The 70731-nt window shown below is 47.1% G+C and overlaps 2 protein-coding genes and 3 long non-coding RNA genes across 10 annotated transcripts; 4 read left to right on the top strand and 1 right to left on the bottom strand.

The window, feature by feature from the left end:
• Window positions 1-4676: 4676 nt before the first annotated feature.
• Window positions 4677-8367, bottom strand: LOC100381589 (Ran BP2/NZF zinc finger-like superfamily protein). 3 transcript variants are annotated; one of them, XM_035958710.1, is made up of 7 exons: window positions 8202-8367; window positions 7887-8110; window positions 7133-7250; window positions 6095-6396; window positions 5890-6021; window positions 5706-5804; window positions 4677-5370 (listed from the first exon to the last, which is right to left on the bottom strand). In XM_035958710.1, exons 2-7 carry the CDS (start codon window positions 8015-8017, stop codon window positions 4839-4841), a joined length of 1314 nt encoding a protein of 437 aa, XP_035814603.1. In that variant the 5' UTR covers window positions 8018-8110; window positions 8202-8367; the 3' UTR covers window positions 4677-4838. The 3 variants fall into 3 exon arrangements, with proteins under 3 accessions (XP_035814603.1, XP_008643938.1, NP_001167882.1); XM_008645716.4 differs by lacking the exon at window positions 7887-8110 and having other exon boundaries at window positions 8202-8364; NM_001174411.1 differs by having other exon boundaries at window positions 4691-5370; window positions 7887-8290.
• Window positions 8368-9979: 1612 nt separating this feature from the next.
• On the top strand, window positions 9980-45251 carry LOC103625948 (probable serine/threonine protein kinase IREH1). Of its 4 annotated transcripts, none has more exons than XM_035958947.1 (18): window positions 9980-10767; window positions 21604-21671; window positions 22081-22266; window positions 22394-25653; window positions 30966-31138; window positions 31357-31591; window positions 36320-36412; window positions 36485-36625; window positions 36696-36788; window positions 37543-37753; window positions 37850-37935; window positions 39068-39156; window positions 43286-43337; window positions 43431-43487; window positions 43580-43753; window positions 43899-43976; window positions 44437-44598; window positions 44689-45251. In XM_035958947.1, the coding sequence occupies exons 1-4, from the start codon at window positions 10140-10142 to the stop codon at window positions 23588-23590; spliced, it is 2079 nt and encodes a 692-aa protein (XP_035814840.1). In that variant the 5' UTR covers window positions 9980-10139; the 3' UTR covers window positions 23591-25653; window positions 30966-31138; window positions 31357-31591; window positions 36320-36412; window positions 36485-36625; window positions 36696-36788; window positions 37543-37753; window positions 37850-37935; window positions 39068-39156; window positions 43286-43337; window positions 43431-43487; window positions 43580-43753; window positions 43899-43976; window positions 44437-44598; window positions 44689-45251. The 4 variants fall into 4 exon arrangements, with proteins under 4 accessions (XP_035814840.1, XP_020393479.1, XP_020393480.1 ...); XM_020537890.3 differs by having other exon boundaries at window positions 9991-10767; window positions 22394-22441; window positions 44128-44598; XM_020537891.3 differs by having other exon boundaries at window positions 9991-10767; window positions 22394-22441.
• Window positions 45252-52469: 7218 nt separating this feature from the next.
• LOC103625949 (uncharacterized) lies at window positions 52470-54843 on the top strand. The gene is made up of 3 exons (XR_552618.3): window positions 52470-53554; window positions 53636-53867; window positions 54790-54843. It is a non-coding gene; the product is annotated as an uncharacterized lncRNA (long non-coding RNA).
• A 4692-nt stretch (window positions 54844-59535) lies between these two features.
• Window positions 59536-62236, top strand: LOC103625951 (uncharacterized). The gene is made up of 3 exons (XR_552622.3): window positions 59536-60944; window positions 61026-61257; window positions 62179-62236. It is a non-coding gene; the product is annotated as an uncharacterized lncRNA (long non-coding RNA).
• A 4415-nt stretch (window positions 62237-66651) lies between these two features.
• Window positions 66652-69622, top strand: LOC103625952 (uncharacterized). Its single transcript, XR_552624.3, has 3 exons — window positions 66652-68333; window positions 68415-68646; window positions 69569-69622. It is a non-coding gene; the product is annotated as an uncharacterized lncRNA (long non-coding RNA).
• The last annotated feature ends 1109 nt before the right edge of the window (window positions 69623-70731 follow it).

Below are 70731 nucleotides of genomic sequence, written 5' to 3' on the forward strand. Positions count from 1 at the left end.
CCCGTTGGGGCCCGGCATCTTGAGCTTCAGGTAGGTGTAGTTGGGGACGGCCATGAACTTCGCGTAGCATGGCCTCCCTAGCACGACGTGGTAGGTTCCTCGGAACCCGACCACTTCGAACGTCAGGGTCTCCCTTCGGAAGTTGGAGGGTGTCCCGAAGCAGACTGGGAGGTCGAGTCGCCCGAGGGGCTGGACGCGCTTCCCAGGGATGATCTCGTGGAAGGGCGCAGCGCCTGCCCGGACGGAGGACAGATCAACGCGCAGGAGCTTGAGGGTCTCGGCGTAGATGATGTTGAGGCAGCTGCCCCCGTCCATCAGGACCTTGGTGAGCCTGACATCGCCGACAACGGGGTCGACGACGAGCGGGTATTTCCCCGGGCTCGGCACATGGTCGGGGTGGTCGGCCCGGTCGAAAGTGATGGGCTTGTCGGACCAGTCTAGGTAGACTGGCGCCGCCACCTTCACCGAGCAGACCTCCCGGCGCTCTTGCTTGCGGTGCCGAGCCGAGGTATTCGCCGCATGCCCTCCATAGATCATGAAGCAGTCGCGGACCTCGGGGAACTCTCCTGCTGGGCGATCTTCGTTCTTGTCGTCGTCGCGGGCCCTGCCACCCTCGGCGGGTGGCCCGGCCCTGTGGAAATGACGCCGAAGCATAACACACTCCTCGAGGGTGTGCTTGACGGGCCCCTGATGGTAGGGGCACGGCTCCTTGAGCATCTTGTCGAAAAGGTTTGCACCTTCGGGGGGCTTCCGAGGGTTCTTATACTCGGTGGCGGCGACAAGGTCCGCGTCGGCGGCGTCGCGTTTCGATTGCGACTTCTTCTTGCCTTTCTTCTTGGCGCCGCGCGGAGCAGACGCCTCAGGAGCTTCTTCCGACGGGCGGCCCTGGGGCTGCTTGTCCTTTCGGAAGATAGCCTCGACCGCCTCCTGGCCAGAGGCGAACTTGGTGGCGATGTCCATCAGCTCGCTCGCCCTGGTGGGGGTTTTGCGACCCAGCTTGCTCACCAGGTCGCGGCAAGTGGTGCCGGCGAGGAACGTGCCGATGACATCCGAGTCGGTGATGTTGGGCAGCTCGGTGCGCTGCTTCGAGAATCGCCGGATGTAGTCCCGGAGCGACTCCCCCGGCTGTTGTCGGCAGCTTCGAAGGTCCCAGGAATTCCCGGGGCGCACGTATGTGCCCTGGAAATTGCCAGCGAAGGCTTGGACCAAGTCGTCCCAGTTGGAAATCTGCCCCGGAGGCAGGTGCTCCAACCAGGCGCGAGCAGTGTCGGAGAGGAACAGGGGGAGGTTACGGATGATGAGGTTGTCGTCGTCCGTTCCACCTAGTTGGCAGGCAAGGCGGTAGTCCGCGAGCCACAGTTCCGGTCTCGTTTCCCCCGAGTACTTCGTGATAGTAGTCGGGGGTCGGAACCGGGTCGGGAATGGCGCCCGTCGGATGGCCCGACTGAAGGCCTGCGGACCGGGTGGCTCGGGCGAGGGACTCCGATCCTCCCCGCTGTCGTAGCGCCCCCCACGCCTGGGGTGGTAGCCTCGGCGCACCCTTTCGTCGAGGTGAGCCCGACGGTCGCGTCGATGGTGCTCGTTGCCGAGGTGGCCCGGGGCCGCAGGCGCGGTGTTGCGCGTGCGCCCGGTGTAGACCGAGGCTTCCCGCATGAATCGGGAAGTCGCGGCATGAGGTTCCGAGGGATATCCTTGCCTTCGGGATGCAGTGCTCTCGGCCCGCCGGGCCGCAGCGCCTTCCAGGAGATTCTTGAGTTCTCCCTGGATTCGCCGACCCTCGGTGGTTGACGGCTCCGACATCGCGCGGATGAGCATTGCTGCGGTTGCCAGGTTCTGACCAACCCCGCTGGATGCGGGCGGCGGTCTGATCCTGACATCGTTGGCGACGCGGTGCTGGAGACCTTGGGGCAGATGACGTATTTCTCCGGCCAGGGGTTGGCCCACCCATGCTTGTCCGACGTCCCGATGGATCGGCTCAAGCGCTCCTGTTCGCTCGTTGAGCCTGGCCTGCGCCTCGCGGACTTGCTCGAGTTGTGGGTCGTAACCCCCCGCCGGAGCGGGGACCACAGCTAGCTCCCGTGGGATGTCGGCGCGAGGCACCGGCCTAGGGAGATCACCATCCTCCGGCATGCCAAGATGGTTGCCTTCGGTGGGATCCCCTAGCTCGATGTGGAAACATTCGCGGCTTGGGCCACAGCTCTCGTCGCCAAGGCTGCGGCTTCCATCGGAACAGTCGGATAGGCAGTAGTCACATGCGGTCATGAAGTCCCGCACGACACTGGGGTTGCCAAGTCCGGAGAAATCCCAACCGATGCCGGGATCGTCAACTTCCTCGGACCCAGAGGGCCCGTAGGTCGAGACGTCCGTCAGTCGGTCCCAAGGCGACCGCATACGGAACCTCAGTGGGGTTGCACTCGCCTCAATGAGAGCGCCCGCCAAAACGAGGTCGTTTGGCGGGTTGAGGCCGAGTCGAAATGACGCAAGATGGGAGTTAGTCGTTACCTTTTGGTCGACGAGGAGCGACGTAGTCACATCGGGGACTGGTTGCGCCGTCATCTCTGGTTCGAGGGCGACGTCCTGCAGGCTTTCCGCGAGCGCGCCGGCGTCGTCTTCTTGCTCGGGGTCAGCGCGCCGCGGGGGGACGGCGCTTGCCTCCGTCTTGAACGCGAGGTCGACGTCCGGCGTGCCTTCCGTCGGGGCGTCGGGGGCGTCGATTCGCTCGACGGCCGACGAAGCGCGGCCTCCCGTCTGGCCTTGACGGCCCCGCCTCCTCCTCCGTTGGCGGGGGAGGGAACGGAGCGAGCCCGAATGTTGCTCTTCCACCACGCGGGGAAGACGTCGTCGATTCCGCCGCCGGCGGGCGGGTTGTCGGCCGCCATTGTCGTAGTCGCGCGGCGGTGGAAGAAGTATCATGTCGTAGCTGCCGTCGAAGGACATGAACTCAAGAGTCCCGAAACGAAGCACCGTCCCGGGCCGGAGAGGTTGCTGGAGACTGCCCATCTGGAGCTTGACGGGGAGCTGTTCGTCAGCACGCAGCAGGCCCCTACCTGGCGCGCCAACTGTCGGCGTTTCGAGACAGGGGGGTCCCTAAGCCGACGAGTGAGTGTGCTGCGTGCCCCAGCCCAGATGGGTCGAGCGCGTGGGCGAGCGCGAAGGGGGGAGAGGCGAGGTGGCCGGAGTCGAGCGTGAGAGAGGTGTAAGTCCCGCGGCCTTCGTGTTCGTCCCGCGCCCAGGTCAGGTGCGCTTGCAGTAGGGGGGTTACAAGCGTCCACGCGGGTGAGGGAAGCGAGCGGCCCCAAGAGAGCGCATGTCCCGTCCTCGGTCCCGCGCGGCCAACCTCCTCTGAGAAGGCCCTGGTCCTTCCTTTTATAGTCGTAAGGAGAGGATCCAGGTGTACAATGGGGGGTGTAGCAGAGTGCTACGTGTCTAGCGGAGGGAGAGCTAGCGCCCTAGGTACATGCCAATGTGGCAGCCGGAGAGATCTGGGCACCCTGCTGGCGTGATGTCGTGGCTGTCGGAGGTGCGGCGGAGCCTGATGGAGGGACAGTTGTTGGAGCGGTCGAGTCCCTGCTGACGTTGTCCTGCTTCCGTAAGAGAGCCGGGGGTCGCCGTCGTCATAGAGCTTGTGGAGCGCCATCATTGCCCCTCTGGCGGAGCTGGCCGGATGAGACGCCGGTCTTGCTCTCCGTGACCCGAGTCGATTCGGGGTAGGATGATGATGGCGCCTCCTGTTGACGTGGCGGTCTGTGCCCTAGGCAGGGCGATGTGGGGGTTCCTCCGAAGCCGAGGTTGAGTTTGCCTTTTGTTGCCGTGGTCGAGCCCGAGCCAAGGGGTCGGGCGAGGCGGAAGTCGTTCGGCCGAGGCCAGGGCGGAGTCCGAGCCCTGGGGTCGGGCGAAGCGGAGTTTCGTCGTCTTCCGGGTGCTAGCCCGAGTCCGAGCCCTGGGGTCGGGCGGAGCGGAGTTCGCCGTCTTCCGGGTCTTAGCCCGAGTCCGAGCCCTGGGGTCGGGCGGAGCGGAGTTCGCCGTCTTCCGGGTCTTAGCCCGAGTCCGAGCCCTGGGGTCGGGCGGAGCGGAGTTCGCCGTCTTCCGGGTCTTAGCCCGAGTCCGAGCCCTGGGGTCGGGCGGAGCGGAGTTCGCCGTGGCGCCTTTGGCAAGGCCTGACTGCCTGTCAGACTCACTCTGTCGAGTGGCACTGCAGTCGGAGTGGCGCAGGCGGCGCTGTCCTTCTGTCAGACTGGCCAGTGGAGCAGTGGAGTGACGGCGGTCACTTCGGCTCTGCCGGGGGCGCGTGTCAGGATAGAGATGTCAGGACACCTTTGCGTTAAATGCCCCTGCAATTTGGTCAGTCGGTGCGGCGATTTAGTCAAGGTTGCTTCTGAGCGAAGCCAAGGCCTCGGGCAAGCCGGTGATGTGTCCGCCATAAAAAGGGGGCCTCGGGTGAGACGGAAGTCTCTCGAGGTCGGCTGCCTTTGGCCGAGGCTAGGCTCGGGTGAAGCGTGATCGAGTCACTCATGTGGACTGATCCCTGACTTAATCGTACCCATCAGGCCTTTGCAGCTTTATGCTGATGGGGGTTACCAGCTGAGAATTAGGCGTCTTGAGGGTACCCCTAATTATGGTCCCGACAACTAGCTTGGTCCCCAAAACTTAATTGCATGAGAGCAGGCACAAACCCCTTGCAAAAAATCATATCATCTCTGAGCAGCCCATAAACAAAGTTCCGAAACATTAAATTGTACAGTTCTCCAGTGAGCTTTAATAATTCTTTTTGCCTGAATTTCAATAATTCCAAAGGATGCAACTTTTATTGATGAGCTGCATCCACTTACAAGATCTGGTTATACCTTATCCAGGTTCCTATTATTATTATCCCCACCCGAAAACCAAGAAGCAATATCATCATCAGAGTCAACCAGCTCCATGCTTCTTGGAAGACGGCAGTGGCTAGAAGGCCGATTGCTTTCTTGCGATTCCGTAGTTTGAAGGCCTTTATTTCTCCTGGACATTTCATCCTTCCACTTCTCCCTTGCAAGAAGATCTTGGGAATTAGCAGTCCTGCCACCGACAATGGGAAAACTCTCAAGAAATCTGTAGTCCTTCTGTCGCAGCAGCGTATCATTATCCCTGCTACCACCCTCTTCGTCGTCTGCACTCCAGAAATCCAAATCTGTGTCGGATGGTGAACCCTTCTTTTGCAGACTTTGCCACCCCTTCATCTGGACACCATCTTGAACAAATGAAATACGTGGATTCTTACTATGCTCTAAATCATGACACAATTTGACACTATCTTGATTGTTTAGAGACTTTGGTCTTTTCCAGCCACATTTCAAGCAGAACCCATTCCTCTTGAAGTTCACATAGTTACACCTGAAATTGAACATAACACATGAACATAGTTATCTTCCATTTTCTCAAATGTATTAGAAATAAAATCACAGCAGTGAAAGGATAGCCACACAGCGCTAACATCATCTCCAACTATAAGCTTGTAACTTGTATTGGCAGTAGGCATCAGAACACTTCAAATGTTCAAACAAATAAAAGGACAGACCGAGTGCTGGCGGCTTCCACACAAGTGGGGTCTGAGGAAGGAATAACCGACTCAGTGAAAAGGCTTGTCACCACTGTGCCAGGCTTGTCCTTCATGAACATGTTCAACAAATAAGGAGATATATAATAGTGTAGTAGAAATAGGCACTCACGAGACACACTCCCATTCTCCTGGGTTGAGTAAACGGTTTGTTGGTTTCTCATGACATTGCAAGCATCTTGTATTCTTAGCAAAATTCAAAAAGTTGCACCTGAAATAAGGTCAGTATGAGAGAGAGAGAGAGAACATCACTTGCAGTAAACATTTATCATAACTAGAGCTATAAGCAGGCTCACCTTTTGCATATCCAGTCACCCTTTTTGAGAGGCAGATGCTCTCGGTCTTCATGCAACAACTGATACCTCTCTTGGAATTCTCCATCGCAGCGCAAACATTTGATATTCTTTGCAAAGTTCAGAAAGTCACATCTGACAATGAATGCAAGGCATTATGACCAGGGGGGATAGGCGATAGAGACACATATTAACTTTTCAAACATACTTGGGACAATTCCAATCACCCTGCTTCATGGGTACAGCAGATTGACCTTTGCGCTGTGCAGCTTTCACAGTGCTGGAACCAGGTCCCCTAGAATCCACCTCAACAACCTCGCTTAGTAGGATCTTTATTGATTCCTTGACAGATTTGTTCAGGCATGCTCTATTATCTACATTGCCGGTAATAACATCAAGACCGTAAGTCAAAAGGATGCGCATAACATCCACAGTTCTTCCAACGTCCTCTTTCCGAGCCTTCACATATGCCCTATCACAACTTCCTCTTAAATTGCATTGGCTGCAAACCTGTTAGCAGAAGTTGATATTACATTAATTAATGTCCTAGATTTAAAGCAACCAAATTTTCAAGTATAAACATAATTAATGTATTTACGATATAAAGATCGAGGATCCAACATGTTTCTGGGAAATAACTGCACAGTAAGCAAATATTTTCTAGTTTCCAAGAAAGGAAAAACCATGTAACACATATTTTCTACTAGCCAGTTCACCGGCATGAAGTGGATTTAGTGAAAGAAAGGCTGTTGATGAAGTCAAACAGGCGAAAAGTTATATTCCTTCACACTGCATGTTTGGACTCAAAGAGTTCAAACCTGAAACATGGGATTTAAAAGCAAACATATTAAGATCACACACAATTGTATTACCATACACAAGCCTAAGCTTTTGTTTGTGCATAAGCTGGTCAATGTTTTCAAGTCGAACGATTTGCTAGTCGTACTAACCGACTAGGGCGATTAATCACGATTAGTCGGACAACTTAGACGATTAATCACGATTGGTCCAAACCGACTTGGACGATTAATCGCGACTAATCGCGATTAATCGGACGACTTGAAAACAGTGGCCTGGTTTACTATTCCTTTTTGTGTCTATAATTCAGTGCTGATGCGTAGAACCTACACAAAACCATTAGTTTACATTCAGAATATTTAAAGGCTATGGTAACTTTAAAATAAAATTAAAATGTAAAAATAAGTGCACTGAGAGAAATATTCAATGCATATTTCCATCTAGTTACCTCTCCTTCATCAAGTCCTACATAAGCCCGCAATCGCTTCCCAGAGTTTACAACCTTTCTGTCAATGCTGGGACAACCACATCGCATGGCAACCTGAATATCCCATCTTGATACATGCCTGCAGCAAAAGATTTTCAACTTTAGCTGCCACCATCCATTTAAGTCCTTTCCTTTAGTTGAAAGTTGGGACTCATGAAACAAAAGATAACAGTACTACTCTACAAGCTGAAACGATTATTACATGACTTGTAATCGCACGCATCTAAGAGTTTCTGTAGGGTACTGGCGTACTGCAATAAAAAATTGAGGAACATATAATGTACTTTGCACTTGTTACCATCCCCAAAATAGTACTCTTTAGGCTGTCTCATCCCCTATTTTAAATTTTACTGTATAATCTACAGTACAAATCCACTATTTTACACGACTGTGGAAAGCCTTAGGCAAACTTTGCTCCACCTGTTGCCATTGAATTGTGACAAATCAACTTGGCACAACTTCAGGGCACATGTAATCAGCCAAAATGTTGCAACGATCGCCAAAGTTTATGCACTTCATGGTAAACATGCAACCAACATTACATGCACAGCTGGAGTGCCTGAAAGGAAAAAGGCAACGCGAATGGCTAGCACATTTCAACAAACACCTAGGTTGCAGCTAAGACCATAGCCCCAGCAGAGATATTGCCATCAACGCGCCAACCCAGGCCAAGGAACCAACCTCAAAACGACTACTCCGAGCACCGCCACCTCACCTGATGAGCTCCGGCCGCTGGCGCCCGAATCGGAGGCAGGCGGTGCGGACAGCGTTGGCGTCCTTAGAAGACAGCGAGGCGGCGGCGAAGGTGGAGGGGTCAACGTGGCCTTGACGGAGGAGGTGCTCCATCAGAGAAATCCACTCCGGCCACGGATGCGCTATAGCCACACCCGCCGGAGCGTCTCCAGCAAGAGCAAGGTCGCTTCTTAGCTCTTCTAACACCTGGAATTGCTCTCTATGGGGAGGCCGTGGCGATGATTTATGAGAGGGGGAGAGGTCGAGGTTGTCGACCTCGGAGCATAGGAAGGCGAACCTTGGGTCAGGCTGGGGACGCGCGCTGTGGTGCGAGAACCGCCGGAGCGCGGGCGCTGTGGCCGCGGTGGCAAGGCGGCGGTGCATCCGGCAGGTGGACTCAGGCAGGTTTCAAGTTACCCAACTACCCTTTTTCTCCAACTTAGACTTATGGCTCGTTTGTTGTCTAGGGCTAAAGTTTAGTCCAGAAACTAAACTACCTAGGGACTAAACTTAGGCCCTGTTTGTTTTAGCTTATAGATTATATAATATGCATTATAATCTAAATTATATAATCCAGATTATAATATATATGTAGCTGTTTAGTAGTTTAGATTATACAAATGTAGATTATTCATAAAAACAACAGTACACTTGTTTGTTTATATAAGGTAAGGAAAGAAGGATGACATATATTGTAATTTTTATTTACATAACCATTGGTAGTGGGTCTTTTACCAAAGATAATCTTAAATAAGCTACTCTTGAGGAGATTATGAGATTATCATAAACTGGGCTTTAGATTATATAATCTAAACCCATAATCTAGGTGTTTGTTTACCTACTGGATTTTTTGCGCTGGATTATATAATATGAAGAGATTATAATCCGAAACAAACAACGCCAAGTAGATTTTAAACACATTAAAGTAAATACACAAAGACTAGAATACATGTCTCCTTATTACCTGTGTACCGTGCAAATTATCTATACAATGATAATTAGAGAAATGATGTCATTTAGTCTCTTTTAGGACCCATATGAGGATTAGCCTCTACTTTAGTGTTTCCGTTTGGCAAAAAAGAACAGGTCTCAAAACCAGTGACTAAAGGTTAATCCATGTAACCAAACATGGGGCCTTAGCAACTTCAAAAGGCTCTCTATATTCTTCCTAATCTATATAAATAAATGTTTTTATTAAAAATATCCTTCAAAACTTATATAAATGGTTATTCAAATTTAGCCATTTATTCTGCATTTCTCGCTAAATACAGAAAAGGCGAATGACTTTCTAGAGTGCAAACAAGTCATAGTCTACTGTTGGAGATTGAAAAGATAAAAAAATATATTTTTATACAAAATGACTCTCTAAATGATAATTTAGAAAGTAAAATTTAGAAAGACTATTGAAGATGCTCTAATAACTCTATTTTTACCTGTTGTTTATAAAAACCTCTTTACCCGTATTTCGTTATAAACACATAACAATATTAACTCAGCACAAAAAATGACGTTCATACGTATTACTATCAACTTATTTGCAAATTTGTCTTTACTCTAGTATAAAAAAATAAAGTATAAGTATAGCATAAGTCTAATCATAAATTTGGAAATCAATTATTTTAAATTTAATATTTTAAATACTTTGAATTTAATGTTAACAAATTAAATCTAACATTATGTTTTAACGAGTTTTTACAACATTCTAATTATAGTTTTGACACCTAGGGGTGTGAGTGTGGAGATAGAAATAGAGCAAGCATGAGTGACAGAAAGAAGATACCACAGCTAATCTTGATGTTGTTACATACAACACCAAGGTACCACACTACAATAATAGTGATGTTCATGTCACTGGTGGTGTGGTACTTTGGTACATGATCTATGACGCTGAACTATATTATTTTGATATAGGTCATGTCATTAATTCCTAGTATAATCTTACCAAAAATATAAACTTACAATTTTGATAAACAAGTTTTGAAAAAGGACTTAAATTAAAAAGTCGGGTTACCTGAGCTTGTGGAGGTACGCTTGCTATTTGCTACTCATAGTCCACCCCCATCGACTTTACAAATTACACTTGGTCATTGCGATTTCCAGTTTCCTACACAGCAGTCCCGGACTCCCGGTTCCCCCACTCGCGCAAGTCGCAAGCTCTCCTCTGCGGCTCTGCCTGTCTTTCGTTTGCTTTGCCATTGCCTGACTAGTGCTTACTGCCTAGCCGCCTAGGGACGCGATGGTGTTCAAGGGGCGCTTCTTCTCGTCGCGACACAAGTCATCGGAATCCTCGTCAAGCCCAGACGGCAGCAACAGCCCGCGCACGCCTACCTCGGCGCCGGCCTCGGTATCCGCGGCGTCGCCGGCGTCGTCATCGTCTTCTAAATCCGACAAGAAGAAGACTAAATTGGAGACTCCCAAAAAGCGCGACAAGCTCTTTGGTTCCGCGGCTACCGCCCCCAAGAGCGCCGCGTCGTCGGCCCCGTCAAGCCTGGCGGGTGACGGGAGGAAGGGGCCCGTGCTGCATCATAGGGACGCGGGCGGCGGAGGCGGGGGTGGCGCATCGGCGGCCGCGCTGTCGCCGATCCTGGCGTCCTCACTGGGGCTCAACCGGATCAAGACGAGATCCCGGCCGCTGCCGCAGGAGGGCCAACGCATGGCTGCCGCGCTCGCCAGCAGCAACCTCTCGCACGGGCAGGGCCAAGCGGAACCGTCGGCTGGCTCAGCCGGAGACGGCGGGAGAAAGGGCGTCAGCTCCTCGGCGGACACGAGTAGTAGCAGCCGCGGGATAGTGAAAACGACCGAGCTGGCGATGCGAAGTGCACCTGGGACGAACTTCGGAGCAGGAGGGAAGAACGCTGTAAAAGGTAACAATTCTGTCTGTTGTCTACTTTTTTTCTAAAACTAGTTTAGTTTAGTTATCAAGCATGAGCCTGTAAGCTGGTTATTGATTTTGTCAAAACTAGGGGTTAAAGTTTGCTGTTTTGATCTCTTGTTTTGGAAGGGATGAGGTAAAATGTGTGAGCAAACAATAGCTGTTAGTTACTCCCTCAAATGCTTACTAAGATGCTAGGAGTTGAGATTGCACGATTAGTCTTACTCCTCAAATGAAGAAAGTTTCTAGCTGTTTAAAGAAAAATCAGCAAGCTAGGAGGGTTATAGTCCATACGTCCCACAATATAAGGCGTAACCACTTTTTGTTCTTGTCCCATAATATAAGACGTGCTCTCTCTATGCATATATACATCGATGCAGTGGTATAGAGATAATTAAATGCATTTCTTGGTCTTTGAACCAGTGGTGGTTACAACTTATATAATGGGACGGAGGGAGTAGCTGATAAGTGGAGTTAGCAAGTGCTTGCTCTTTTTGTTGCTTGAACATAAGGCATTTGTAATGAGCAAGCTCATAAGCTCTGATTATTTCTATATATGTAGCTCTTTGGATATATGCTTGATGAAATGTTTGTCTAGTATATACTAGACATCGTCTACACTTTATTACTTCATTGACACTTCATCGTGTATAAGAGCTGCCAGGGGCGAAGCCAGTCTCACTTTCACCGTGGTGCACACATTAAAGAATATACACAAGATCTTAGAAATACACAGTCAAAAAATATTTGGCTAATAGAAAATATTATTTTACCCTGGTGCCAGTGCACTAGGCAAAATGTATGTGGAGTCACCCCTAAGAGCTGTGGAAGTCAATCATCTGAATTGTTCACTACACTTTAAGAAATCATTTTTTAGAATCACATCACACTGGATGGTAGTTTGTGGTTGAGTGAGAGTGCTTTACTACAAGGATGCATTTCCTACCCCAAGTAGCTGATCCTTATGTGATCTGTGCCTATATATTTCTGCACATCCCACATGAAACTGCATTATGTTAGGCTTGCAAGCAACAAGTCTTACTTTGCTCCATTGGGCTTGATAGAAATGGAAAACCTAACCCTAACTAGGTAGGGGCTGCATTAATATATAGTGATAGTACATGGGCTTGGCCAAGGCTCATTACATTAGGGATAAATACACAGTCATCTAACACCCCCGTAGTCACAACTCTAGCTTATGCAGATGATGAGACTGGACCGAAACTCCGAGAACATCGTGGAAGGGAGACCCTTGATAAAGATGTCAGCAAACTTGGTCGAGACACGATAGGATGCAGACATCACCGATAGCGACACTCTCGCGGACGAAGTGAAGGTCGATCTCCATTGTGCTTCGTGCGCTAATGTTGCACGGGGTTGATGGGGAGGTAGATCGCGCTGGCGTTGTCGCAGGGTGTAAGAGGGCTATGAAGCTCCTGGAGCAGCCGACGGAACCAGGAATCCCCATCCATGCCATAGGCCACAACACGATACTCAGCCTCAACGCTGGAGTGGGAGACAACAGGTTGCTGCTTCGAGGACCAGGAGACAAGGTTGACATCCAAGAAGGCTACACAACCACATGATGGACTGACGTGTGTCGGAGCAGCCAACCCAATCAGCGTCGGTGTAGACAACCAGCTCAGAAGTTGGAGAAGGCCGAAGAAGAAGACCATAGTCGAGGGAGCCGCGGAGATAGCGAAGAATCCGCTTCGCAGCAGTGAGGTGGGGCTCCCGCGAGGTGTGTATGTGGAGGCACACTTGCTGGACCACGTAGGCGATGTCAGCCTAGGTGAATGTGAGGGTACTGTAGAGCCTCGACAAGGCTTCGGCAGGACATCGCGTCGCCAATCGGAACATCGTCGTCGTCGGAGACCTTCACCTGAGTGTCAACAGGCGTGGAGCAAGGTTTGCAGCCGGACATGCCCACCCGTTCTAGGATGTCGATGTTGTACTAGCGCTGGTGAAGGAAGAGTCCTTGGCGGTGGCGCTTCACGACGACCACCATGAAGTGGTGGAGAGGACCCAAGTCCTTCATCGCGAACTTGCGTTGCAGAGAGGCGTCCGCGCGTCGTAGATCGAGGATGAAGTTGACGCGCGGGGTGCGGTCGGAGACGACTGGGCCACGCATGGCGCGATAGGAGGTGACGAGGCCTTGCGGGGCACTATCGATATCGAAGGCGACGAGACCGCATGAGGCACGATCGGAGGTGATGGGGCCGCATGTGGCGCGATCGGTGTCGGTGGGACCGCGGGTAAAGAAATAGAGGGGACAATGATAGGGTTGGCATCCAGGAGGGTGTTGAGGTCGATAGGTGGGGAAGAACCGGTGAGGTGAAAGAGGGTTTAGAGTTTAGGGTCGATTGGTGGGATGACTGAGCAACTTGGACGGAAGACTGTTGAGGAGGTAGGTGACAGTGTTCAGTGTCTCAACCCAGTGGCGGGCGAGAAAAGCTTGGAAGAGGCGGTAACACAACATGTTAGTGGTGGTGCGAATCTGCACTCAGCCCGTCCGTTCTAAGTTCTGAGGGGAGGTGTGAGGACACTGGACACAACATCTGCAGTTGTATGCTGTGGGAGAGAAAGAACGTATGAGATGTGGAGTTATCAAACTCCCACCCGTCATCACACACACTCAGAATGATGCGATCGAACCGAGTCGACAGCCACACAAAGAAGTGAGATAGATTGGTGAAGGTGTCACTGTCAGACTTATAGCAGAGGGGAAAGGCTCATAGGTAGTGAGAGAAGTCGTCAAGGATGATTAGATAGTACTTATAACCGAAGATGCTAGGGATTGAGGATGTCCAAAGGTCATAGTGGACGAGGTCGAAGGGGGAGTGGTGCGAGACATTGAAGAAGGGAAGGGTAAGCGAGTGTGATGGCCAAGCTGACAGGCATGGCAAAGCAATGCATCAGTGTCGTGGGGGCTGGTGATGGCCGAGGTGCCTAGGAGTCTAGAGAGGATGTTGTGACTAGGGTGGCCAAGACGACGGTGCCAAGTGGAGGTGGAGGCAGTAGCACCGAGAGCGTAGGGTGTGGGAACACATGATAAGGGAGATGGGGCATGAAAGCAAATAGGATATATGGTGCGGGAGATGTCGCATTGGGCGACCACAACACGAGTGGTAAGATCCCGTATGGTGAGCCCACAAGGATCGAACTCCATATAACAATGGTTGTCAGTGGTGAAGCGACAGATTGAGAGAAGGTTCTGTATGATGTTGGGGAGCAAGGATGTTGTTGAGGTACAAGGGACGAGGAAGGACCATGTCACCTACTGAGATGACAGGTATAATCGACCCATTGCCGACAATGATGGAAGAAGGGAAGGTGGGGTTGTGGGGATGGGGTAAAGAGACATTATTAGGGCAGGAGTGGTGTGGTACGAGGCGCCTAAGTCAGCAACCTAGTTGGTGGAAGTAGCAGGAGTGGGCTACGGTGACATGGGGTGCGAGGGGAGAGCCAAGGGAGGCACCCCCATAGAGCCTGCAGGATGGGCGTTAGGGCCGCCTGTGTCGAGTAGGCCGACAACGAGTATGGGCAGTGGTGATGGCAAGGCCTCTATCGTCATGGAGACAATCTTGGCACCGTGGAACACAAACGGTCCTAGAGCGTGGTGGCCCTCCAGAGGGTGGACAAAGGCTGGAGGGTGGTAGAGCTCGACACAGTCACGGAGAACCGGGTTCATGTCTCGATCAAAGGCCACGAACAACAACAACAACAACAAAGCCTTTTTGTCCCAAGCACGTTGGGGTAGGCTAGAGATGAAACCCCATATGAAAACCTCAGAGCTCAACCCCCAAAGAGAAAAAAGGGGAAACAAAGGCAAAGGTGAACCGAAAAACGACGAAACGGGGAAACACATAAAAGAGATAAAACCCACAAGAACCAGCAAGATCTAAATGGGCACAAGAAAAGGTCAAACGATTAAAGAGGAAAAGCGAAACTATAAATCAAGGTTCTGGCACGTGAATTGCACACTTCCACCCCTTCCTATCCACGACGAGCTCTTTATCAATATTCCACTCCTTCAGGTCCCTCTTCACAGCCTCTGTCCACGTCAAGGTTGGTCGACCTCTACCTCTCTTCACATTCTCGGGACGCCTAATTATTCCGATATGCACTGGTGCCTCTTCAGATCTTCGTTGGATATGTCCAAACCATCTCAAACGATGTTGCATAAGCTTCTCCTCAATTGGCGCCACTCCTACTCTCTCTCGTATATCATCATTCCGGACTCGGTCTCTCCTTGTGTGGCCACATATCCAGCGCAACATACGCATCTCTGCCACACATAGTTGTTGGACATGTCGTCTTTTAGTGGGCCAGCATTCTGCTCCATACAACATAGCCGACCGGATTGCTGTCCTGTAGAATTTGCCTTTTAGTTTGTGTGGCACCCGGGGGTCGCATAAGACACCCGCCGCTTGCCGCCACTTCAACCATCCAGCTTTAATTCTATGACTGACATCCTCATCGATGTCTCCATCCTTCTGAAGCATTGATCCTAAGTAACGAAAAGTGTCTTTTTTGGGTACCACTTGCCCATCAAGACTAACATCGCCATCTTCATACCCCATGGCACTGAAATCACACTTCATATATTCCGTTTTAGACCTACTAAGCCTAAAACCTTTTGCTTCCAGCATCTGCCTCCACAATTCCAACTTTTGCGAAACACCACTCCTACTCTCCTCAATAAGTACCACATCATCGGCAAAAAGCATACACCACGGTATATCTCCTTGTATGTCCCTTGTGACCTCATCTATCACCAAAGCGAAAAGATAAGGGCTCAAAGCCGACCCTTGATGTAGTCCTATGTTAATTGGAAAGTCATCGGTGTCCCCATCACTTGTTCGGACACTTGTCACAACATTAGTGTACATATCTTTAATAAGATTAATGTACTTTGTTGCTACTTTGTGTTTTTCCAAGGCCCACCACATTACACTCCTAGGTACTTTGTCATAAGCCTTCTCCAAGTCTATAAAGACCATATGCAGGTCTTTCTTTTGTTCTCTGAATCTCTCCATAAGTTGTCTTAGTAAGAAAATGGCCTCCATAGTTGATCTCCCGGGCATGAAACCAAACTGATTTTGGGTCACGCTCGTCATCTTTCGCAGGCGGTGTTCAATGACTCTCTCCCATAGCTTCATTGTATGGCTCATGAGCTTAATTCCACGGTAATTAGTACAACTTTGAACATCTCCTTTGTTCTTGAAGATTGGTACTAATGTACTCCGCCGCCACTCGTCGGGCATTCTGTTTGCCGAAAGATGGTGTTGAAAAGCTTAGTCAGCCATACTATCGCTATGTCTCCAAGGCATCTCCATACCTCGATAGGGATACCATCAGGGCCCATCGCCTTTCCTACCTTCATCCTTTTTAGCGCCTCCTTAACTTCATATTCTTGTATCCTTCGTACAAAACCCCTGTTGTTGTCATCGAATGGTTCGTCCAATTCTATTGTAGAACTCTCATTCCCTCCATTGAACAATTTGTTGAAGTACTCCTTCCATCTGTTCTTGATCTCTTCATTCTTCACTAATAGTTGGTTTGCTTCATCCTTGATGCATTTGACTTGGTTGACATCCCTTGTCTTCCTTTCACGAATCTTGGCCATCCTATAGATATCCTTTTCTCCCTGCTTTGTGTCCAACCGTTTATAAAGGTTGTCAAAGGCTTGACCCCGGGCTCTACTAACCGCTCGCTTTGCAGACTTCTTCGCTATCCTATACTTCTCTATGTTTTCCGCACACTTGTCATGATGTAAGCGTTTGTAGCAATCTTTCTTCTCCTTGATAGCCTTTTGGACATCTTCGTTCCACCACCAAGTGTCTTTAACTTCCCTTCTGTTTCCTTGACTCAACCCAAACTCTTCTGAAGCTATCTTTCGGATGCACACCGCCATCTTCCTCCACATGATATTTATGTCTCCCTCTTCTGCCCAAGGGCCCTCCTCGATAACTCTCTCCTTGAAAGTTTGGGCCACATCCCCTTTAAGCTTCCACCACTTTGTTCTAGTGACCTTGTTATGCTTATTCCGTTGTAAACGAATCTTAAAACGGAAGTCAGCTACGACAAGCTTATGTTGGGTTACCACACACTCTCCAGGTATAACCTTGCAATCTAAGCAGGCATGCCTGTCCTCTTTTCTCAAGAGGACGAAATCAATCTGGCTAGTGTGTTGGCCACTACTGAAGGTCACCAGGTGGGATGTCCTCTTCCTAAAAAAAGTGTTTGCTATAAACATGTCATAGGCTAGGGCAAAGTTCAGGATTTCCTCTCCTTCTTGATTCCTAGTCCCAAAGCCGAAGCCTCCATGCACACCCTCGAAACTGGTGCTAGATGTACCCACATGGCCATTGAGATCTCCTATGAAGAGCTTCTCGCCAACTGGCACACTACTAACCATATCCTCCAGGCCTTCCCAGAACTCCCTCTTTGAGTTCTCATTAAGGCCTACTTGAGGAGCATACGCGCTGATAACATTGAGAACCAAGTCCCCAATGACCAGCTTGACTAGGATGATTCTATCTCCTACCCTCTTAACATCTACTACCCCATCTTTAAGGCTCTTGTCGATCAAGACGCCTACTCCATTCTTGTTTGTTGCAGTCCCCGTGTACCACAACTTGAAGCCTGTACCTTCCACTTCCTTCGCCTTCTGTCCTTTCCACTTGGTCTCTTGAACGCATAAAATATTTACTCGTCTCCTCACCGCAACGTCAACTATTTCTCGTAACTTACCTGTTAAGGAACCTACGTTCCAACTACCTACACAGACCCTAGTTGGCTCGACTAGCTTCCTTACCCTTCGCACCCGCCGAGGAAGATGCAAAGACCCTTGCTCATTTTCCACTACACCCGGGCGCCGATGTAGCGCGCCACTAAGGATGCGACGACCCGATCCTTGCTCACTTATCACCGGCTCCAGATCAAGAGACGGCGCGTCACTTAAGGGGTGACGGCTCGACCCTTGCTCATTTAACACCATACCCGGGTTCCGATATGGCGCGTCGCTAAGAGGGTTACGCCCCAACGATTTCTTTGTGGTTTCATCTCCATAAGATTTGGCTGGTTTTTACGTTGGTTTGCCGGACCTAACACAACCCTCCTTTACCGGGCTTGGGACCGGCTATGTTGAAACGACTCAAGGAAGTCTTCCAATCAACATAGGCGGAGTTCAAAGGCCACGAACAACCTCGGAGAAATTGCCCGTCATGAAGAGATATGCACACATTGTAGGGAGGCACGTCGACCGTGGCAGAACGAATGACAGACGTCGAGGAGTACGCGACCACTGGTGGAGACCATGACGGGGCAGTCCACGCGCGGTGGTGAGGAAGAATGCTGAGCGCAGAGGAGTGTGGCGCAATGTGCGACTGTAAATAGGGGTGAAAACAGGTCTAGTATATCCGTCGGGTACCAGATACGAATAGTACAAATACCCATTTTCGGATACGAATACGAATACTTTTATATTCGAGACGAACTACCCGGATAATACATCTTCAGATTCGGGTCGGATTCGGACCGATAACTACCTGGTAAATACCTGGATATTCAGGTCGGATACGAGTAGCCAGTTTTCGGGTAGTCGTTTTCTTTTTCTTGTGCAATATTTTTATAAAATCATAACTTTTACATACGAACTCAGATGGAGATAAACTTTATATGAAAACCATATAGCTCAAGGAGATCTACAACCAAGGTTTTCAAGTCGGTAAGTCGAGTCGAGTCGACAAGGTACCGAACTACCGACTTGGTGAAAACCATATAAACTTTATATGAAAACCATATATGAAGAAAGAGGATGTTTTACCTCGTTTGAAGTCTGAAATTGAACGAAACTGAAATAAACAGCAAGTCTTACCTCATTTGAAGCCTCAAACTGAACCAAATCAGCCACATAAGTGATAAGTCATAAACTCATAAGTCATAACAGCCATTTAGTTCAAATTGGAAAACAAATAGCAAGAAAATATAGTTCAAACTTGAAAGGAAATAAACTCCATTAGATAGCTAAGCTGCTGCTGCAGCTAGATAGATACTAGATACCCTATATATCTCCCAAATCAAGATCATCCATTGCATTTTCTTCACCACCAACACCAGCTTGAGTTGGACTGTTATGTGGGGATTCACCAAAGTCATCCACTTCTTCATCATCATTAGGCAGGTACTCTTCATCATCTTGTTCATTGCCCTCGTTGCCTTCTCTTCCTCTTCCATAACTCTCTCCTCCTGTGTAGCAGCAACTTGACAATGCCTTGAATAAACAGACTCATATCGGGCTCTTCTTGGGAAGTTGCGACCTTGAAGTGAACTAGAAGCACCGATTGCATCATCCACATGGCTGGATCATGTGGCTGCTGGCCAATAACAATAGTCCCATGCCGGATCCTTCGATTTTGCCTTTCTCTTAGGATCTTTAGCTGGATCATATGGCTGCTGGCTTCCTGACTCCCCTTGTGGTCGATCTGCAGATGCATCTTCCATATCCCTAGAGCTTGCTGTGACTTGTGAGGGCGGCGCAGGTTGCTGAGACTTGTCAGGGCGTACAGAGGGGCGGCACAGGACTCACCACCAGAGGCCTCGACGGCTGGAGGAGGGCGGTGGCCAGAGGTGGACGCCTGGGCGGCGGCCAGAGGAGGGCGGCACAGGCCTCGACGGCTGGAGGTGGGCGCCTGGGCGGCGGGCAGAGGAGGGGAGGCGGGCAGAGGAGGGCGGCGGGCAGAGGAGGGCCTGGCGGCAGGCAGGACGACGTGAGGGACTAGAGGCGGCTGTTGGGTTTAGGGTTTATGGTGTGTAATGGACTAATGGGCCTTTCTGATGTTTGGGCCGAATTAGGAGCAAGTCGGCCGACTAGTTCGACCAAGTCGACGACTAGTCGACTAATATATTCCAGTCGCTGGCAAGTCGACCGACTTGCCAGAAAAGTCGAGCCGAGCTCCCAAGTCGGCCTCCCATGACCGACTGGACGACTAGTCGACGACTTGAAATCAGGGTCTACAACTTTGTGGTACATCACATTTTTGTTTGAACAACTATTCATGCCATTATTGAAATAATGTCCAAATTAATATAAAAGTAATAGACTATACATCATATGTATAATTCTTTTTACTCCATAGCTTATTAATAGACTATATATCACGTGTTCGACTATCTTGTATCGTATTACACCATCTTATGTCATTTGAAAACCATTCTGTTTTGTATTAGATTATGTGTGATTCGAATCTTATCATTACATTTGAACTATTGTGTGATCTTAACTTATTGCTATATTGTCATGTTGATCTATGGTCTATACAACTCATGTATTATCCGACGAGTGTCCAGTACCTGCATGTATTCGGGCAAATAATATCTGTATCTGTCACTTATCCACTCGAATAAATATCCGGTCCTTGTATCTGTATCCCGTTTCTAATTATCCATATCCGATCCCGAATTCGATTGAAATATATTAGAGTAGGATACATGATGACTTACTATTCCGTACCTGTCCCATTTTCACCCTTAGCCGTAGAGATCGTTGCCAGCAGGCGTGGGGAGGAGTGGGGCTGCTCTGCAGGGGAGGGGAGCCCGACCCACGCATCATGCAGGGGAGGCATGTCGCTGAGTGGAGAGGGGATGGTGGTGGTGTGGGTGCCAATGCAGGGAAACAGACGCTGGGGCTAGCACCGACGCACTGGGGTGCAGGCGGAGGAAGGGAGTGGGCGGCGGCGCCGGGCGAAGCCGCGACCAGGAGGGAGGGGGAGGCGTGGGTGTGGTCCCTGGCTTGCGCTCGCTGGAGCTGGGGGAGGGGACGCCGCACTCGTCATCTTTGGAGGAGGGGACGCTGGCGTCGGAGGAGCTGTCCGACGCAAGGCCAACGTGCGGGGAGGAGGGCGCGCCGCCGCCACAAGCAGATGAACTGGGCGTGAGGAAGGGGTTGATGCCTGCAGTTGCAGCCGGTACTGGGAGAGGGATGTCGATGTTGGCCGCATGAGGGGGCAGCGCGGGCGCACCAGGGATGGGCGTAGGCACGGGGGAGGTCTAGCTGGACGCGAGGAAGAGGTAGATGGCGTCGGGCATGGCTGCGGTGTCGCAGGCCGTGCGCTGGGGGGAGGGGTCACCCGTGGAGGAGAAAGCGGTTGCACTAGTGGGGAGACCCGTGGCTCGACAGGAGGGTGGGTGTCGAGTGTCGACATGCCAGGAGAACGGGAGTCGGCGATGCGAAGGTGGGGAAGGGAGGGGGTGCTGGCGTACGCGCGGTTGGGGAGGGAGTGGCACCGGGAGCATTGGAGAAGGGTGCTGTGGCCAGGGAAGGGAGCACCAGCAGGTGACACAGTGGGGGGTTGCGCACGGGGCATGCCGGCCCAACCATGGGGGGAAGGTGGTCGGTGGCTGCAGCAGCTAGGGGAGAGAGGGAGGGAGGGAGGGAGGGAGGGAGGGAGAGAGACCATGATAGAAGTGGAAACTCTAACCCTAACTAGGTAGGGGCTGCATTAATATATATTGATAGTACATGGGCTGGGCCAAGGCCCATTACATTAGGGATAAATACACAGTCATTTAACAGGGCTGCCCATAGGGCAGTGTCTAACAGTTGCAGATTTGATTTGTAAAAGTATTAGTCAAATGCTTCTTCTGCAGCAGAGATATCTTGTTTGTGTATGCCTATAGCAATTTCTCCAATATTTCCTCCTCTTTTTGTCTGTTATGAAAATATTTGTAACACTAATTGGTGGGCTCTCCTTTTGGGGCTTTGTTCTATTTTTCTCTCTCCACAACCTTATGCGATGCATGGGCTAATCCATCTCATTCACAGTTAAACCTAGTGCACAGCGGAACCATTCTGGAGATTTGAGGACACCTACTCACATACCAGAGGCTGCGGTAGTGATATTTCTTTTTCTTTTTCTTTTCTATAACTTCCATTTGAAGAGAAGGTCTGATGCAGTGGTGAGAGTTGTCTCACCGAGTCATCAAGTCACGGGTTCGAAGCAGTGTCTCCGCATTTGTGGGGGGAAGGCTTGTCTCGGTTTATCCGTTCCGCAGACCCCACTCAGATCTTGTTCGGTTGCGTCTGGATCGAAGGGGATTGGAGGAGATTAAATCCCTCCCTAGTCAAATTTGAATAGAAGGGGATTTAATCCCTCTCAATCCTCCTCGATACAGACGCAACCGAACAAGCCCTCATGTAGTCATGTGGGAGCCTCTGGCACTGGGTCTGACCCTTTCTATAACTTTCATTGAAGTAAACAATGTCTAATCCATCCTTGCCTCTTTTTGCCTGCATTTTTAGTGTGTATATGATCCGTGTGAGACACCAAAGGAATCCGAGTCTCCGCGCTTTAAAGCAATTATGCAGGCTACTAGTGCACCAAGGAAGAGACTCCCTGCAGATATAAAAAGTTTTTCACATGAGCTGAACTCTAAAGGGGTGTGCCCATTTCCTTTTTGGAAACCTCGGGGCATTTACAACTTAAAGGTAATCCCAGTCCACCGTTTGTGTGAGACAAGGGTCATTGATATGTCGCCTTATTTTTTCTTTTACCCATTTCAGTTTTTAAATATTTCTTAAGTAATAACAATACTGTCTCCTGTTATCTATGCAGGAGGTAATAAAAGTTATCCAGATGAGATTTGAGAAGGCAAAGGAAGAGGTAAATTCAGATTTGGCAGTTTTTGCAGGAGACTTGGTTAGCGTAATGGAAAAGTATGCAGACTCTCATCCTGAGTGGAAAGAAACCTTGGAGGACATGCTAATACTTGCACGTACCTGCTGTGTGATGACACCTGGGGAATTCTGGCTTCAGTGTGAAGTTATAGTGCAAGATTTGGATGACCATCGTCAGGAGCTCTCAATGGGTGTTCTGAAGAAACTATATACTCGGATGCTTTTTATCCTTACAAGATGCACAAGGTTGCTTCAGTTCCACAAAGAAAGTGGGTTTGCTGAGGATGAAGTTGTTATCCATCAGCGTGATAAGATTATACAGTCTGCAGATAGGCAGGTTTTAACTCAACCAGGTGCAGATGGTACAATATCCAGAGCCAGTAAAAGTGAGGCAAGAAAATCATACAGTCAGGAGCAGCATAATTTGAAATGGAAGCGCAGCCAGGAGATAAAGCCTGTTAAGCTTCTTCCACCACTTGACACAGATGTTAAGAAAGATGCTGTTTCTCCAAGCAAAGAACGGATATCTTCTTGGAAACCTTTTCCATCGCCTAATACAAAGGTCCCAAAGGAATCTATTCCTACTAAATCGGAATCACCTAATAAGAAAACTGATGCACACTCTACAGTTAGTAGCCATGTTGAATTAAGCAGTCAAGTTGAATCTTTACCACAACAACAGCTTCCTGACAAGCATCAACATAAAACTTCATGGGGACACTGGTCTGACCAGCCAAATATTTCTGAAGAGGGTTCAATAATGTGCCGCATATGTGAAGAATATGTTCCGACACACTATGTAGAAGACCATTCAAAGGTCTGTGCAATTGCTGACAGGTGCGATAAAAAAGGTATTAGTGTTGATGAACGCTTAATCAGAGTTGCGGAAATGCTAGAAAAGATGGTAGAATCTTATTCGCCGAAAGACCTGTCAAATGCTGCAGTCATCCCAGATGTTGCAAAAGTTTTAAGTTCAAACGTCAATGAAGAATCAGACGATCCCTCTCCTAAACTATCTGATTGGTCTAGAAGAGGATCGGCTGATATGCTTGACTATCTCCAGGAGGCTGATAACACTATTTCATTGGATGACATTAAAAATCTTCCTTCAGTGACATTGTCATGGGCATCATAGGGAGCGGTCACTCATGTGGGGTCGCACTTATGTGCGCCAAAAGCGAGAGGCCGCAGGGGGCGCTGGCAGCAGCGCGCGCAAGGAAGGCACGGGCGCTGGCAGCAGCGCACGCAAGGAAGGCATGGCAAAGGAAAGCGCGCACAAGGAAGGCATGGCAAAGGAAGGCATGGCAAAGGAAAGCGCGCACAAGGAAGGCATGGCAAAGGAAAGCGCGTGCAAGGAAGGCATGGCAAAGGAAGGTGACTGATTTGGTGGCTAAATTGATAGACCTAAATTTAGGGGAGATGATTTCAATTAGTCACTTGCCTAATTAGTGGTTGCCTAGTTTGTCAACCGGTGGCCTATATATAGGCCTGTACGCAGGAGACAAATGAAGGAGGAATATATTATCAAACCAATCTCTCTCTCTCTTGCAATGACTCTCAAGCGCCTAGGGCTGCTACCCTAGAACCAAGCCTGCGGCAGAGGGGTATAACCTCGCCGGAGAAGACAGCTATCCTCATGGACCGAAGGTCCATGACACCTGGTATCAGCTCCAGGTTATCCTCACCACCACCAGCCGCCCATACCTCACCACCACCAGCCGCCGCGCCATCAGCCGCCGCAACGACCTCCCACCCGCCCTCTCCAACTCTAGATGCATTCACTCGGCTCAAAGAGAGTTTTGGCCGCTTCACAGAGCAGTGGGATCAGTTCGTTGTGATGTTCCACCGCTACAAGGAGAAGACAGAGAAGGAACTCCAAGCAGCGGTGCGGCTTCAGACGGCAGCGCGAGGGTTCCTGGCACGCCGCCAGGTACAGTCCCTTCGTGGGGAGAAGCACCTTGCTGTGGCCTCCAGGGCCACCCCATGGCCGTCATCACATGAGCAGGCCGTGGTGCGCCTGCAAGCCGCAGTGCGCGGCTTCCTTGTTAGGCGGGCGGTGCGGAAGCTGCACTTGCTGATCAGCTCATCGCTGCACCAACTCGCAGCCTGCGTGCCCAACCACCAGGTCTCATCTATACTTTTTGAACCCCCTGCAGAAGTAGAGATCTGGGTATGCAGCCCCCCTGCACGGCCAAAGAGGGTCGTCTCCTTCATTCGGGCACCTGCCTTGGTGTTGGACAGACCCAACATAAGAACGGGCTGGTTCCTCCTCCACCTTTCATCCAACGTCAAGGCCGCAATTCAGCTCTTTCCTTGGGATCCAGGAGGACAGGAGGACATAGCTGCAGTTCAAATTTATATTTTAGTTCCACAATTATTTTATATTTTCGTCTTAAATAATAAAGGTAAGCCGAGATGTAAAAGGCTTAACCTTAAGTCGTGTCAGGTAAGTCTATGGCAGCTCGAGGACAAGCTGGTCCTCAAGGGAGGGGGAGATGTCATGGGCATCATAGGGAGCGGTCACTCATGTGGGGTCGCACTTATGTGCGCCAAAAGCGAGAGGCCGCAGGGGGCGCTGGCAGCAGCGCGCGCAAGGAAGGCACGGGCGCTGGCAGCAGCGCACGCAAGGAAGGCATGGCAAAGGAAAGCGCGCACAAGGAAGGCATGGCAAAGGAAGGCATGGCAAAGGAAAGCGCGCACAAGGAAGGCATGGCAAAGGAAAGCGCGTGCAAGGAAGGCATGGCAAAGGAAGGTGACTGATTTGGTGGCTAAATTGATAGACCTAAATTTAGGGGAGATGATTTCAATTAGTCACTTGCCTAATTAGTGGTTGCCTAGTTTGTCAACCGGTGGCCTATATATAGGCCTGTACGCAGGAGACAAATGAAGGAGGAATATATTATCAAACCAATCTCTCTCTCTCTTGCAATGACTCTCAAGCGCCTAGGGCTGCTACCCTAGAACCAAGCCTGCGGCAGAGGGGTATAACCTCGCCGGAGAAGACAGCTATCCTCATGGACCGAAGGTCCATGACAGACATGTAAGACTCGTTTTGGACCAAAATCTGATCATGGAATGGCCACTTCATCTGCGGGAAGTATGACTCCTAGGTCTCCAATAACAACTCCAAGATCAAATCATATAGACATGCTTTTAGCCGGTAAAAATGCAATTAATGAGAGTGATGATCTTCCACAGGTAAGAGATGCAGTTTCTCTATTTTGCTTCTCTCTTTTCTCTACAAATTCGTCATTTAATACGCGACTAAAGAAGTACTCCCTCTGTTTTTTTATATATGCCGTTTTCTAGTTCAAAAATGAACTATTGGGCGTCAAATATTTAGAAATGGAGGTAGTAGCATGTATTTTTTTATTTGCCGGTGAAATGTAAGCTATTGACCACAACAAAAATCGAAACGATTATATCGTTATACTTGTCTGCTGTTTATGGCAATTGACTTTTCTCCCATCCAGCTGCTGCTGCATATAAAAAAAGGATAAACCCAGTGCTGGCTGCTCCCACATGAGTGCTGCTGCATATCACATGCAAAAGAGAGCATGTATCATCATGTGCTTCAAGCATTTTGATTTATTCTGTTAAAACCTATTGCCTATTATGTTAGATAGTGTAAGTCGGTGGGTGTTTGTAGGTTGTGTTTTAGGGGTATCTTTGGGTGCGTGTGTTTGTTTTGTTTTGGGCTTGATGCCTTTTTTTTTCTTTTTAATATAATGATACGCAACTCTCCCGCGTGAAGGAAGTAGAGAATGCATATAATGTGTGGGATGTATTGCATTGAGCCTCTAGGGAGAATATATATGAGTACATGACTTGAAGGGCAAGAAGCCTACCCTAGAGATAAGGAAGGTTATCCCAGGATTACAATCAATCCTAAACCAACCATATCAGAGTTGCCTAATATACTCTAACATCCCCCCCCCCCCCCCCCCGCGGCCATAGCGTTAGTATTAGAAACCCTAACCCTAGAATAGGGTTGGGCTGAATATTAATAGATCACATAGCTGGGCTAGGCCCATTACAAGGGACGGGTAGCTAACACCCCCCGCAGTCACAACTCTATCCGGTATGTCACTGAAGGGATGAGGCGACATTTGACAGGTCTTTCGACAAATAAGATTCTACCATCTTTTCCCCGTCCCTTGTGACTGCTGGCGGCGCCGGCGCGGCCGGGCAGGGGAGGCCGGCGAGGGTAGGGGAGAGGGGGTGGCGGCTGGGAGGGAGAGAAAAAAGGCTTGGCTCCATATTGGAAACCCTAACCCTAGAATAGGGTTAGGCTGAGTATTAATAGATCACATAGATGGGCCAGGCCCATTACAAGGGACGGGTAGCTAACAGTTAGCAACACGAACGAACAGACTGGAGAATAACGGAGATATCCCCCTCACAGTTGGAACGACAATGTGAATGCTGCGACTGGAGTAGCCCATGCAGATGATAGCCCTTTGTGCCAATAATGTCGAGATAACCAATGACGAGGACGCGGAGCCGTTGTCAAAGTGTCGTGCGTAGGGTAGCTGTGGTCGAGGACGTCGTAGAAGACAAGCCACACAAGTGGCGGGCGCTGGTGCGGCACGCAGGAAGGCCTGCAGCGCGCCAGAGCACGTCGTGGTGATGGTGGCGCTGAGAAGCAGCCGTAGACAAAGGCGCGATGCGTCGAGGCAGATGAGGGTATCGATGTCGGGGTCGACGCATCAAGCAGCCATGGACGATGCATGTTCCAGGTTTGCCAAGCCTGGAAACACGTTGTGGATGAATGCACATGTCGGTGGTGCCAGCATCAGATGTACTAGGTAGAGGGCCCCAACCATATCATCTCAAAGGACCAACAGAGAAGGCCTCCGCGACGGTTGAGGTGCAGCACGACGGGAGTGCCGACGCAACACACAGTTATCAGAGCGGAGTAGACGAAGTAGTCGAGGACGAGACGATGATGCTGGCGACGAGGTTGTGCTGAACGAAGCGGAGAGGTAGGCGTGGCGACACTTCGAGGTTCCTGGAGTCGTGGAGGTGAGAGCCACGACGCATGGGAAACGAGCCTCAATGGCGCCAGTGGAGCGCGATGGAGGTGTTTGTTGGCGAAGAACTCGATAAATGCGGTGTAGACCGGCGACGATGGCTGGCACGCCTAGGACAAGCGCAAGGTGTTGACACAACACGCAGAGGACCCGTTGTGGGGGACAGATATCCCCCGGGTCCACTAGAAGGCAAGAAGGCCTCGCGCGGGGCCTTGGGCCAGCTACCTCGCAAGGCCATCCCTTCGTGGGTCGGGTCAGAATTACTGGCGGAATGGGCCGACCCGAGAAAGAAGCAGACTCAGGCCCAGGCGACCCGTCAGACTCGTGCGCCATCCGTAGCGCCCACCCGACTTTCCCGTGTGCGGCGTCCTTGAATATCGAGGCGAATTAGGGATAAGTCGGCAAGATTGTAGGAAGATCAGTTCAGTCGGTTCACTATTATTTAGGATACACATAATCCTCATGTACGCATGTAGTGCCCCACGATCGAGTATATAAGGCCTAAGGGGTACCCCATCATTTCCATCGACCATCTACCTATCTCATTAGTTTTCTCCATTTAGGAGACTTCACTTGTAACCCACCACATAAAGATCCACACCAGGAAGTAGGGTATTATGCCTCTCCAAGCGGCCCGAACCTGTAGAAAATTGCTTGTCCTTCTCTCGTGCATCTAGCACGAACCATTGAGCTACAGTCGACAGCACTGTCCTACCCAAAAGCACCGCGAGGGGTAACCCTGGGTGTGCGGTCGGGCTCTAAACACCGACACCCGCAGTGCAGAACGACGGGTGTGCCGACGCAGCTCGCATGTGTCAAATAGCTTGCTCAAACCGTGCGCGGGAGACACGCACTAACAAAGTCGACGGTGATGTAGATGCTGACCGAGGAGGCTACGCAGCGACGGTCCTCTTGCTTGGCGAAGCATCGCGCAATGGACGACAAACGTCTTGGGAGGATGGTTCGCCCGCTATCGGTTGATCAGGTCGATGACGTGTGAGGCGGAGACGACGATGGTGATGTCAAAGGTGGAGCCTCCTGATCGGTGGTGGCGACGACGAGCCGATATAGATGGACGTGCAGACGAAGAGGCGCGACATAGGCAGGCATTCCGGTTACGTCGCATGTCACGCCAGTTGCACCGTCGAAGAAAATGAGGAAGCCGTGTTGTTGAAGCCGATGTCGAGGACGCGCGAGTCGATTGATGGTGGGCGACGCAAACCCGATCTCTGATCGGAAAAAAGAGGAAAATATACATAACAACAACAACAAATCTAGGTAGAAACTCTCGTTGTGCATACACCCATCTCCACTCGTTTCTCCACATCACGTTCAGCCCCAAATAGACAAAATCAATGGAGAGTGAGTATAGATGCATCAGCCTTATCACAACTCCACGCGAGCCATACACACCAAGGATAGGACTGAAGACTCCTCACACCTCGACGTGGAGGGCTCGACCAGCATTGGAGGAGTGACCGTCTCCACGACACGAGGAGGCAGGGCAAGGGCCGCCGGCGGCCTAGCCCAGCTCCATGGCGCGGGAACAACCGACTGTGAGGAGCCCAGTGCCGCTCCATGGCGAGGGGCAGCCCGGCGACGAGGAGCTGTGGCATAGCTCTGAGGCGAGGGGAGGCCCGACGGCGTGGCCTTGTAGCGGGAGCCACGGCCCGGCCTGTGGCGGAAGAGTAGAGCCGCCCCATGACAGGATTCGGCGTAGCCCCGACCCGCGACGGAGGGGCGGAGGCGTGGCTCCGGTCCGCGGCGAAGGGGCGATGACTGGCGTGGAGGGGGACCGAGCGGAGGAGGGCCACATGCAGGTCGGCGCTTGCTGCTGCCTCCATGGTGGCGCGCAGAGCGGCCCGACCGGCGCTGAAGTCCGAGGCATCACCACGACGGCGTACTGAGAAGCCCCAATCTCATGGATCCACATACCCTCAGGCGACACCCCCGACTGTTGCTGCTGGATGACGCGACAGGATTAGATGGATCCACCGTGGAAACAAGGACGATGAACGCGACGGTCAGAGGGATCGGGCGCGCATCCTAGGAGGGCGCTGCCCCGGCGGAGAACGATCTCCCCGGGGGCGGGGCGGCTGTGGCAGCATGAGACGCCTGTTGGATCTAAAACCTAAACTTGTGATATCATGAAGGAAGTAGAGAATGTATATAATGTGTGGGATGTATTGCATTGAGCCTTTAGGGAGAATATATATGAGTACATGACTTGGAGGGCAAGAAGTCTATCCTAGAGATAAGGAAGGTTATCCTAGATATAAGGAAGATTATCCCGGGATTACAATCAATCTTAAACCAACCATATCAGGAGTTGCCTAATATACTCTAACATGCCTAATATACTCTAATACTGCGTATTCGAGAAAAAAAATTATGTTAGATAGTTGTACGCTGCCAGTCTATTAAATTCTGGTGTATTTTATCAATATGCCTAGTTTCAAGCTTTTGCAGATATGCAAGCTTCCTAGTTATAGGTGTGAGGAGAAACATAATTATTTTCTGATATCTCACTTATTGACCTTCCCTTCTAGTCACTATGACCCAGTTCTTAATCCTTGCGACATTTCACTCTGTCTCTCTTGAAAGTTTGGTCTCTATAACTCTAATAGTTTATGAAATAGCACTGTTCAATGGGATTCCTAAATCATTCCATTCACCCAGGACCAGGATCCATATATCAGTGAGGCATTGCTAGAAATTTCCCATATGGTATATTTTTCACTAGGATTGAAGAACCAATGGAACTGCACCCTGTCATGGGGTTTGAATAGTTTGTATCGCTTCACAAAAAAAGAGATCAGCTTATCTTCTAAATTCTATTACTGACTTGAGTCTTCATGGATATGTTTGTATGGAAGTTTCGAACATGGTGAATGTGTGGTACTCGGAAAGTATCGAGAGTACTGTATTAAAGTGGCGTGTCGACAAATATTTGGTAGAACTGATGGAAGCAGTGAAATTGAAAATTTCGGAAGTTCACAGAATTCAGGACAGAATTATTTGAAGTAAGTTTGCTACATAGTGAATCGGTGATAGTTTGATGATCTGAGATGTCTTCTGCACTAGTGGGCGTGCAGACTGAAAAAACATATATAAAACTTCTGTGATATGTGGTTATGCTAGAGAGAGCACAAGATTTAGACGGCAAGCAGACAACACAAGGGGTGCATGACTCCAACACACAAGTCATACCAGAATTGATGGTTCATCTAAGAACAGTAATTTTACAGTCCTTGCTAGTGTAAGAGTGGACCATAGATTTTTTAGTCGGTATTGATAGTAGTTGAAAAGGTTCACATTCTTGTGTTCACATTATTCTTTGTTTGCCTGTAAGGAAAACAAATTCAGGTGTTTTAACACTTCTACTCTGGATATTTGACTCCACCTTGAATTGTAGAGTACTAGAGTCTAGATATCAAATGGAGTTGTTGTAATAATAATTTCTTTCAATTTTTGCAGATTGTCGAACTTGCTGATATTGCACGATGCATAGCAAATACTCCTCTGGATGAAGAAAGTGCATTATCTCAAATGGTTACCTGCATAGAAGATCTCCAAGAAATTGTCAACTGCAGGAAGCATGAGTCTCTCACAGTGCAGACATTTGGAACACGAATAGAAAAACTACACAGGTGAGATTCTTATTTGGACTCGGCCTTTTGTTTTAATTGATATTCTGACCACATAATCGAAATTATTCTTGCGGGCCACTTCATTTTATGAAGCTTATCAACACAATAATGTTCTTAACATTTTAACTCATTTAATTATTATTTTTTGAACGCGCAGGAGAGCTGTGCATCATAACTCCTTTAATTAATTCATCCTTCACATTTGTATAATCCTTCAGGGAGAAGTATCTGCAGCTCTGTGACTCGGTTGATATGGACAAGGTTGATTCAGCAAGCACCATAATGGATGAGGAAGACAACGTTGTTCGTAGCTTGCGCGCAAGTCCTGTCCATCCAATCAAGGATCGCACTTCAATTGATGACTTTGAAATCATCAAACCTATTAGCCGTGGAGCATTTGGACGTGTTTTCTTGGCCAAGAAAAGAACTACGGGAGACCTTTTTGCTATAAAGGTATTCATTGGGCAGACTTTTCTGTTATTTCATGCAACCATGCATACCTTTTAGTTAGGCACTAGCCTTATGATTTATGGAACGGCTGCGCAAGCAAACACCTTAGGTGTAAGCGTGCAAGTGAGCATCCTAGACCTTTAGATCGTGATCCAACCGTAGGTCACATTTAACACTTAAACCCTCCATCAGCTCACGTAGCTTTATCACCCTCCTCTCGACAATCTACAACTACATCTATGATTGGATCATAATCTAAAGGTCCAGGAGGCTCGCTTGCACCTAAGGCTTGCTTGCATAATAGTCGTTCGGTTCACACCCTAGCAAATATTGTGCAAGTAGTTCTGCCCTAGAAATTGAAATTTTTTCGTATTGCTTCATAACATAGGGTTCATCCAAGTGCTTTGTTTCCAAGTCGTGTTCACATTTCTTAGTGTTGTGATTGTTGTCCAATTAGTTTCATGTCCTTGTGTCACCTTCATATCCACAATGTGAGTCTGCCTAGTCCCTACATCATCGATTCATTAACTGTTCTGACGAAGTTACACTCAACTCCCTAATAGTTGTCATTGAAGCCTATTCAGTAATAAGTTTTTGTTGAACTTGAACAATTCTTTTACGGAGGAAGCTATTAGACATGTGTGTGTTGCAGCTGTAATGGGCTTAGGCTTAGCCCACATACTATTCCATCTATTAATATAGCAACCCAACTCTAATTAGAGTTTTTGAGTTTCCAATATGGTATCAAGCCTAGCTCCCTCCATCCCTCCCCTACCTCAACCGCCAGGCAACCTTCGGCCGGCCGCTGGCCATGGCAGCCCCTCTCCTCTCCACACGCCGCACGATTGAGCCTCCCCTGCATCCCGCGACCGTGCCTCCTCTGTTCCCTGCGAACGAGCCGCTCACGTCGCGCCTCGTTTTGTCGTTCCTCTCCCTAGCTCGGGCCGCATCTGGGCGCTCTCCACGGCCAGCGCAGCCGCACGTCCCCTTCCTGTGTGCGCCTCCTCAATTCTCCCCTACGCCCCTCCCCTACGCGCCCGTCTCCCTCCATAGTACGCACTAGCCGAGCCCCACCGCCACGCCTGCCTACGCTGGTGTCGCGGCAATGGGCGGCCTCCTCCCCGCGTTGTACGTGCGCCACGTGCACGCCCCCGTGTTGGCGCCGCCGTTCCCCATAGCCTCGCATAGTTCCAGCGGGCTGCGGTACCACGCGCCCCATGAGGCAATGTCGGTGTCGTCGGAAACGGGGACGCGGCGCCACTGACCGCGGGCATCATACTGCCCCTCCCCACGCCGCGTGCGACAGGAACTTCGACGCCCAAATGCTCGTCGTTGTTGTCTTTCCCCGTCCGGATTCGGCCTCCTCCCCTGCTCCGCTCAAGGAACCCAGCATGTGCCACCCCCGGCCACGATCGACCTCGCCGCACCTACCGGCGGGCCATTCGAGCCGCCGGTCACCCTTCAATCGCCTCGCAGGTCGTGGCCGGCCCTGCCCTCCTTGGAATGGCTGCTAGCGCGCCCGTGCTGGCTGCACACGGCTTCCCCACACCCACGACCCCCTCGGGATTCTTTCCTACTGCCAACGACCTCTCCTAGTCCGCGGTCGGCGCTGCCGCCGTGTCTGCTGCGCAGACGAACGAACCAGCCTCTTGTTCCCTTCTTGCACTGCCCCTTGCGCCTCGCACGGACGCGACGACCTCCCTCTATGCGCCAGTGGTGCTGTCCACGTCCATCCAACCGCCACTCCACCCGCAAGTGAGCCTCTCCTCCACTTCCGCAGCGAGGACAACTCCCCCTTCCATAGCTGCACAGTGTCAGCACCTCCGCCCTTTCCTGCAGTGCCTGCCACGACCCCTATGTCACTGCCGGCCACTCCTTTCCTCCGCCACCATGGGGGCGCGGGTGGCCTGCGACGCTGACCTCTCCCCTTCTGCGCCTATTCCCTTGACGCCCGTCCTTCGCCATGTCGCGGTCCACATGCCTCCCTACCATGTGCGGGTCTCCCTTCAAGACGATCAATTTCTCTAGGGCATGTTCGTTGCCTTTGATCGGGCCCTGAATCTGGTTCTCCATGAGTGTATCGAGCTCTACCACCCTTCGGCTACCGTCCACCCTCAAGAAGGCCGCCAAGCTACTGGTCGTTTGTCTTTCGCAGTGCCAAGATTGTCTCAATCACAATCGAGGTCTTGCCGTCTCCATTGCCCATGCTTGCCGTCAGCATGCTCGCCACTAGCGGCCCCAGCCCCTCCCGATGGCTTGGTGGGGGTGCCTCACTGGCTCTCTCCTCGTACCCCATGTCATTGTAGCCCAGTCCTACTCCCACCAACTGGGTTGCTGACTCCGACGCCTCGTACCACACCACTTCTGACCCCAGTACTGTTTTTTATCCCAACTCGCAGCCCCACCTTCCCTTCTTCCATTGTTGTCGGTAATGGGGACTTTGCCTGTCACCTCACTAGGCGACACAGGTCTTCCTGGTCCTTTATACCTCAACATCATCCTTGTTGCCCCAACGCCATACAAAACCTTCTCTCAATTCGTCGTTTCACCGCTGCCAACCACCGTTCCATGGAGTTTGATCACTGGGGCCTCACCATACGGGATCTTACCACTCGTGTTGTGGTTGCCCGATGTGACAGCTCCGCCCCCATCTATCCTATTCGGTTCTCGCCCCACCTCCCTCATCCCGTGTTGCCACACCATAGGCCCTCGTCGCTACTGCATCTACCTCCACTTTGCACCATCGCTTTGGCAACCCCGACCAGGACGTCCTCTCTAGACTCTCGCCCACGTCGGCCATTACCCTCCCTCGCGGCAACGCTGCCTCGCCTTGCCATGCTTGATAGCTTGGTCGCCACACTCGCTTACCCTTCACCTCTTCCATGTACTGCACAAGTTGTTCCTTTGATTTCGTCCATTGTGACCTTTGGACATCTTTGATACTGAGCATTTTCGGTTACCAGTACTATTTGGTCATCCTAAATGACTTCTCTCACTACCTGTTGACTTTTCTCCTCTGCCGTAAGTTTGACACCTTCCTCACCCCACGAGAGCCCCACCTCACCGTTGCCAAGCAGATTCTTCGCTGCCTCCTTGGCACCCTCAACTACGACGTTCTTCTTCGGTCCTCTCCGACTTCTGAGCTGGTTGTCTACACCGACGCTGATTGGGTCGACTGTCCCAATACACGCTGTCCATCTCTGGCTACGTTGTGATCCTAGGGGCTAACCTCTTCTCCTGGTCCTTGCAGCGACAGCCTGTCGTCTCCTGCTCCAGCGCTGAGGCCGAGTATCGCGTTGTGGCCAACGACATAGCCGAGACAATCTGGCTCCGTCAGCTGCTTCAGGAGCTCCACAGCCCCCTCGCGCGCGCCACCCTTGTCTACTGCGACAACGTCAACGCGGTCTACCTCTCCACCAACCTCGTGCAACACCAGCGCACGAAGCACGTGTAGATCGACCTCCACTTCGTCTGAGCGAGTCGCTGTCGGCGATGTCTGTGTCCCGACCGCTTCGCAGTTCGACGACATCTTCGCCAAGGGGCTCCCATCTACGGTGTTCTCGGAGTTTCGGTCCAGTCTCAACATCTGTAATGACTAGAGTTGCGACTGCAGGGAGTTAGACATGTGTGTGTGCTGTGTTACAACTATAATGGGTTTAGGCCCAACCCACATACTATTCCATCTATTAATATAGCAGCCCTACGCTAATTAGGGTTTTGGGGTTTCCAATAGAAACAATTATTGCAGCTTGGCTGATCACTTTTCACACCCATTAAAAATTAGCATTATTGTGCTGCAAGTTGTAATTGTGTTTTCTGAATCATGGCTTTGTCTTCATATGTAAAAATTTTGGTGTTCGTTTCTCTACTGCATATCATCTGAGCACTCACAACTGCTACCTGCAAGTGTCTATTACAAATTCAGATTGCACCCTTGTCATGTCTGTGCTGTTCTTGGGATAACTTTTGCATGATAGCTTTTATGCTGAAGTACCTTTAATGCAAATAGTAATACTTCTGGTATGGGTTTCTTGTTGAACATGTGACATATTGCTAAGCATTATTCTTGTAAGAAAACACAACAAGTTTAAGTTGTCCACCCTGACTTATTAGGCCGAGCGGACTGAGTATATATAGAGCAGAATACTGCCGTCAGGATTACAACATGACAGAGAGTCCAACTCGGGCACAACTACCTTAACCAACTCCTATTATAACTCTGCTATCTCTAGGACAGATCAAACTTGATTCTATCCTATCTTTAATCAGAGTTGGTTAAGGTCTTTCTCTATTATAGAACAACTGTGTGGACCCCTGATCTGATATGGTTGTAGCCTAATATACATTCTATTCTAACAACTAAGATGTCTAGCAAGTAGCAATACAACAATAACAGTTCCAATTTGGTTTCATCTCTATAAGAGCGGCTTTGTTTTTAAGCTGGCCCGCCAAGTCTGTGACAACTCACAAACCTCCTCTTTCACCTAGGCTTCGTACCAGCACTGTTGAAACAGCATAGGAGTGATCTGACTCTGCTGAAACGATGTAGGTGGATTTCTAGCAAGTAGCAATACCGTGGCACCAGTTTCACTGCCATTTGTCAGCTTGTTTTTCATGTATAAACATAATAGAAAATTCTCACAAATACTTCAGTGCACCCTGTTTCCTTTCATGCCAGGGCATACATTGCTATCTTGTTGATTGATTTAACAAGATTTCTACTTTAAACAGGTTCTTAGGAAGGCAGATATGATTCGGAAAAATGCTGTCGAGAGTATATTGGCTGAACGTGATATATTGATTACAGTCAGGAACCCTTTTGTGGTAAGTGAACATACAAATCTGCCCTGTTCTGAAACACAATATTTGGTTCTGAAATCCTCATGCTTTTGGAAGGTACGGTTTTTCTATTCGTTTACCTCACGGGACAATTTGTATCTGGTCATGGAGTACCTGAATGGAGGGGACCTTTACTCATTACTGAGGAATTTAGGGTGCCTGGATGAAGACGTTGTTCGTGTATATCTTGCAGAAGTTGTAAGTTTGTAGTATCCATTAATTTTCCATCTTTTTCATTCCCTTGGCTCATAATCAGTTTGTTCTGCAGGTACTAGCTTTGGAATATTTGCACTCTATGCACATAGTCCATAGGGATCTAAAGCCTGACAACTTGTTGATAGCCCATGATGGACATATTAAGGTTTAGAGACATGCACAATGCACATACTTATTAAACCTTCTCTCCTTGGTATATTTTGTTTGTTTGTTGTTAGATATAGCAAACTAAAGTTCATTCCACCTCATGCCTTGCAAAGGCAAGCTCTAACTTATGTTGTCTGCTGGTTGAATATTTTTTATGTATCCACAATTTTATAGTATTAGTTTGATGGATGGATCATTTTATGTACATTAGATTTTGGCCGCCATAAGGTGATTCTCTGTATCTCGGTCTATGTAAGGCGTGTAATTTCTTCTTATTATTAATATAATGATACACAGCTCTCCTACGTGTTTGAGAAAAAAAACAATTTGATATGTTCTGTTCAATCAAAATGCATAATGATAACAGTTATTGGCAGTTGTCAGAACAGCATGCACTAGATTTGTAATAGGAGAGAACATGTGACTATTGAGGTTAATTGTTTTTACTTTTTAGAGATCATGATGGATGTTCATAATGGTGCCTCTTTTTTTATTTTGAACTTCACATATGAATATAAGGTTATGCTTGTTCTTGGAGTTTTTTTCCCTTCAAGAAAAGCAGCACTTAGTTGTATTTCATGAAAAAACCAAGTACCGACTGTCTTTACTGTTCAAATTTTCATGTCACTAATTTAATAGTGTTTCCTTTTATACTTCAATGGACATGCAAATTCATTTTTGTTCTTAGTTTGACATGGTTACTTGTACTAGTGTGTTTTCTATGTGCTGCTTATTAATGTTCATTTATCCAGTTGACAGATTTTGGGTTGTCCAAGGTTGGTTTGATTAACAACACATATGATCTGTCTCGTCCTGTTGTTAGTGGGGCTTCACTGTATGGAGATGATGAGCCTCAGATGAATGAATTCGAGCAAATGGATCACCGAGCACGGAGACAAAATCGTTCTGCTGTTGGAACTCCTGATTATTTAGCACCAGAAATCCTTTTGGGGACAGGACATGGTAAATTCTGAGTAAACTCTGTTTTAGGATCACTAGACTTATTCATTTTATTACTCTTTGATACTAACTACTTTATTATTATGTATATACTCCTAGGTTGCAGTGCAGATTGGTGGTCCGTTGGTGTCATTCTATTTGAGCTCATTGTTGGCATACCTCCGTTCAATGCAGAACACCCCCAGGTATTGTCAGTGGCGGACGCAGGACTAAAATTAAGGAGATGCTAACAAAAATATAGCATATATGTAGCACATGAGTAGCAAGAAAACATTATGTAAAATATACCACTGAATTGCTACTTGCTAACCATGAGTAGTAATGTGAGTAGTAGGCAATATCATTCTATGTTTACTCATGGATTGAGAACGTTCGATTTGTTTCATGGCCATGCTTATTATTAACAGAGATATTTAGTTTACTTTTTCTGGCCATTCAGCTAAAAAAAGAATGAATTGTTATGTGGGGCACCTAGGACCACGGGTGCCTAGGGGGTGCGCTTGCCCCGGCTGCCTCCTTGCTAGGTCCGCCACTGGGTATTGTACATTATGTTAAGTGAATAATTGTTTGCAGATGAGGAAAGAAGAAGATGGGAAGTAGCTGGTGCAAAGGGTCTCGCTCATTTGGTTGCACCCTTGGTAGAGCCTTAGGAAGGATCGAGTAGTCTGTTTTTATCTCCTAACAGATCCCTTTTTGTATGCCTGTTCTGGCCTCCCGCCTCCGTCAGGAGGTTCTTTTGTTGTTTTGTTTTGTTTTTTGGGTCTTCTATAGACCTTTTCTTTATCTGCTTAATATATAATGGGTGTAGTTCTCCTGCGTGTTCGAGAAAAAAAAGTTTATCAATCTTCTTGTAACTTTTACATGGTCATAAATATTGACTTGCATGTATTGACTAGTTCAACCCAAAAGCTTAATATGATGGGGAGAGGTGGACAATTTACTTATATTCCAACACTCCCCACCCAAAAGCTTAAGCTCATGGGGAGAGATGGGCAATTCGAACTCGAGACCTCTAGATTTGATACCACATTGAGTCGTAAGCATCGACCAGTTCAATCAAAAAACTTAAGCTGATGAGGGGACATGGACAATTCACTTGTATTCCAACAATAAATCATAACATCAAATTATCAAAACAATTACAGTCAATCAGGACATATTAGATATTTTCTGGAAAGAAGTGTTCATTATCAATGTGTGTTGGTCATTGGAGCAAATATTCACCATTATACTATTAGACTTCTCTGTAGACCAATGACCTGAAAACTTGTTTAGCTTTAGCTTAACATCATTATTATTTTGTACTTGTTCCTGTAGACAATTTTTGACAATATTCTGAATTGCAAAATACCTTGGCCGCATGTCCCAGAAGAGATGAGTTTTGATGCACAAGATTTAATTGACAAGTAAGAAGTATTTCGAACCTTTTTTTCAGCACTCAATTGTTTGTGATATTGTATTTCATGTTATATCTCCTTGTGTTCAAATGTCTATTGGTAGATGATTGTGCTCGTTTGCAAGTATCTTAGTGCATACGTTTTAGGGCTAATTATGTAATATTTTTTTGCATGTTTGATTTGCATTTTTACCTCTTTTTGCAGTTACTCATTTTTCTTTTTGTTTGTGGCATTCCTTTTAACTTATTATAGCAATGCAGGCTTATAATTCCACGCAATACTACCAATGCTATTTGATCCATCATTCTTCATTAACTATTTAAACCTGCTTAAAATAGAGCATCAATATGTTTTTTCATATATTAGTTATCAAATTACCAATAAACTATTAGTCTATTACTCTATTAGTTGGAAGAAGAGGGGGAACCCTAGTACAAGATCCACACGAAAAACACACACCACAGACACAACAAAACAGCTAACCTGGATTGACCACATGGAGGATGGACAGGCCCTTCGCTCCAGCCAAACACCAGACGAAGACCTCATCCCTGGCAGGACAGAGGGCTATAGCTAGACTCAGGGAATCACCCTGGAAAACACACCTATATCTATGTTTCCAAAGCACCCAAGCACCAAGGATCACCCGGAAATTAAAGCCCTTTTGGTATAGGCCATCAAGCTGAAAACTCTGAAGCATCCACCATTCTTGAAACTTGAAAGGAATCATTATGTTGTGGAGCAAAGGAATCATTATCGATTGCTTTGAGCATCCATTTAGGGAGGTCCAAGGCTAGCATAGAGTACTCAAGGATGGAAGATAAAACCACTCTCACCATCACAAGACGGCCTGCTCAACTCATGACCGATGCTTTCTAGCCCGGCAATTTATTGGATACCTTATCGACAAGGGGCTGAGCTCGGCATTTGTCGGTTTCCGAATTGATAGGGCATCGCTTCGGGTGTGACAACCCTCGTCTCGCAAGCTTGTCAGGAGTCCAACAACGATCATGTTCGACTAACCACATGAAGAAACTGCACTTGTCCAGAACCCAACTCTTCCAAATTTTATCAGCTGGATCGAAGGAAGTGGAGCCAAAGAACAAAGCCTCATAAGCTGACTTAGTGGAGAACTCGCCAGAGGAGGATATCTGCCAAATGTGGGTATTAGGGACATCTAGCTGAAGGAAAACATCTAACCTCTCGAAAAGTTCCAAAAACTCCCTTGATATCAGATAGCCATTTATGATCCACAACGGCCTCGTTGACCAACCGTATGTTCGCTCTTCGTTTTGTAACCAAAGCAAAAACATGGAATCAAGCTCTTAATACTCCTCCCATGCAACCAGTTACCTGTCCAGAACAGAGTGTTAGAACCATTGTCAATTTGAGACACCACAACCACCGAAAAAAGATTCTTTACCATATTACATGCTTGGATTGGAAATTCAACCCAAGGCCTATGAGGTTCAGTCTACGTAACCAGAGCAACTTGAGCCTTAAGGCCCATCCAAGATTTTTAAAATCATGAGTACCCAAGTTGCCAACTCCTTTGGTCTAGTGACCTTTGGCCGAGCCAAAAGACAGTGTCCACCCTTGACATTCTTCTGCCCTTTCACAGAAAGCCCTTGCATAGCTTATCAATAGCTTTAGGGGGTGTTTGGTTTCTAAGGACTAATTTTTAGTCCCTCCATTTTATTCCATTTTATTTCCTAAATTGCCAAATACGGAACTAACTAAAATAGAGTTTTAGTTTCCGTATTTAGAAATTTAGGGATTAAAATGTAATAAAATGGAGGGACTAAAAATTAGTCCCTAGAAACTAAACACCCCCTTAATGAATCAATAGCTTTAATGACCCAACTTAGAAGGTCCAATGCCATATCCGGGTAAATAATCCTAGTTGTTAATACAAACTGAACATGAGTGGCACAGCCAGCCCTAGACATCAACTCTGCCTTCCAACCCGTCAGCATGCAACTGGGTTGTGTTCAATTTTCCCAAGGACACGGGAAGACCTAAATATTTGCACGGGAACTCCGAGATTTCACAAGGCGGGAGCCCCTGAATTACAATAAGATCGTCCTTATTACAATTTACACCTAATGGGCTAGACCCTACTTTTCTAGACATCGGTTTTCAGCCCCGACGCCTTGCCAAACAAAGACAGAATGTCCACTATCAAGTTGATGTCAGAATGAATCGGTGTAAGGAAAACCATGACACCATCTCCATTGATAGACATGTGATGCTACAAGTGCCTAGTAGAAAGGGGTTACAGAAGATCTTCAGAGGCTCGCTGAACCAACAATAGGAGAATATCCATGACAAGGATAAAAAAGCATGGGTGAAAGAGAATCACCCTGCCTTAGACCCCGCTGATGAATAATGAGATCAATCGGAGAGCCCTTCAACATGATCTTGGTAGAAGAGCAAGCGACCCACTAATCATGTCACACCAAGTAGCCCCAAAGCCAAGGTTCTTCAGAACTTCAAGAAGAAAAGCCCAAGAAACTTAGTCAAAAGCCTTTTCATTATCAAGCATAAAAAGAATTCTGGACCCGCTGCCCACGCGACTGGGCTCGTTGCCCCCTGTAGTCACGCTGCCAGCCATGGCCCTCGCGGCCTCTCTCCCCCGCCCGGATCCGTGACGCCGCCCGGATTAGCGCCGCTCCCAGGGCTAGCCGCCGTGACCCGGAACGCCGTCACCGGTCCAGATCCGCCACCGCCAGTCCTCATGTTGGCCACCCGCTCCGTTGCCTCTCTGGCCATGGGGGGCTCCTTCCCCTCGGTCGCTCACGCCCCTATGTGCCGTCCTCACCACCGCCGACCACCCCTTCCCCAGCGCCTCCCACTTCGAGCTTCTCCCGTCACCAGCGTCAAACTCCCTTGCCAAGTCCGGCACAAACCCTTGCCTGGACCTGCCCCGTCGCCCTCCCCTTCATCACCTTTGTTGGATCTGTCGCTATCGCGTTCTTCCCGCCCGGATTCACCGTTGCTGCGACCTTCCCGGCTAGATTCGTCGTCCCTTTGCCGGATCATCGTCTTCCCGGCTAGATCTGTTGCTGTCGTGGCCTTCCCGGCCGGATCCGCCGTTACCCCTTCTATTCTGCCGTGGGTGCGACCACCATGACCGGTGCAGACGTGTGCGTTGTCGCCGGCCTCCCTGGCGGGGCTCCTCGTCGTCCGGATGATCGAAGAAGCAAGAAGGTTGGCCTGCTGGTGCTCTTTGTTGTGTCACCCCGCCGATCGTTGACGCTCGAACGTCGACCCCTACCGAAGAATAGGCTATTGTCGCGTGTCTCCCGACCATGGCCACCTCGACTTCGACTACCTCGGCATCCAGGGGCTATCATCTTCTCAGAGTCCACACCGGTCTCTACTTCAGCCGCAACATTCGCACCCTCACGACACTACGACTGCGGGGGATAACAACCCGTCGGCTCCTACCTTCGGCTTCTACTCCAATCTCGGTGTCCCCGTTGCGACTGCGGGGGGATGATGTTAGACTGTGTGGGGGGGGGGGGGGGGGGGGCGACACCACTATTGGGTTGTCGGCCCGTTAGGGTTAGGGTTCTGTGTCTATATATGTAACCACCACCTTTATGCAATACAATAAATCAAGCACTTCACAATCCAACACTCATGAATCATGACCACTCTACCATAAGCTGCTGTGATGTTGGCAATAAAGTTTTTTTCTCTTTCAATATCTAGCGTTATCATGAAACAGACTGTTGGCCTCACAAACTTTAAGCCAGCCAATACACGACTTCATTCCGGCCATATTGCGCATAAAGGAAGCCAAGGCAAGACTATGCTTCTTCAACATGTTTTGGATCAATGTTATCGGTTAAATTCTGAGAATGAAAGCATCAAGCTGTTGTAGGATATGCTATCTCCCATTAGTTGTGTTCTGTTGTTTTAAATTACTCTAGGTTTTTCCTTGTAGGTATGGCCTTTCCCTTATATTTGTTCGGATTTTATATGTTAATGCAGGCATATGCTATCAATAATATAAATCTCAATTGCCGTGCTACTTATCTAGTTCATACTCAAGTTATAAAAATTATGGCATGTTAATTTCTGTTATGATTAAATAAAACTTACCTAGAGATCTTACAACAACTTTGTCCAGATTATTGACAGAAGATCCTCATCAACGACTAGGAGCAAATGGCGCCTCAGAGGTATTTTAAAGGCACTGCAAACCATATTTCTTGGTTATTCTATTTTTAAAAAACATTATGATATGGACATGATGAGGATCGTGTTTTATTTAGGTTAAACAACATCCATTTTTCAAAGACATTAGCTGGGATACCCTTGCTAGGCAGAAGGTGAGGAAGTGGCAAAAATTACGTAACTCTTCAAACTTATAGTGCATATTGTTTCTGTATGTATGCGAGTGATAACAGAAAACCATTTGCAGGCTGCCTTCGTTCCCTCCTCAGATAGTGCATTTGATACTAGCTACTTCACCAGTCGCTATTCTTGGAATCCATCAGATGGAAACATATATGAAGCATACGAGTTTGAGGATTCCAGTGATAATGGAAGCCTTAGTGGAAGCAGTAGTTGTGTGAGCAACCGCCAAGATGACATGGTATGAGTGATTTCCTTATTTATTTGCTGAGCAACAAATAAAAACTAACCTTGGAGAAAACAGTCAAAATAATTTTGTATTGTGCATAGTTGATGTAGCCTTTTTTAAGTTTCTTTGCTAACTGTTCCATATTATCTTGTACCAGGGGGAGGACAGCGATGGCCTCAATGAGTTTGAATCTAGTGCAAATGTCAATTATTCTTTCAGCAACTTCTCGTTCAAGGTACATATACTGGGTTATGATTTCATATCATGTATTTGACGGTAATTGAAGCTTGGCAATTTTACAAGATCAAATTATCATAGAGCGGTAGTCCGGTTTTACTTCATTCACTCAACTTTAGCCACTTCACTCTTCTCTTTGTTTTGCACAGCTTGCAGCGGTTGGATCACCGTCTAAAAGTTCAGAATGCTTGCTTGCACGCTTGCACCTAAGACCTGCTTGCACAATATTCGTTCCCTATTGCACAAGTAGTAAATATCAACATTTGCAATTGCAATGTTACTGTTGTACCTGTGAGCCAGATCTTGAATGCTACGAAGGCAGTATCCTTTCTTTTTAGTATGATGATATATGCAGCTCCTGCGTGTTTGAGACAAAAAAAATGTTGCCATCCATTGATAACTTCCCTAGAAGATTGTACCACAACATTCCTCTTCCTCTGACATCATCTTCGGTGCAGAATCTATCACAACTTGCTTCCATCAATTATGATATGCTCACCAAAGGATTGAAGGATGATCCACCGCCAAGAACTGAAACGTAGCAATCAATCTAAATTTGGACTCTCATCCGAGTAATCAAACAGTCTACAAGGTGTTCGCGGGATGTAGGTCTTGTACATGTAAGTAGGCATTTTCACTCTTATATCACCTCTTCTATTGGCACCTGGTTATCTCTAACAATGTTATAGTTGTTACTGTCACTTGTGCAGATCAAAGTGTGAGGCATGGTCTGTTCCAATTGAGGCTGTTCCTACATCTCGCGGAGCCGAGTACAGTTTTGTTGTTACCTTGTTTTCATGACCAATTGACATGCCATCATCAGTGAATCACCCTTGACCGAATTGGGCAGAGCGCTGTCTTTTTGTTCCCCTTTGCTTTTTTTTTAAAAAAAAAATCAGTCCATTATGAGCCTTGGGTTTGGGGAGATTGGCCCAGGTTACTGTATTCAGAATACAACCCCTGAAGATGTAGGTGGGTTTTAGGAAATTGTCATTCTAGAATTTATTCTGGACACATTTAGCTAACTGAACAAGCCCTAAGCTGGTAGCCCGCTGGATTTCCTGCGGCCAGAAATGTTCACAGCATTCTTGATGGCCATGGGATACAGCATTTTGCTAAATGTGTCCAGTGTCCCACAGAATCTGGGACATTATAAGAATAGGAACCGATTGAGGCTGGTGCTGTTTGTTTCAACAGAGAGTACGGGAACGGTAATGCAACTAGCAAACGGTGATAATTGTCAAAGGAATAAAAACGCTCTCTGTTTGGTTCAGCTTTGGGAGCGCAGCATCCAAATAGTTGCCGCTGAGACTGAAAGTTTGGCTACTGTATTTCAAAATATTGATGACTAGGATAAAATACTCTTTTTAGACCTTTTAGAGTAGGGATTTAGAATAGAATGAGCGTGGATAGTCTGAGTTTCCGGCTGCAACAGTGGTGCAACTGCTGTCGACAGATATTGATATTGTGGAGATAGCGTAACGGCTTGTCCAGTGTCACGTCGCCTGGAGAGTGCTATCCCCGCGAGAGGAGATTAGAGCTGCCCCTACAGGGCTTGTTCGGTTGTACCCCAATCCATATGGATTGAGGGGGATTGAGGGGGTTTTAATCCCTAGTAAGTCAAAATCCCTCCCAATCTGTATCAATCCCCTCCAATCCATATGGATTGAAAATAACCGAACAAGCCCACAGGGGGCACAGGTGGCCTCACCCCAGCGAGAGGGCTCCCGAGCGAGAGGGCTCCCGAGGGCGCAGCGTTGGACGTGAGGGTTGATTTGGTGACAAAGAGATCACGGGGGATTAGAGGGGATTGAGTAGGAAATGAACTAATTTTTCCCTTAATCCCCTCCAATCCTTCTGTGATCCCGGGTCACCAAATCAGGGTGTGGCCGGCCCTCCATTCCGTCGGGGGGAAGCGACGAGGGGGTACCATTGGAAGCCTTATGCTGGGTGGTAGGTCCTAGGGAGAGATTTTTTTTATATTTGGCACCAAATTCATATACTTCTTAAGATTTGCCACTTTAATATGAGTCAGAATTCTAGTTTACTTTTATACTAGTGGGCAACGATTAATGAAGCTCTAACAAAAGCAACTAGTGGTAGGTGGTAGATCAAGGAGTCAAAAGAGGAAGAATAACAATGCGTATGGAATATTACTACTTATCCTGTTCTAAATTATAAGATATTTTATTTTTTTAAAAAGAGTACAATATCTTAAATCTAATTAAACTTATATAATAAACAATAAAAGTTATTATACTAAATAAAGATTATTATGTTTTTGTTAATTAGTTTTCTAATCTATTTATTGATGTCATATATTTTTATAGTATTGGTCGAACTAGAAATACTTTAACCCTAAAAATTTAAAAATAATTTATAATTAAAACGGAGGGAGCATAAGAACATTCCATTCTTCAGGCACAGTTTTTGTTTACCATTGTTGTGAACTTCGTGTCATTGAAGCAATGATCTCTATTCTCTAGCTATCTAACGCTAGTTTTCCCCCATCTTTATTCGACAACATTTTATACCTTAAACTGATTGTAATTAAATTTTACCGTCCAGATTTTCGGTCATGGTTCATTAGACCGTCTGCAATATACTACATAAACACACTATCTATCCTATATCTAGATAGTAAATACTAAAAGAATGTTATACCAGACATTCTAAGTTTATTGGGTCAACAAATTTCTTCTCCCACTATTTACTTCTGATGGGCCAACAGGTGGCTACCTACTTTCTTCCGTCTAACTATTTTCTCCCCACACCGACTATTATAAAATTATTATAAAGTTGAAAAATAGACCAGCAATAGGTATAATCACAATTGACTCTAAAATCAATGTATCTTAAAAGTTAAAATATCTTTATAATTTAAAATGAGGATAGTACATAGTAAAAATAATTTATCTTGAAAAGTAAAAGGCAGCTTAATAGATAGAGTAAAGGAGTCGATTTTATCTATATAAAGCAAAACAATGGGTGGCTCTAAAGTGGAGTGACCCACGCTATGTGTCCTCTTCTGTGAGATAGTCACGTGGGCCACCACCACTTCTTCACGCCTTCTTCACTCGTTTACACCAACTCCAGCAACGCTCCCCATCCCACTCCGCATCCGCATTTTGCACGGTCTGAGGCACTATTGCGCTCTCCAGCAGGCTCCGCATCCCTCTCCGCAAAATAGACGCCGTATCCCTGCACTCCCCATTTCCACGCTTTCTCTCTCCTCTCCGTAGCTCTCTGCGTGCGCGCGCGTCTGCTGGCGGGCCCCAGGTGTCATAGACTGCATGCGGAGTGGGATGGGGAGTGTTGCTGGAAACGGAGACGGATACGGAGAGGAGAGAGAATCTGTTGGCCGCGCGTTTTAGGGATACGGAGAGGGAGTCTGCTGGAGTTGGTCTTAGAAATTAGAGTCAACGGACATTCCTACGGTTTGCCGTCGAGTGTTTTGCTAGCGTTTATTTCTCCACCGGTTTCCACGAGTGAAGAAATTAGAATCCCCTCTCTCCTTTGCATTGCATCCTACTACGTACCATTTTTAAAGTCGAGTGTTTGGCCGGGGGGGGCGTGTCAACAAGACAACAACCACGGTCGACAGCAGTCAGCAGGCGCCGCGCCAGCAGCAGCGCCGAACGGTGAGCCGAGCCGATCCGATTCGATCCACCCGTTGGAGCGGATCCAGATTTAGGGCCTGTTTGGTATGGCTCCAGAGCAAAACTCCAAGGAGGAGCTGGCCAGAGCATGCCAAACACCCTAACTCCAGAGTTGTAAACTCTATGGAGTTTTTGGAGCTGCAGTACAATTTTTTGGAGTACCTCTTTTGCTGCTCTGAAAACTCCAAAAAAGCAACCTAGTCATGGAGTTTTGAGTTATTTACCCGCCATTGCCACTGGTTATGAGAAACAATCTAAACTTTGGAGCAGAGCTGCTCTACCCAGAGTTTTAGAGTAGAGCTGCTCTGGGGTGGAGCAGAGCCATGCCAAACACACCCTTAGTAACTTTGCTTCAGTCTCCATCCTGCAACGGGTGACTCCAGCACTCCCAAGCAACAGCTTGTGGGCTGTTGTACAGGCAGTCCTGCTGTAGCCCAAACAACACTAAGAATTATAGCCGAGCAAAATTATACAGCAAACAAAATCACAGCCAAAACACTGTAGATTCCAGGTTCAAAGCAGAAATACATGCCTACTTAGCTATGCCACAAAAGACTATACTTGGGCCATTTCACTTATACAATTAGGCCACAAAAGACTATAGTTAGGCCATTTCACTTATACAATTAGGCCACAAAAGACTATAGTTAGCCCTACCCAAAATACTATGTAACCAACATGTCCAAACTAGAACAGATCGTGATCATTAAGAATACCACCATCATAACTTGGAGCTGCTATCAGCTGGGTAAAACTTCCCAAACTGTCAATAACATTGCATTCTTGAAGCTCCACAATTGCTCCTTCATTGCAATCACCATTCTGCACTTCTACTTGGGGTTGTACTCCGTCACTTTTTTTGTTTCTGGCAGTGGTAATTTAATTAAGTTAAGGAATGAATTGCAGTAACATATATTGGCTGCACACTATAAAGTTTCTAACGTACCTGTGCTCCTTTTTTTTGTTGGCTTACGCTTCCTCTTGTTGAATTTATCGAGCCAACTTTTATTTCTCCTTGAATTTTTGGATTTGACCTCCTTTTTCTTCAAATGTGCAGCACGAAGCAAGTCATCTCCTTGCTGAACATTTGGTTCAACATTTTCTTGGTCGTTGCATGGGTTGCTCATAGTAGAAGTAGATGCATTGAGTTTATCCTCTAGCTGTGTACCAAGGCAATCAAGTGCATTTTCTATCATCAAACAACATTCTGGAGAGTGAACAGCTTTATGTGCCAAATTGAGAAATTTATGAGACAAGTCCTTGTAGCGAAGTTGAGATTCCAGCATTGGATTTGCTACCACATTCCTTCCTTCCTTATCTTGTACACTCCCATTACGTGTTGCTTTAGTCCATCTCTTTAACACATAATGTGTTGGCAATATCTTGATATTCATCAAATCAAGAACTTTCAGACCATGTGCACACAATATTCCAGTCCTATTGAACATTCCACAACTACATGAAACTGTTTGGTTCAAAGGATCACTTATCACTATGCGCTCTTGCTCAAATTGTAAATCACCATGGAATCTCCCAATAGCAATAGCATATTTATCATCATCTAATAATCTACTACATGCAGCCATGGATCTTTCATATTCACTTTGGAAAGCTTCAAAAATAACTGGAGTGTACACTTCACTTGCTTGCAGCAACATAGGTGTGTGCATTTGCCTTCTTGGCATTTTTTTCTTGCCTCAAATTCATATTCCAATTCCGTAGCTCTTTTATCTGCCACTGTTCTCTCAAAATGCTTCAAAAAATGAATAATATCAAAATCTGATTTCAAATGATTCTTCAGTGCATTGTTGAAGCTCTCACTTAGTTGTGTACTTCGCCCATGATATGATTCTGTAAATACTTTGTAAATAGCCTTTCCCATTGCTGCATCTTGATCCGTATAGATAGTTCTAGGTTGTTTTCCATTATGTGCAGCTAATAAAGTCTGAAAAAGCCATATAAATGAGTCCTCTGTTTCATCAAATAGAAGTGCAGCACCAAATACAGTGGTTTCTCTAAACTGATTTAGCCCAAGAAAAACACCAAAAGGCCTATACTCTTTGTTGGTGCCAAAAGTAGTGTCAAATGTAACCACATCACCAAAGTGTGCATAGTCAAGAATCATCTTTGCATCAACCCAAAATATGTTGGTTATATGCTCCTCACAATCTAACTGCAAAGCATATTGGAATGATGGATTTTGAGCAATTTTGTCATGAAAATACTTCAACATACTTCCAGCCTGTCCATAAGCCAAATCCCTCTGCCGTTTGCTTTGCAAGTAATTTTTGCGATCACGGCAAGTGTAGCTAAGGTTAAGTGATCCACCAACTTGACGACTAGCCAACTCATGTGCAGCTTTTGGTCTAATTCCAGAATCATCCGCAGTCTCTATTTCAAAAGCTTGCAATTCTGAAATTTTTCTCTGCGATGCCATCAAGTGCCGAGTTTCTGGCAAGTGAAGAAGGTGATTGTGTTCAAGCATAACATCTGTGACTTCATAATTTCCTGCACCTCGATCCAATATAAGGCTCATTCGAGCTTTGCAATCAGTTCTTGTTTCAGCTCTAAAGCACTTTGGCACATGATTTGTTTGCCCTTTCCTTCGGAAGCCCTCATTGGAACAAACAAATCTGCATGAGGTCACCTTACGATCAAAGGTGCTTACATTTGTGTATCTTTTCCTCACATCAAAGCCTGTGCGACCACCATATGCCAACCAAAACTGCCAAGCCTCATCCGCACTTTTGAACCTTAAACCAACTTTAGGAGTCCCCTTGTTTAATTCTGCCATGGCCTTGTACACCACTCACAATTGCACAAATTTGTTCTCTGAGACACACATCAACTAGTTCTGTAACCCAAAAAAATTGACAAACCAGAAAATATAAAAATCTTGTACCTGGATATAGCCTGACATGAGAGAACTCTTCCAGGAGAGGCGCGGAGGGCGGCGCGGCTGGGCACCGGACGACGGGCGGCGCAGCCAGGCGGACGTCAGGCGGCGCGGCAGAGGAGCGGTGCTGAGGAAGACGACGCCGCACGGCAACAGTGAGGAAAACGGCGCGGAGCGGCAGCGAGGAGTCCGTCGCGGCGGATGCGCGAGCAGTACGGAGCAAGTTGGCGGGAACGCGACTAAATGCGACGCTGTTCCCGCGTCCTTCTCTTGTTGGCGTGGGGCAATGGGAAAAGCCAGAGTGCTAGCTTGGAAATCTCTATAGCCGTCAGATGGTAGCTGGAGGGTGCTGATTGAGGGAACGTTACGTTGTAAAGTTGCTCTGTAAAGTTACTCAATCTGCGTTCCGTTGGAGCGCGAGCGAGAGCGCCCGCGGGTCACGGTCACCCCCGGACCGGTACCACGCGCGGAGAGTTATTTGAGATTGTAATAATCTCGTCGCGCGGCTTCGCTACTTTATTACTCCGCAGCTGGACCTCGCCATTTTGGTATTCTGGAGCTCACAGCCTCGCCATATTGGCACAGTTAATGCCCCGCACTCTGTTAACGCCGGTTATGTTGCTTTTTCTGCAGGTTGTATTCTTCTTCGGACTAATCTACCCCCTGCCGGACTTCCCGTCTTCTTGCGCGAGAGAACTCTTGCCAACTCCCAGAAAACCGAGAACCGAGGGTGCGCCGCCGTCTGCCACCAGGGGTACTCGCCACCAGGTTATCCCCGCTCTCTCGCATTGTTCTGCCACCAGGGGGACTCGCCACCAGGTACGCCCCGCAACGGGTCGCGCTCTCGCATTGTTCGCTACCACCTGATGCCCGCGACGCCGCCTGCATCCAGCTGCCAGCGCTGCCGTCTGCCAGCAGCTGCCCGCGACGCCGCCTGCATCCAGCTGCCAGCGCTGTCGTCTACCAGCAGCTGCCCGCGACGCCGCCTGCATCCAGCTGCCCGCGCCTGCCAGCAGCTACCAGCGCTGTCGTCTGCCACACATTCCTTGCCTCCCCATGGTTTCTCCTATGGAAAGAGTGGATCTACATGTTAGGAGCTCGGATTTGTCGGATCCCCAAGATTTTTCTATTAGGGGATGAACATAGAATGGAGGTCTGATTCAAATATTCAACAGTATATTGTCCAGTTAATTTTTGATGCACCTGCGCCTAGTACTTGATAGCTGTCTTAATTGGATGTTTACAGGTTTTAGAAATTGATTGGGGTTCAATACAAATTGATGATAGATGGGAGGAAGAAGGAGAACAAGAGACTGCCTCTGAGTCAGTGATGTATGATCGGTTAGGATTGTTAGCTGAGGATGAACGTGAAACTACTGAAAGGCAAGAGACTGTCCGCCAAAGCGATGAATTTAATGATGAAACTGCTGAATTGCCCTGCACTGATTGCATACCACAAGAAAGGGTATTTGAGTGCAACAGATCAAATCCAATAATGAAGATTGGTAGTTTGTACAAGGACATGAAAGAATTCAGACTGGCTATCAGGCAATATGCGATTAATAACGAGTTTGAGTTAGGGATTGAGTCAAGCTCACCTTTCAGATATCGAGCTTATTGAGAGCACCTAAAGTGTAATATCCACTTTTGTAATCAGAGTATAAAGAAAATTATATTCCTGTATACATATGTGTGTCATCCAAGTTTATCATTTCATGAGCACATCACATATAACAAACAACTAAATGACAAAAGGCACTTAAATAAAATATACATCATGCTGAGATTTATTGTGTGTGTGCATTTGGTGACATAAATAAATCAACATTCAAATTGAGGATTTAATACCTACTTTGAATAAATAGAATAGAAGGAGAGAAATACTATAAAATACAAAATAAAACTTATAAAAAAAATCATATTGGCAAGTTCAAATTTAAACCTAACCCAAGGAAAAATTTTCCACAAAAAGAATTTCTTTTAGAATTAAAGTTTTTGAATTTGGAAAGGAATGAAAGAATAACAAATAAAAAAAAGAAAGCAGTCTTCGGCCGAGTGGGCCTCTATTCCATGCTTTCGGCCCATCTTCGGATCCAGCTCACGTAGCCCAACTCCATTTTGCCACCAAACATCTCCACCGCGCGACCTGCTTCTCTTTTGGGCATGCGGACCTCGCAACTCAGTCTCCTGGCGCGCGCATAGTACCATTACCATTTCACTGACAGGTAGGCCCATCTGCTCAGCTTCGTCAACAAACTCGCGGAGGAAGCGCGGTCTGGTGCGATCTCGCCGGAATCCGTTGACTGGCTTCGGACCGAGCTCGGCCCTTGGTGGTATAAAAAAAAAGAAGACGTTCTCGCCAGCCTAGCTCTATCCTACACGCGCGCGCGCCGCATCCATTTCCCATGCCGCTGACGAATGGGTCTGCGCTGGCAGGCTTCGTCCCCAACTGATTTTCGCCATCCGCGCGCGGGTATGGTCAAGATCCGCTCGACCGGTCTTCTCCATGCTCGCATTGGGGTGAAGCTAATCCCGCATCCATCGCGGGCTCAACTGGTCAGCGCAACAGACGACGCCGATCCCGCGCTGGCCGTCGTGGCTTCCGCTGCGGACCAACTACCTGAACCGCGTATCGCTGCAGCGAAGTCCGCCCCAGCAACAGCTCTTCTTCTCAGCCGGAAGATTAGGCCAGGTTGTTGGGTCGCCCGGCAATCGCGCTAACCACAGCTACACCTCGTCGCAGCTTCAAAAGCGGACAGGCCCCTGGTTCTTCCCCAAGTCGCGCGCACCTAGCATCCCTTGGCCACACCAAATCCGACCCTGAGCCAAACCAGTAAAGTGCTGTGTGTTTGTCACGGACAGCAGTGAGAGAAAGCGAGGAGACATGGACTGGGGGAAGCCGCCTCCGTCATTCATCGTCCACAATGCCGATGGGGCCTGGGGTCAATTGCTTGCTGGTGATGATGCTTCGTCGGGGGACCGCACCGATCCGCAGATGGGGTATCGCCGCGCTATGCACTGGTATTCTCCCTTCTTGTTCGTGCCCCACATTTCGCCCTCGTTTGCCCTCGGTAATGCTCGGATCCGGCCCTTGAAGCTCAGATGGGCACGTCACCGGCGGAGCCATGGCCACATCACCTTGAAGCTTCTTCGGCCACTGCGAACTCGCCCTCTGTTCTCCTGGCCATGGAATTTGTGATCGATGACCTGTCCACCGTCGCGCGTGGGTGGTTCGCTGAACTCCATAGGCGGGTCCAAACCCAACGCCGTCTCCATCTGCGCCTCCCTCGCCAACGTGTTCGCCGACTTCGACCACTGGATCCGCCCTCAAAAGGTGAGAGATCCTCCTTCATGTCCGCCAGGCTTCCCACGTCGTGTAGCACTCGTCGCGTTAGGATTTATGCAGAGAAGAGTGATTGGGGGGTTGTCGGCGGGTGTACGGCGGCGCTTCGCCGCCGTCGGACTCGCCCAGCTCTGTATGGAGGATGGCGACGACCCTGGCATCGTTGGATTGAAAAAGGGTGGTCACGATTAAAGTTAGTAGTAACCTGTTGGCCCCTCCGATCCTAGCCGCCGATCAAGCCGCCAACGACCAAGATTAGACGGCCCTGTACCGTTTCATCCGGGCGATCTTGGGCCGTTGGATCGAAATCCAGTGACCCCGGGTGCGTACCGATTCATCATTTAATCTGGGCCGTCTATTGTAATCTGTGCGGCCGAGATCCCACAATACCCTTTCGGCTGCGTAATATTGCAAAAGAGTCCCTGATTAGTTTAAAAATAAACCCGCCATCCTATGCGGCTGTACACTGAGTCTTGAAATATTTGCGACGTAGTCCCTGTGTTTTCTGTAAATGGTGCGCTCGGTCCAGAGAGCAGGAAATCAAAGGAATTCATTTAGAAAATACATTTTTTTTGTGAGAATAATTATAGAAACTTAATTAATTCCTAGAAAATGCATTTTAACTCCTTTTAATCTATCCCAGTCCCTATAATTTTGTATTAATATTGTTTAATACTTAGTGTCTCTGTTTTAACACGAAAATGGTATTAAAATTTATTTCTTAGCTAATCTCGTATCAAATACATAAAACCTTAGGAAATTTGTATCTCCTCCATTTTAACTCCGATTTGATCCGTTCAAGTTCCGTTAGTCTCGTAGCAACGCGTAGATTATTATTATGCAGTTTCTCTTATGTTTGATGTAATGTTAATTTTGTCTATACCGTATCTGTTTGTATTGCTACGACTAGCAGCGAGGTTTCGAGTCACCTGAAGATCACCCTGGTAACTGGAATCTCAAGTGCCAGGCAAGTTGTGCCCTTGATCACTTACTTTTCCCAGCCATGTTCTTATTAATTATAATGATCTGCATAGGTTAATTTTGATGGGACCTAATAGGTTACCCTAGTTTTGGCTATCTTTATACCTTGTTTACCACTGAAATATTTTTGGGTAGTACCTGCTATTGCTTTATGTGGATCTGGGTATGAAGATACTTTATTCATAATTACTCTTTTATTCTCTTTTATTATTACTGTTCATGTTAAGATCATTATGTTAATGGGAACATGGAGCGACCACCCGGGAAAACAGTGCTACCACAAGGGTTTAATGGGACGCCCTTGGATGATTAACTAGGAAAGCTAGTGGAGGTCTTCCTTACCCGAAAGGGGCAAGGGCAGTAGGGGAGTGGTCAGTGTAGGGAGGTCCTTGGGTTGATTTTGCTGCGATGGCGGTCAGACAAGAACCCTGCACTGGAGCTTCCTATAAACTGTAGCGGGATTTCTGAAGCTAGTGGAACTTTGTAAAGGCCTCGTAGTGTTATCCTGCCTCGCCTCCTCGGTAGAGGTGTATGGGATTGGCCATCTCTTGGCAGATGGGTAACATGACTTGTGGGTAAAGATGCGCAACCTCTGCAGAGTGTAAAACTGGTATACTAGCCGTGCTCACGGTCATGAGCGGCTCGGACCCTCACATGATTAAATATGGAACTTAAATTTAATTTGACATTTGCATCACATTTGGGATTATTTTACTATTACTGTTCTTTATTATTATTAAGGTTTGGTATTTACTTACACTTAGTAATTGCTAATAAAATTTTGACCAACTTCTAAAAGCAATGCTCAGCCTCAGCCTTTACTTCATTGATTAGCCTTACACTTCATGAACTCCCACCTTTTGTGAGTTCATGCCACATTATTCCCCACAACTTGTTGAGCGATGAACGTATGTGAGCTCACTCTTGCTGTCTCACACCCCCCCACAGGAGAAGAACAGGTGGTTCAGGAGGAGCCACAAGGCGAGGAGTATGATCTGATCTAGGTGGTGTTTCTCAGTCGACATTGGCGCCGACGATCCTTAGTTCGTTTTATATTTACTCTTTTATTTTGTAATAAGACTTCCGCTATGTAATAAATACTCTGATGATTGTGACATTTATCTCTATACACTCTGTGATTATATATGTTGTCTTCTTTGGCGCATGTATGAGATGCACCCGGCTTTGTCCTTTAAAACCGGGTGTTACAGAAGTGGTATCAGAGGAAATGTTGACTGTAGGACGAAACCTAGATAGAAATGGACAACCCTTACCTACTTATCTTATTCTGATTCATTCTACACTTACCTTACTCTGATTCTTTCTACACTTACCTTGATCCTGTCTCACCTTCTACTGTTCTACTCTGATCATTCTTACCTTTTCTATTCTAAGACAAGATGGATTTCACACCTTGGAATCCCTACCCCTATGACATTTTTAAGAGATAGGAGACCTAAAAAAATTTTATTTTCTCTATTAAAAATGTTGGTTGATTGTTCTGCTGATCAATGCCTGATTTGCTTCTTTGATTGATTGAAGTATTATATATGGACATCTTAGTATGTGCCAGCATAAGGTAATAAATTAGCTATGGTAGGTAAAACATTAAACTGCTTAGCTAATAAATCCCCCAAAGTAACATGATTGTAATTACTCGCCTTGTCTACAATTCTTCCTTTCTTACCCTATATTCCTAACCCAAATGTGCTACCCCTATACTGTTAGAAGAGAGCAGTATAGATTTGATCCTTGGTATGTCATGGTTAAGAAAGGCAAAGCAGTATATACACTGTGCTAAGGGAACCGTAGAACTCACCAGTTCCAAAGAACAAAGATTTGAAGTTGAGTTGGTCATTGATCTCTTACCTGAAACTGCTCCTATTTCTAAACGGCTATACAGAATGTCCGTAGAAGAATTAAAAGAACTTAAGAAGCAGTTAACTGAGTTACAGGAGGCGGGGTACATTCGTCCGAGTTCCTCACCTTGGGGAGCACCGGTTCTGTTTGTACAGAAGAAGGATGGATCAAAAAAAATGTGTGTGGATTATAGATCTCTCAACGATGTTACTGTGAAGAATAAGTATTCGTTGCCCCGTATTGAGGATTTATTTGATCAGATGAGAGGTGCAAGGGTATTCTCGAAGATTGATCTCCGATCGGGTTATTATCAAATGAAGATTAGGCCATCGGATATTCCCAAGACGGATTCCTCGACCCGATGTGGTTTATAGGAGTTCACCGTTATGTCATTTGGATTAACTAATGCACCAGGCTATTTTATGGATCTGAAGAATAAGGTGTTTATGGAGAATTTGGACAGATTCGTCGTGGTATTCATCGACGATATTATTATTTATTCCAAGAGTGATAGTGATCATGAGGAACATCCGAGATTGGTGCTACAAAAGCTACGAGATAATCAACTCTACACCGAGTATAGCAAATGCGAGTTTTGGATCGGTGAGGTACCATTCCTTACATGTCATTTCTAATGGAGGAATATCAGTGGATCCTGCTAAAGTCAAGGAGATAGTGGCGTGGAGCATACCCACTATAGTTACTGAGGTCCGGAGTTTCTTGGGGCTTGCAGGCTATTATCGGAGATTTATTGAAGGGTTCTCTAAGATTGCCAAGCCTATGACCTCACTTTTGGAGAAAGGAAGAGAATTCAAGTGGAATGAGAAATGCCAAGATAGCTTTGATCAATTAAAGAAGAGGTTGATGTCATCACAAGTGTTGGTTATGCCAGATCTACAGAAGGGATTTGACATTTAATGTGATGCATGTGGCCAAGGCTTGGAATGTGTGCTCATGCAAGAAGGACATGTGATTGCCTACGTGTCTCGTCGGTTGCGGAAACACGAGTTGAACTACCCCACTCAAGACTTAGAACTGGCAGTCATTGTGCATGCGCTTAAGATTTGGAGACATTATATTATGGGAACCGAGTGTCAAGTATACACGAATCATAAGAGTTTGAAGTATATATTCACTCAAAAGGATCTCAACCTTAGGCAACACCGTTGGTTGGAGCTTATTAAGGATTATGATTTGGAGATTCACTATCACCCGGGCAAGGCAAATTTGGTTGGAGATGCCTTGAGTCGAAAGGAGCATGTTCATTCGGCTGTTGTTGCCCAGCTACCCGATGAGATTGTTGAGGATTTTAGGAGACTTAACCTGGGGATAGTAACTGCTCACACTGAAGAAGTTATATTGATGTGGAACCTACCTTGGAGCAAGAAATCCACAGAAGGACAGATTGATGATGCTAAGATACAAGAGATTAAGGATTTGATTACTGAAGGTCGAGGTCCGGAATTCACGAAGGATGAGCAAGGCACAATATGGTTCAAGGATAGGATATGTGTGGCTGATATTGAAAGCCTTCGTGAGACTATTTTAAAGGAGGCCCATGACTTGGATTATTCTATTCATCCTGGTAGTACTAAGATGTATCAGGATTTGAGGCAGAAGTACTGATGGTATGAATTGGAGAGATATGTGGCTACACATGTGGCTATGTGCGATGTGTCAAAGAGTTAAGGCTGAACACCAAAGGCCAGCTGGACTATTGCATCCACTGAAGATACCCGAGTGGAAATGGGAAGAGATCGGTATGGATTTTATTACTGGATTGCCTCGCACACAGAAAGGATATGATGCTATATGGGTGATTGTGGATAGATTGACTAAAGTGGCTCACTTTATTCCTGTCAAGACTACTTATAAGGTATCTCAATCGGCAGAGTTATATATCGCTCGGATTGTGTCTCTACACGATGTACCAAAGAAGATCGTTTTGGATAGAGGATCACAATTTACCTCAAGATTTTGGAAAAGTTTTCAAGAGAATGTGGATACGAAGTTGAATGTTAGTTCGGCCTACCTCAGACTGAAAGGACTAATCAAGTATTGGAAGACATGTTGAGAGCTTGTGCTCTTCAGCATGGTAGTAGTTGGGACAAGAGTCTACTTTATGCTGAGTTCTCATATAATAATAGTTACCAGGCTAGTCTAAAAGATGTCACTGTTCGAGACTCTGTATGGCAAGAAATGCAGGACTCCTCTATTTTTGGACCAGACTAGAGGAAGACAATTCTTTGGGCCTGAACCTATTCAAGAGGCAGAAAAAAAAACCAAGTCCGTATAATTCGGGAGAACTTGAGGGTAGCTCAAACCAGGAAAGAGAGCTATGCTGATAATAGAAGGAGACCATTGGAATTTGAGGAAGGTGATCCTGTGTACCTCAAGGTGTCACCACTTCGTGGAATGAGGAGATTTAAAGTTAAGGGCAAATTGTCCCCTCGCTATATTGGACCATTCAGAGTTTTTAGGCAAGTTGGAGAGATGGCCTATCAACTCGAGCTACCTGATAATCTATCTGATGTGCATAATGTGTTCCATGTGTCTCAACTTAAGAAGTGTCTTCGTGTCCCTGAGGAACAGTTACCAATGGAAGAGCTCAGCGTTCATGGTGATTTGATTTATACGGAGTATCATGTCAAGATTATTGATACTTTGACACGAGTTACATGAAATAAGGTGATAAAGATGTGCCAAGTGCAATGGAGTCACCACGGGGAAGATAAAGCTACGTGGGAGAGAGAAGAAGAGCTTCGCATAGATTTTCCCCATCTTTTCCCTAGTCCTTCCTAAATCTCGAGGACGAGATTCTTTGTAAGGGGGGTAGGATTTGTAATATCCACTTTTGTAATCAGAGTATAAAGAAAATTATATTCCTGTATACATATGTGTGTCATCCAAGTTTATCATTTCATGAGCACATCACATATAACAAACAACTAAATGACAAAAGGCACTTAAATAAAATATACATCATGCTGGGATTTATTGTGTGTGTGCATTTGGTGACATAAATAAATCAACATTCAAATTGAGGATTTAATACCTACTTTGAATAAATAGAATAGAAGGAGAGAAATACTATAAAATACAAAATAAAACTTATAAAAAAATCATATTGGCAAGTTCAAATTTAAACCTAACCCAAGGAAAAATTTTCCACAAAAAGAATTTCTTTTAGAATTAAAGTTTTTGAATTTGGAAAGGAATGAAAGAATAACAAATAAAAAAAAAGAAAGCAGTCTTCGGCCGAGTGGGCCTCTATTCCATGCTTTCGGCCCATCTTCGGATCCAGCTCACGTAGCCCAACTCCATTTTGCCACCAAACATCTCCACCGCGCGACCTGCTTCTCTTTTGGGCATGCGGACCTCGCAACTCAGTCTCCTGGCGCGCGCATAGTACCATTACCATTTCACTGACAGGTAGGCCCATCTGCTCAGCTTCGTCAACAAACTCGCGGAGGAAGCGCGGTCTGGTGCGATCTCGCCGGAATCCGTTGACTGGCTTCGGACCGAGCTCGGCCCTTGGTGGTATAAAAAAAAGAAGACGTTCTCGCCAGCCTAGCTCTATCCTACACGCGCGCGCGCCGCATCCATTTCCCATGCCGCTGACGAATGGGTCTGCGCTGGCAGGCTTCGTCCCCAACTGATTTTCGCCATCCGCGCGCGGGTATGGTCAAGATCCGCTCGACCGGTCTTCTCCATGCTCGCATTGGGGTGAAGCTAATCCCGCATCCATCGCGGGCTCAACTGGTCAGCGCAACAGATGACGCCGATCCCGCGCTGGCCGTCGTGGCTTCCGCTGCGGACCAACTACCTGAACCGCGTATCGCTGCAGCGAAGTCCGCCCCAGCAACAGCTCTTCTTCTCAGCCGGAAGATTAGGCCAGGTTGTTGGGTCGCCCGGCAATCGCGCTAACCACAGCTACACCTCGTCGCAGCTTCAAAAGCGGACAGGCCCCTGGTTCTTCCCCAAGTCGCGCGCACCTAGCATCCCTTGGCCACACCAAATCCGACCCTGAGCCAAACCAGTAAAGTGCTGTGTGTTTGTCACGGACAGCAGTGAGAGAAAGCGAGGAGACATGGACTGGGGGAAGCCGCCTCCGTCATTCATCGTCCACAATGCCGATGGGGCCTGGGGTCAATTGCTTGCTGGTGATGATGCTTCGTCGGGGGACCGCACCGATCCGCAGATGGGGTATCGCCGCGCTATGCACTGGTATTCTCCCTTCTTGTTCGTGCCCCACATTTCGCCCTCGTTTGCCCTCGGTAATGCTCGGATCCGGCCCTTGAAGCTCAGATGGGCACGTCACCGGCGGAGCCATGGCCACATCACCTTGAAGCTTCTTCGGCCACTGCGAACTCGCCCTCTGTTCTCCTGGCCATGGAATTTGTGATCGATGACCTGTCCACCGTCGCGCGTGGGTGGTTCGCTGAACTCCATAGGCGGGTCCAAACCCAACGCCGTCTCCATCTGCGCCTCCCTCGCCAACGTGTTCGCCGACTTCGACCACTGGATCCGCCCTCAAAAGGTGAGAGATCCTCCTTCATGTCCGCCAGGCTTCCCACGTCGTGTAGCACTCGTCGCGTTAGGATTTATGCAGAGAAGAGTGATTGGGGGGTTGTCGGCGGGTGTACGGCGGCGCTTCGCCGCCGTCGGACTCGCCCAGCTCTGTATGGAGGATGGCGACGACCCTGGCATCGTTGGATTGAAAAAGGGTGGTCACGATTAAAGTTAGTAGTAACCTGTTGGCCCCTCCGATCCTAGCCGCCGATCAAGCCGCCAACGACCAAGATTAGACGGCCCTGTACCGTTTCATCCGGGCGATCTTGGGCCGTTGGATCGAAATCCAGTGACCCCGGGTGCGTACCGATTCATCATTTAATCTGGGCCGTCTATTGTAATCTGTGCGGCCGAGATCCCACAATACCCTTTCGGCTGCGTAATATTGCAAAAGAGTCCCTGATTAGTTTAAAAATAAACCCGCCATCCTATGCGGCTGTACACTGAGTCTTGAAATATTTGCGACGTAGTCCCTGTGTTTTCTGTAAATGGTGCGCTCGGTCCAGAGAGCAGGAAATCAAAGGAATTCATTTAGAAAATACATTTTTTTGTGAGAATAATTATAGAAACTTAATTAATTCCTAGAAAATGCATTTTAACTCCTTTTAATCTATCCCAGTCCCTATAATTTTGTATTAATATTGTTTAATACTTAGTGTCTCTGTTTTAACACGAAAATGGTATTAAAATTTATTTCTTAGCTAATCTCGTATCAAATACATAAAACCTTAGGAAATTTGTATCTCCTCCATTTTAACTCCGATTTGATCCGTTCAAGTTCCGTTAGTCTCGTAGCAACGCGTAGATTATTATTATGCAGTTTCTCTTATGTTTGATGTAATGTTAATTTTGTCTATACCGTATCTGTTTGTATTGCTACGACTAGCAGCGAGGTTTCGAGTCACCTGAAGATCACCCTGGTAATTGGAATCTCAAGTGCCAGGCAAGTTGTGCCCTTGATCACTTACTTTTCCCAGCCATGTTCTTATTAATTATAATGATCTGCATAGGTTAATTTTGATGGGACCTAATAGGTTACCCTAGTTTTGGCTATCTTTATACCTTGTTTACCACTGAAATATTTTTGGGTAGTACCTGCTATTGCTTTATGTGGATCTGGGTATGAAGATACTTTATTCATAATTACTCTTTTATTCTCTTTTATTATTATTGTTCATGTTAAGATCATTATGTTAATGGGAACATGGAGCGACCACCCGGGAAAACAGTGCTACCACAAGGGTTTAATGGGACGCCCTTGGCTGATTAACTAGGAAAGCTAGTGGAGGTCTTCCTTACCCGAAAGGGGCAAGGGCAGTAGGGGAGTGGTCAGTGTAGGGAGGTCCTTGGGTTGATTTTGCTGCGATGGCGGTCAGACAAGAACCCTGCACTGGAGCTTCCTATAAACTGTAGCGGGATTTCTAAAGCTAGTGGAACTTTGTAAAGGCCTCGTAGTGTTACCCTGCCTCGCCTCCTCGGTAGAGGTGTATGGGATTGGCCATCTCTTGGCAGATGGGTAACATGACTTGTGGGTAAAGATGCGCAACCTCTGCAGAGTGTAAAACTGGTATACTAGCCGTGCTCACGGTCATGAGCGGCTCGGACCCTCACATGATTAAATATGGAACTTAAATTTAATTTGACATTTGCATCACATTTGGGATTATTTTACTATTACTGTTCTTTATTATTATTAAGGTTTGGTATTTACTTACACTTAGTAATTGCTAATAAAATTTTGACCAACTTCTAAAAGCAATGCTCAGCCTCAGCCTTTACTTCATTGATTAGCCTTACACTTCATGAACTCCCACCTTTTGTGAGTTCATGCCACATTATTCCCCACAACTTGTTGAGCGATGAACGTATGTGAGCTCACTCTTGCTGTCTCACACCCCCCCACAGGAGAAGAACAGGTGGTTCAGGAGGAGCCACAAGGCGAGGAGTATGATCTGATCTAGGTGGTGTTTCTCAGTCGACATTGGCGCCGACGATCCTTAGTTCGTTTTATATTTACTCTTTTATTTTGTAATAAGACTTCCGCTATGTAATAAATACTCTGATGATTGTGACATTTATCTCTATACACTCTGTGATTATATATGTTGTCTTCTTTGGCGCATGTATGAGATGCACCCGGCTTTGTCCTTTAAAACCGGGTGTTACAGAAGTGGTATCAGAGGAAATGTTGACTGTAGGACGAAACCTAGATAGAAATGGACAACCCTTACCTACTTATCTTATTCTGATTCATTCTACACTTACCTTACTCTGATTCTTTCTACACTTACCTTGATCCTGTCTCACCTTCTACTGTTCTACTCTGATCATTCTTACCTTTTCTATTCTAAGACAAGATGGATTTCACACCTTGGAATCCCTACCCCTATGACATTTTTAAGAGATAGGAGACCTAAAAAAATTTTATTTTCTCTATTAAAAATGTTGGTTGATTGTTCTGCTGATCAATGCCTGATTTGCTTCTTTGATTGATTGAAGTATTATATATGGACATCTTAGTATGTGCCAGCATAAGGTAATAAATTAGCTATGGTAGGTAAAACATTAAACTGCTTAGCTAATAAATCCCCCAAAGTAACATGATTGTAATTACTCGCCTTGTCTACAATTCTTCCTTTCTTACCCTATATTCCTAACCCAAATGTGCTACCCCTATACTGTTAGAAGAGAGCAGTATAGATTTGATCCTTGGTATGTCATGGTTAAGAAAGGCAAAGCAGTATATACACTGTGCTAAGGGAACCGTAGAACTCACCAGTTCCAAAGAACAAAGATTTGAAGTTGAGTTGGTCATTGATCTCTTACCTGAAACTGCTCCTATTTCTAAACGGCTATACAGAATGTCCGTAGAAGAATTAAAAGAACTTAAGAAGCAGTTAACTGAGTTACAGGAGGCGGGGTACATTCGTCCGAGTTCCTCACCTTGGGGAGCACCGGTTCTGTTTGTACAGAAGAAGGATGGATCAAAAAAAAATGTGTGTGGATTATAGATCTCTCAACGATGTTACTGTGAAGAATAAGTATTCGTTGCCCCGTATTGAGGATTTATTTGATCAGATGAGAGGTGCAAGGGTATTCTCGAAGATTGATCTCCGATCGGGTTATTATGAAATGAAGATTAGGCCATCGGATATTCCCAAGACGGATTCCTCGACCCGATGTGGTTTATAGGAGTTCACCGTTATGTCATTTGGATTAACTAATGCACCAGGCTATTTTATGGATCTGAAGAATAAGGTGTTTATGGAGAATTTGGACAGATTCGTCGTGGTATTCATCGACGATATTATTATTTATTCCAAGAGTGATAGTGATCATGAGGAACATCCGAGATTGGTGCTACAAAAGCTACGAGATAATCAACTCTACACCGAGTATAGCAAATGCGAGTTTTGGATCGGTGAGGTACCATTCCTTACATGTCATTTCTAATGGAGGAATATCAGTGGATCCTGCTAAAGTCAAGGAGATAGTGGCGTGGAGCATACCCACTATAGTTACTGAGGTCCGGAGTTTCTTGGGGCTTGCAGGCTATTATCGGAGATTTATTGAAGGGTTCTCTAAGATTGCCAAGCCTATGACCTCACTTTTGGAGAAAGGAAGAGAATTCAAGTGGAATGAGAAATGCCAAGATAGCTTTGATCAATTAAAGAAGAGGTTGATGTCATCACAAGTGTTGGTTATGCCAGATCTACAGAAGGGATTTGACATTTAATGTGATGCATGTGGCCAAGGCTTGGAATGTGTGCTCATGCAAGAAGGACATGTGATTGCCTACGTGTCTCGTCGGTTGCGGAAACACGAGTTGAACTACCCCACTCAAGACTTAGAACTGGCAGTCATTGTGCATGCGCTTAAGATTTGGAGACATTATATTATGGGAACCGAGTGTCAAGTATACACGAATCATAAGAGTTTGAAGTATATATTCACTCAAAAGGATCTCAACCTTAGGCAACACCGTTGGTTGGAGCTTATTAAGGATTATGATTTGGAGATTCACTATCACCCGGGCAAGGCAAATTTGGTTGGAGATGCCTTGAGTCGAAAGGAGCATGTTCATTCGGCTGTTGTTGCCCAGCTACCCGATGAGATTGTTGAGGATTTTAGGAGACTTGACCTGGGGATAGTAACTGCTCACACTGAAGAAGTTATATTGATGTGGAACCTACCTTGGAGCAAGAAATCCACAGAAGGACAGATTGATGATGCTAAGATACAAGAGATTAAGGATTTGATTACTGAAGGTCGAGGTCCGGAATTCACGAAGGATGAGCAAGGCACAATATGGTTCAAGGATAGGATATGTGTGGCTGATATTGAAAGCCTTCGTGAGACTATTTTAAAGGAGGCCCATGACTTGGATTATTCTATTCATCCTGGTAGTACTAAGATGTATCAGGATTTGAGGCAGAAGTACTGATGGTATGAATTGGAGAGATATGTGGCTACACATGTGGCTATGTGCGATGTGTCAAAGAGTTAAGGCTGAACACCAAAGGCCAGCTGGACTATTGCATCCACTGAAGATACCCGAGTGGAAATGGGAAGAGATCGGTATGGATTTTATTACTGGATTGCCTCGCACACAGAAAGGATATGATGCTATATGGGTGATTGTGGATAGATTGACTAAAGTGGCTCACTTTATTCCTGTCAAGACTACTTATAAGGTATCTCAATCGGCAGAGTTATATATCGCTCGGATTGTGTCTCTACACGATGTACCAAAGAAGATCGTTTTGGATAGAGGATCACAATTTACCTCAAGATTTTGGAAAAGTTTTCAAGAGAATGTGGATACGAAGTTGAATGTTAGTTCGGCCTACCTCAGACTGAAAGGACTAATCAAGTATTGGAAGACATGTTGAGAGCTTGTGCTCTTCAGCATGGTAGTAGCTGGGACAAGAGTCTACTTTATGCTGAGTTCTCATATAATAATAGTTACCAGGCTAGTCTAAAAGATGTCACTGTTCGAGACTCTGTATGGCAAGAAATGCAGGACTCCTCTATTTTTGGACCAGACTAGAGGAAGACAATTCTTTGGGCCTGAACCTATTCAAGAGGCAGAAAAAAAACCAAGTCCGTATAATTCGGGAGAACTTGAGGGTAGCTCAAACCAGGAAAGAGAGCTATGCTGATAATAGAAGGAGACCATTGGAATTTGAGGAAGGTGATCCTGTGTACCTCAAGGTGTCACCACTTCGTGGAATGAGGAGATTTAAAGTTAAGGGCAAATTGTCCCCTCGCTATATTGGACCATTCAGAGTTTTTAGGCAAGTTGGAGAGATGGCCTATCAACTCGAGCTACCTGATAATCTATCTGATGTGCATAATGTGTTCCATGTGTCTCAACTTAAGAAGTGTCTTCGTGTCCCTGAGGAACAGTTACCAATGGAAGAGCTCAGCGTTCATGGTGATTTGATTTATACGGAGTATCATGTCAAGATTATTGATACTTTGACACGAGTTACATGAAATAAGGTGATAAAGATGTGCCAAGTGCAATGGAGTCACCACGGGGAAGATAAAGCTACGTGGGAGAGAGAAGAAGAGCTTCGCATAGATTTTCCCCATCTTTTCCCTAGTCCTTCCTAAATCTCGAGGACGAGATTCTTTGTAAGGGGGGTAGGATTTGTAATATCCACTTTTGTAATCAGAGTATAAAGAAAATTATATTCCTGTATACATATGTGTGTCATCCAAGTTTATCATTTCATGAGCACATCACATATAACAAACAACTAAATGACAAAAGGCACTTAAATAAAATATACATCATGCTGGGATTTATTGTGTGTGTGCATTTGGTGACATAAATAAATCAACATTCAAATTGAGGATTTAATACCTACTTTGAATAAATAGAATAGAAGGAGAGAAATACTATAAAATACAAAATAAAACTTATAAAAAAATCATATTGGCAAGTTCAAATTTAAACCTAACCCAAGGAAAAATTTTCCACAAAAAGAATTTCTTTTAGAATTAAAGTTTTTGAATTTGGAAAGGAATGAAAGAATAACAAATAAAAAAAAGAAAGCAGTCTTCGGCCGAGTGGGCCTCTATTCCATGCTTTCGGCCCATCTTCGGATCCAGCTCACGTAGCCCAACTCCATTTTGCCACCAAACATCTCCACCGCGCGACCTGCTTCTCTTTTGGGCATGCGGACCTCGCAACTCAGTCTCCTGGCGCGCGCATAGTACCATTACCATTTCACTGACAGGTAGGCCCATCTGCTCAGCTTCGTCAACAAACTCGCGGAGGAAGCGCGGTCTGGTGCGATCTCGCCGGAATCCGTTGACTGGCTTCGGACCGAGCTCGGCCCTTGGTGGTATAAAAAAAAAGAAGACGTTCTCGCCAGCCTAGCTCTATCCTACACGCGCGCGCGCCGCATCCATTTCCCATGCCGCTGACGAATGGGTCTGCGCTGGCAGGCTTCGTCCCCAACTGATTTTCGCCATCCGCGCGCGGGTATGGTCAAGATCCGCTCGACCGGTCTTCTCCATGCTCGCATTGGGGTGAAGCTAATCCCGCATCCATCGCGGGCTCAACTGGTCAGCGCAACAGACGACGCCGATCCCGCGCTGGCCGTCGTGGCTTCCGCTGCGGACCAACTACCTGAACCGCGTATCGCTGCAGCGAAGTCCGCCCCAGCAACAGCTCTTCTTCTCAGCCGGAAGATTAGGCCAGGTTGTTGGGTCGCCCGGCAATCGCGCTAACCACAGCTACACCTCGTCGCAGCTTCAAAAGCGGACAGGCCCCTGGTTCTTCCCCAAGTCGCGCGCACCTAGCATCCCTTGGCCACACCAAATCCGACCCTGAGCCAAACCAGTAAAGTGCTGTGTGTTTGTCACAGACAGCAGTGAGAGAAAGCGAGGAGACATGGACTGGGGGAAGCCGCCTCCGTCATTCATCGTCCACAATGCCGATGGGGCCTGGGGTCAATTGCTTGCTGGTGATGATGCTTCGTCGGGGGACCGCACCGATCCGCAGATGGGGTATCGCCGCGCTATGCACTGGTATTCTCCCTTCTTGTTCGTGCCCCACATTTCGCCCTCGTTTGCCCTCGGTAATGCTCGGATCCGGCCCTTGAAGCTCAGATGGGCACGTCACCGGCGGAGCCATGGCCACATCACCTTGAAGCTTCTTCGGCCACTGCGAACTCGCCCTCTGTTCTCCTGGCCATGGAATTTGTGATCGATGACCTGTCCACCGTCGCGCGTGGGTGGTTCGCTGAACTCCATAGGCGGGTCCAAACCCAACGCCGTCTCCATCTGCGCCTCCCTCGCCAACGTGTTCGCCGACTTCGACCACTGGATCCGCCCTCAAAAGGTGAGAGATCCTCCTTCATGTCCGCCAGGCTTCCCACGTCGTGTAGCACTCGTCGCGTTAGGATTTATGCAGAGAAGAGTGATTGGGGGGTTGTCGGCGGGTGTACGGCGGCGCTTCGCCGCCGTCGGACTCGCCCAGCTCTGTATGGAGGATGGCGACGACCCTGGCATCGTTGGATTGAAAAAGGGTGGTCACGATTAAAGTTAGTAGTAACCTGTTGGCCCCTCCGATCCTAGCCGCCGATCAAGCCGCCAACGACCAAGATTAGACGGCCCTGTACCGTTTCATCCGGGCGATCTTGGGCCGTTGGATCGAAATCCAGTGACCCCGGGTGCGTACCGATTCATCATTTAATCTGGGCCGTCTATTGTAATCTGTGCGGCCGAGATCCCACAATACCCTTTCGGCTGCGTAATATTGCAAAAGAGTCCCTGATTAGTTTAAAAATAAACCCGCCATCCTATGCGGCTGTACACTGAGTCTTGAAATATTTGCGACGTAGTCCCTGTGTTTTCTGTAAATGGTGCGCTCGGTCCAGAGAGCAGGAAATCAAAGGAATTCATTTAGAAAATACATTTTTTTTGTGAGAATAATTATAGAAACTTAATTAATTCCTAGAAAATGCATTTTAACTCCTTTTAATCTATCCCAGTCCCTATAATTTTGTATTAATATTGTTTAATACTTAGTGTCTCTGTTTTAACACGAAAATGGTATTAAAATTTATTTCTTAGCTAATCTCGTATCAAATACATAAAACCTTAGGAAATTTGTATCTCCTCCATTTTAACTCCGATTTGATCCGTTCAAGTTCCGTTAGTCTCGTAGCAACGCGTAGATTATTATTATGCAGTTTCTCTTATGTTTGATGTAATGTTAATTTTGTCTATACCGTATCTGTTTGTATTGCTACGACTAGCAGCGAGGTTTCGAGTCACCTGAAGATCACCCTGGTAACTGGAATCTCAAGTGCCAGGCAAGTTGTGCCCTTGATCACTTACTTTTCCCAGCCATGTTCTTATTAATTATAATGATCTGCATAGGTTAATTTTGATGGGACCTAATAGGTTACCCTAGTTTTGGCTATCTTTATACCTTGTTTACCACTGAAATATTTTTGGGTAGTACCTGCTATTGCTTTATGTGGATCTGGGTATGAAGATACTTTATTCATAATTACTCTTTTATTCTCTTTTATTATTACTGTTCATGTTAAGATCATTATGTTAATGGGAACATGGAGCGACCACCCGGGAAAACAGTGCTACCACAAGGGTTTAATGGGACGCCCTTGGCTGATTAACTAGGAAAGCTAGTGGAGGTCTTCCTTACCCGAAAGGGGCAAGGGCAGTAGGGGAGTGGTCAGTGTAGGGAGGTCCTTGGGTTGATTTTGCTGCGATGGCGGTCAGACAAGAACCCTGCACTGGAGCTTCCTATAAACTGTAGCGGGATTTCTGAAGCTAGTGGAACTTTGTAAAGGCCTCGTAGTGTTACCCTGCCTCGCCTCCTCGGTAGAGGTGTATGGGATTGGCCATCTCTTGGCAGATGGGTAACATGACTTGTGGGTAAAGATGCGCAACCTCTGCAGAGTGTAAAACTGGTATACTAGCCGTGCTCACGGTCATGAGCGGCTCGGACCCTCACATGATTAAATATGGAACTTAAATTTAATTTGACATTTGCATCACATTTGGGATTATTTTACTATTACTGTTCTTTATTATTATTAAGGTTTGGTATTTACTTACACTTAGTAATTGCTAATAAAATTTTGACCAACTTCTAAAAGCAATGCTCAGCCTCAGCCTTTACTTCATTGATTAGCCTTACACTTCATGAACTCCCACCTTTTGTGAGTTCATGCCACATTATTCCCCACAACTTGTTGAGCGATGAACGTATGTGAGCTCACTCTTGCTGTCTCACACCCCCCCACAGGAGAAGAACAGGTGGTTCAGGAGGAGCCACAAGGCGAGGAGTATGATCTGATCTAGGTGGTGTTTCTCAGTCGACATTGGCGCCGACGATCCTTAGTTCGTTTTATATTTACTCTTTTATTTTGTAATAAGACTTCCGCTATGTAAT

This window comes from Zea mays, chromosome 5, assembly GCF_902167145.1.
Source record: "Zea mays cultivar B73 chromosome 5, Zm-B73-REFERENCE-NAM-5.0, whole genome shotgun sequence".
NCBI lineage: Eukaryota > Viridiplantae > Streptophyta > Magnoliopsida > Poales > Poaceae > Zea > Zea mays.

Coding starts and splice junctions, on each gene's coding strand:
- LOC100381589 (NM_001174411.1), bottom strand. CDS start 8,287: ATGCACCGCCGCCTTGCCACCGCGGCCACAGCGCCCGCGCTCCGGCGG. Junction 7,251..7,886: donor CAGCGGCCGGAGCTCATCAG/GTGAGGTGGCGG, acceptor CTTTTGCTGCAG/GCATGTATCAAGATGGGATA. Junction 5,371..5,705: donor GGAGAATGGGAGTGTGTCTC/GTGAGTGCCTAT, acceptor GTTCAATTTCAG/GTGTAACTATGTGAACTTCA.
- LOC103625948 (XM_020537890.3), top strand. CDS start 10,140: ATGGTGTTCAAGGGGCGCTTCTTCTCGTCGCGACACAAGTCATCGGAA. Junction 21,672..22,080: donor CTCACATACCAGAGGCTGCG/GTAGTGATATTT, acceptor CTGCATTTTTAG/TGTGTATATGATCCGTGTGA. Junction 43,488..43,579: donor ATACCCTTGCTAGGCAGAAG/GTGAGGAAGTGG, acceptor AACCATTTGCAG/GCTGCCTTCGTTCCCTCCTC.